Source organism: Dermacentor albipictus, chromosome 2 (assembly GCF_038994185.2).
Source record: "Dermacentor albipictus isolate Rhodes 1998 colony chromosome 2, USDA_Dalb.pri_finalv2, whole genome shotgun sequence".
Taxonomy (NCBI): Eukaryota; Metazoa; Arthropoda; class Arachnida; order Ixodida; family Ixodidae; genus Dermacentor; species Dermacentor albipictus.
Genome location: NC_091822.1, coordinates 47,390,952 through 47,451,899, shown reverse-complemented (window position 1 = coordinate 47,451,899; position 60,948 = coordinate 47,390,952). Strand labels below are relative to the sequence as shown.

Sequence of the window (60,948 nt, the reverse complement as noted above, 5' to 3'; positions counted from 1 at the left end):
AATTCGGCAATACTAAAAGGACGGTCGTAAAGCTCATTCTCTCGACATTTTCTTGTTAATGGTTGACGTTCTTCTATTTGTTTATATTTCAGGAAGGATTTCGAATAATGAATTGAACTTGATACGCTCTCAAAGTGCTGCCCAAGTGACTCTGCCTGATCTTGCAGTGTATAGCCCTGTGTACTTACCAGAGGGAGTGAATATGTTTGTCGCCCTCTGATTCTATTTACCCTGTTCCAGACTTTGGCCTCATCTGTAAACGAGTTAATACTCGATAAATACTTCTCCCAGCTGTCTCTTCTGGCCAGTCGGCGGGTTCTCCAACCTTGGGACTTTACTTTTTTAAAGTTGACAAGATTTTCTGCATGGGCGAAGCGCGTAGCAACCCCTATGCTGTGTCCTGAGTGGTTTTTGTCGTATCGGTGCCACCGCTATCAGTGCGAGATCGACGAAAGAGACGAGACGACTACAATCCAAAACGCCAGCAAGGGGAAAGAGCCCCGTCTTTATTTCCACAACCGTTTTAGTAGAACCAGCGTGACGTCAGTGACACGTGGTTTCATACATGCGTCAGGCGCAATGACCCGGCGCGCCCTGCGGGAGCGTGCTTTCAGCCGCATAGAAATACATTCCAGCACATCCACCCTTTTGCAAAATGAAAGTGGTTTTCGTGCATGACATTTAGCACACCCGCACATGAACAAAGCAAGAACCCTCAGCGGTAATCTACCACCAACAAAATCTTATTCATCAAATCCGTATCGAACTGGTCGCTTAACCACTCTACCAGACTTGGTCACAGTCACTGAAGCAGAAGGTACGAAAGTTGAAGTCATAGCCCCCGATGCTAAAGGTAACGAATCTGTTAAGGTAGCGGGTGACTCCCTGTTCGTAAAAACCAATTCGGATGAATCACTTTCGTTTGGAAACTCGTAGCTGCCTTCTGCCTTCCTCTGTTCCGGCAAGTGGTTGAGCATTCGTCGGTTACTCCGCAGCGTACTCCCATCCTGGGTGCGTATTATGTAGGACCGCGGTATAGCGGCTATGGCTAGCACCGTTGCTCTGGTCTTCATGTCCGTTACCCAAACGGAATCACCAGCTTTTAGTTTGTTCAATTCTCTGGTTCTGTGGCGCCTGTTGTAGTAACGTGCTTGTAGCTTCTTGTTGGCACTATCTTTGGCCGCAAGATTACTAATCGGTGGCTGCACTGGACCACGCAGCTGCGGCGCCATTGGAACTCTTGTCCTAAGACGCCGGCCCATGACGATTTCAGCCGGACTAGGCCCAAGAATGCCTGGGGTTGCGCTATAGGCAAGCAGAGCCAGGTACGGGTCCTTAGACTTAAGGATCAGGCGCTTAATTGTTTGCACCATACGTTCAATTTCCCCATTAGCCTGAGGGTACCTAGGGCTAGTATTGATGTGACCAAAGCCATAATCGTGTGCAAACTTATGAAATTCTGTACAAGAAAATTGTAGTCCATTGTCTGTCACTACGGTCTCCGGGATGCCATGGCGTGCAAAAATGCCTTTTAGCCTCTCTATCACCGCCCCAGCTTTTGTTGAGGGAAGGAGGGCTACTTCCGGATACCGTGACAGGTAGTCGACCACGACAAGATAATGACAGTTGTTAATAAAGCACAAGTCGACCCCAACTCGTTCCCACGCGAAACTTGGCGTTGGGGTTAAAATCAATGGCTCTGAGTTCTGGTTGACAAAGCGCGCACAAGTAACACATTCTTTCACTTGCCGCACAAGTTGTTTGCCGATGCCTGACCACCAGACCAATTCCTTTGCCAAAGCTCTAGTTCTCGCGATTCCCTTATGTCCATCATGTAGTTTTTTGAGTACTTCCTTTCTTAGGCACTGAGGTACCACCAGCCTGGTCCGTTTTAGCAGCATGCCATTGCATTCGCCAATTAGTGTTCTTTCCTGCCAGTACGGAACTAAGTAGCAAGGAAGCTTTGGTTTTTTCGGCCAGCCTTCGCGACACAACTTAAGCAAGGCTTGACAAACGACGTCAGTCTTTTGCACATCGCGTATTCTGTTAACAAAATTGTCACCCATTTGAAGCCCTTGCACACATGTTTTGACGAAAGACGACACTTCCGAGGCGGTCAGTTCACCGGCTAGTTTATCTGCTTTCGTAGGTGCTCTTGAAAGAGCGTCCGCCTTTATCAAGCTTTTACCGGGAACGTACACAATGTTAAAGTGATACCGCATCAGCCGCATTCTGAAGCGCTAAACCCTTGGCGGCAACACATCAGTAGGCATTTTACCAAGCAACGAAACGAGAGGTTTGTGGTCCGTTTCAAGCATCACCTCAATAACTCTTATGTATTCAACGAATCTTTCGGCAGCCCATGTTAACGCTAGTGCCTCCTTTTCCACTTGCACATAGCGCTGCTCAGTTTTGGTCAGTGACCTTGAAGCACTATCGGCCGGCGCTCGCCATTGCGTTGTTTCTGGAAAAGGACGGCACCGAGACCGTAAGACGAGGCGTCCGCCGAAAGAATCGTGGGAAGGCGTGGATCGTACATAGCCATGCACTTTGCTGAGCAGATAAGAGATTTCAAGCTTTCAAAAGCCGTGTTCTGAGCAGGGCTCCAAGCCCAGTCGGTCTCTTTCTGCAAAAGCTCCCGTAGCGGGGCAGTCGTTTGCGCCAAGTTCGGCAAAAAACGGCCTAGGTGGTCGGCCATGCCCGGAACACTGCGTAATTGCGATATATCACAGGGTGCTTTCAGCTCTTTAATGGCTCTGAGTTTGGCCGGACCCGGCTGTACGCCTTTCTCGCTGAGTAAATGGCCCAGAAAACTTATGCTTCGAACACCGAACACACACTTTGCTTTGTTTAAGATAACGTTAGACTGGGCCAGCTTAGCTAAGACGTTCGATAGACTAGAGTCATGTTGCGCTTTGCTGTCGCCAAAAATGAGAATATCGTCCATCAGGTTAACGACGCCAGGAAGGCCTGCCAGGATTTCAGACATTCTTCTTTGAAAATACTGTGGAGCTGATGTAATCCCGAATGGCAACCTGGTGAAACAGTACCCGCCCAAACGGTGTAATGAACATGGTCAGCACTTCTGAGGCCTTGCTCAGTCGCACCTGATGGAAGCCGGAATTCGCGTCTAATTTGGAAAACCATTTTGCACCGGCAAGAGAGCCCAGTGCTTGGTCGACAGTAGGCAATGTGTATCTTTCTCTTAAAACAAACTTGTTCAATTGCGTAAGGTCTACGCAGATTCTTACATCTCCCGAGTGTATTTGTACAGGTACAATGCCGGCACACCACTCTGTTAGCTCTTCGACTTTACGAATGACGCCCATTTGTTCTATCTTCTCGAGTGCTCGTTTTACAGGGTCCTGAAGCGGTATAGGAATTCTGTGCGGTGCGCTTATTGCAAATGGAACAGCATTTGGTTTAAGCCTTATTGTATACTCCCCCGGCATAGTGCCCAAGTTGTTGAAAACCTGAGGGCACAAAAGTTCGTAGTTGGGTTCCTTGTGAGCCACAGAGTCAACGAACGTAACTCCCAACGCTTCGAGAGCCGGCAAACCCAGCAGTACATGACGCAAAGGACTGACCACATAACACGTTTGGCGCGAAGTTTGTCCCCTCCGAAATATATCCGCCTGAAACTTGCCCAAAACATTTAAGCGGTCATCGCTAGCGCCAGTCAAGACCTCGTCGGCCTTTTCCAAGCTCGTGGGAAGTCCCGGAAATGACGCGGGAATAACGGACACTTCTGTGCCTGAGTCGCCCTTTGCAAAAACAGGCCGGAGTTAAGCAATACATGAACGTAACGCGCTTTGGCGCGAGGCGCCTCGACCGCGCCCCAAAAAACCTCCCCACTGTCCTTTTGTACAGACGACACTTGTACCTTTCGCTGGTAGCCTGGATAAGTCCGTTTGAAGCACGCCTTGGCGATGTGTCCCTTTAAGCCGCAGTTCAAGCACATCTGGCCTCTTGCTGGGCAGGCTGTCCTTGGGTGCGAGTTGCCTCCGCAGAAGATGCACGGTCCCTCGGAACGAGCTGATGTCGGCCGGGTTTCCTTGCTGCGTTGCGATTTCCTGCGGTAGCCCACTGCGTCGGCATTGACGTCCTCACATGGCTTGCACGGTGTGTATTCGTGGACTTCGTTACAGTTTCGAAGTTCTTGCTGCTGCTGAACGGTCTCTTTAAGGCGGGCCCTCACCAGAGCTTTTGCGAGAGACAGCTTGGGATCCATTTGGAGCGACTCGGAAAGTTTTTCATGCAGCAGGCCCACGACGAACCGGTTCCTGATGAGGCGCTGCTGGAATTCTCCGAAGTCACATTTGTCCGCCAAGACGTGTAGAGCAGTCATGAACTGGTCAATTGACTCGCCAGGCATCTGGTGCCGCTTGTGAAAGCAAGCGCTCTTGTAGACAACGTTGCTCTCCTTGATGAAGTAATCGTCGAACTTCTTTTTGACCAGCTCAAATTTCTTCGAATGTTCTGCAGAAAGATTGAAGGTGCCGAAGATGTCCCTTGCTTGTCGACCCATGGTATAAAGCAGAGTACGTACTTGTGCCTCTTCCGGGCGCTCATTCAGGCCCGACGCATAGCGATAGTCGTCGAAGTGCAGTATCCACGCCGGCCACTCTGAGGTAATGTCGAAGTCCAGCGGTGGCGGCTGCTGAAGATCCGGCGGCGATGCAGTGGCAATTGCAGCCTCCGTTTCCGACGACGTCTCGGCGCTCTTTTCAATCGCTTTTCAAAAGTGGGTGGGTCGCATAACTTCTGACACCATGTCGTATCGGTGCCGCCGCTATTAGTGCGTGATCGACGAAAGAGAGGAGACGGCTGCAGTCCAAAACGCCAGCAAGGGGAAAGAGCCCCGTCTTTATTTCCACAGCCGTTTGAGTAGAACCAGCGTGACGTCAGTGACACGTGGTTCCATACATGCGTCAGGCGCAATGAGTTGGCGCGTCCTGCGGAAGCGTACTTTGAGCCGCATAGAAATACATTCCAGCACAATTCTGCATTCATCGTTCCACCACGGGACATGCCGTTTGCATGCCGAGCCACTTACCTCACGTATGCATTTAGATGCGGCATCTATTGTGAAGCCTGCGAAGTACTCCACAGCAGCATCGAGTGTTCTTAATAGTATGGGGAAGTGGTCGCATCCGTAAGGACTGTTCGTAACTTCCCATTCGAGTTCAGGCAGTATAGACGGGGAAACTATGCTCAGATCAATTGAAGAAAAGGTATTGTTTGCAAGACAGTAATAAGTGGGTTTCTTTTTATTCAGAAGGCGCGCACCAGAAGAAAAAAGGAACTGTTCAACAAGACGACCTCGCGCATCTATACGAGAGCCGCCCCACAGGGAGCTGTGCGCATTGAAATCGTCAAGAACAACATAAGGTTTTGGCAATTGATCTATGAAGGATTGGAATTCATGTTTCGGTAATTTGTAGTGTGGGGGTAGGTAAAGCGCGCAAATGGTGAGGAGTTTATTTAGAAGAACAGCTCAAAACCGCCACTGCTTCAAGGGGCGTTTGTAGCTGTAAAGGCTGACAGGAAATACTTTTATGAATAAAACTGGCAACACCGCCTGATGATACGACAGCATCATCGCGATCTTTGCGGAACTTGACATACGGTCGGAGAAAGTTTGTGTGTTGTGGTTTTAGGTGTGTTTCCTGTAGACACAGCACTTTAGGATTGTATTCTTGCATAAGCTGTTGCAAGTCATCAGGGTTTCTAAGAACACCTCTAACGTTCCATTCAATAATTTGTGTATCCATATTGAAAGTAAATAAGTGCTGTGTGTATGGAAACGGAGGTGATGCCATAGGTTACAGAGCTCTTTCGAGGCCCTGTAACGGGGATTCTGCCCTTTCTGGAGTGTTCGAGGGAGCCTCGCCGCTCCTTAGACGTTTGGTGCGCCTTGGTGACAGGTGTAGTGCCCATTGCCTCTTGTGAGGCGCCGGACACGTGCTCGTGCGAGCGAGAAGTTACAAGAGAGGGTCCTGCCTTGGGGGGCAAGACCCCTGCGCCCACCAGCCCGGAGGTCGATGGGGCACCCTGCGGGATTTGGCTGCGCGGCTGTTGCCAGCGCTGGAAGGGGCCGGGGAGGTTGGGGCAGCCTCGGCTGCGCCCAACTTCGGGGTCGATGGCCCCTCTGCTGTGTTGACGGAGCAGCGCTAGCTGCAACCGCCGCGGGGGCAGATGGCGTAACAGCCGACTCACTGCCTGTGGGTCGGACAGCCGCCGGAGGCCGTTGTGACGCTGCCCCCTTACGCGCCACATCGGCATTGCTGCTCTTAGACAGGTATGAAACCCGCCTACGTGCTTCTTTGAAAGATATGTTTTTTTTTACTTTGATTGTCACAATCTCCTTTTCACTTTTCCAGGACGGGCACGACCGCGAGTATGCGGCATGCTCGCCTTCACAATTGACACAATGTGGAGTGTTCTGGCATGTTTCGGAGGAATGTTCATTGTCACTGCACTTGACACATGTAAGCCGGCCTCGACAGTTCTGTGAACTGTAGCCGAACCTTTGACACTTAAAGCATATAAGAGGATTGGGCACGTATGGCCTAACACGAAGTTTGATATAACCGGCCTCGATGGACTCGGGGAGGACACTTGAACCGAAAGTGCGTATCAGGTGTTTCGTCTTGATCTCTTTACCGTCTCGCCTCATCTTAATTCGCTTAACATTTATGACATTCTGTTGACTGAAGCCCTCCAAAATTTCAGCTTCAGCGAGCTCTAGCATGTCATCGTCCGAGACAACGCCGCGCGTGGTGTTCATGGTACGGTGCGGGCTTACTGTTACTTGGGTCTCCCCAAATGACACAAGTTTCGGCAGTTTCTCATACTGCTTCTGATCGTGGAGCTCCAGGAGAAGATCACCACTTGTCATTCTCAACGCCTTATATCCTGTTCTAAATACTTCACTTAAAGACTTCGAAACAAGGAACAGTGAAATGTTACGCACTAGTTTGTCTGGCTTTTCTGAGTGAATCACATGGAATCTAGGAAAGTTCTGGACTTGTCCTCCGAAAAACTGAAAGAGATCTTCGGTGCGCCCTCGTTTCTGAGGGCAATCAGGTAGTTTAGGAAAAGCATTTTCCATAAGTATAGTTGAGTTTTCGGCCGCGATGCCAGCCACCTACCATGGAGCCCAACAGGGGGACGTGACAGAAGTTCCTGCAAGGGAAACCCTGCCAACACCAGCTGTACATCGCTACTCTAACCAAATACAGCATAGCCAAGGCTGGCCAGCCACACAAGGTTAAACCTTGCCGCAGGGAAACTAGGAAGTGAGCAGAAGTGAAGAGAAGACAGGAAAGATGAAAAAGGCGAGAGAGAAAGTTGAAGACTGGAGAGGAGGACAGGAAAAGGTGACTGCCGATTTGTCCCGGGTGGGTCAGTCCGGGGGTGCCGTCTATGTGAAGCAGAGGCCAAAGGGGTGTGTTGACTCCCCCGGGAGGCCTTAAGGGTCCAAACACCCAGCATCAGCTCAACCCCGAGGATCCCCTTTTCCCCAGACACGGCTAAGCCGCGCACGGCTACACGCGGGAGGGGCCGACCCTCGTGTGCTCGGGTACGTTGTGTCGCAACACACCAAACGCCTGCTGACGCAGACGCCCCTGCGGGGAAACCAGTTGTTAAACCCTTCCTTGTTACCATCCAGCAACTGCCTTTCTACGGCGATAAAACACGTGTCGAAATAGTTCCGATATGCTATACAAAAGATTAAACCGCCGCCTAAAGACATGAAGCCATAATGCCTGAGACCACATCAAAGGAAGTACTGCAACTTGAAATTTTGTAATGTTGAGTGAAGGAGCTTTGCATGTTAGCATCATGAATGTTATTATGAATAACATTGTTGAACCTTTGCCGAATTGGTTTCACACCGAGGTTCTCAATATGGCAGTCTCATATTAGTCTGGAAAGTCAAATCAAATCAAATGAAATCATACTTTATTCTCCAGGAAATATCTGGATGGTCACCTGGGCTAAAAGCTGTACGAACAGCTTGACGAAGGCCCAGGAAACCATTACATGGCAGCAGCAGACAGTATAGTTGGCCAACAACAACCAACAAACAACAATAGCAATACAGAAGTAGTCATCAAATCAAATACAGTAAGCAATCTAGTACAGCATCAAATCAAGTACAGCAATAACACAGAAGTTTTCTTAAACGACATATGAATGAATACGGATTACATGTGCACAAAGTATGTTCTTATTTGTTTTCGACTAAAACTAGCAGTATGTTTATGTTTATTGAGAAAAAATGGCAGATTATGAGCCAAGGATTGCAGCTTGTAATGGGTTCTAAACTGTGGTAAGGACCATGTTTCAGTACAACGAGTGTTAACTATTGGTGTACGATATTCAAGGGAAGCAAGTTGTGTCAGGAAATTACTCATACCTGTGGAAGAAAAGTATGTTATTTGTAATAAACGAAATTCATATATATTATCTACACGGATCAAATTGATTGATGCTATTGCGGGATTAGCACTCGACGTTGGTTCAACGGTAATGATAAGGCGGATAAGGCTCTGCAATACAAGAAGCTTGTTCATATTTCTTTTAGTTGTTGTTGCCCATACTAGTGTACAATAGTTATTGTGAGAAATAGGGCGTAATATATTTGTAGTTTAGCGCTTGTGGGAAGAAGTGTGCGGCAGCGCGAGATTACACCTGTAACTGCAGACAGTTTTCTGAGACGTAAGCAACATGAGCGTCCCATTTTAGATTGGCAGAAAAATACACACCGAGAACCTTGTGCTCGCGGTGACTATTTCTATATGCTGGTCTTGAAAAATGAATGAATTCACCGGAGGAACTGCTTTATTTTGAGCACGAAAAATAACTGCTTTGGATTTAGTGGGGTTTACTTTGATTTGATTTACTGTAGTCCATGCTGATAGTTTAGTAAGGATATCATTGCATTTTAGCTCTAGTGTGCTAATATTACTCCCAGAAATAAGTAAGGTGCTGTCATCAGCATAGATCACAAATTTTACTGTGGTGTCGATATTTACGATATCATTGATAAACGTATTAAATAAAAGGGGCCCCAATATACTTCCTTGTGGCACGCCACATGCAATTGGTAAGAATGATGATCTTTGATTGTTAATATACACGCACTGGTACCTATTTTCTAAGTAGGATTTAACTAAGGCCAAAGCTGTACCACGAATTCCATATGATGAAAGCTTACTAATGAGAATACTGTGATCAATGGATTCAAACGCTTTACTAAAATCGAGGAAAATTCCGGCTTTCAGTAAATTATTATCAATATTTTCCAAAATAATTTCCTTGAGGGCTAACAAGGCGGCTTCAGTCGACCGCCCCTTCCGAAAACCATACTGTGAGTTTGTCAAAATACTGTGCTTATCATAAAAGTTTGTAATGCGAAAAAAAAATACTTTTTTTCCTGTCTCTTCGAAAAAACTGGGAGGACAGAAATGGGACGGTAATTAGACGCAAGGTTGTGATCACCGCCTTTGTACAATGCAGATACCCTTGCACATTTCATGGAAGTTGGAAATATACCTGTCTCAAGGACAAGATTAAAAATATGAGCAAGGGCAGACGTTAATAATTCTAATACATACTTAACAGGTTTAATTTGAACATCGCTTGTATCCAATGATCTACTGTTTTTTAGACTCATGAATGTGCTGTATATTTCATTTTCATCTGTAGGAGCAAAAAATATGCTTTCAGCACAGCTATAAGCTAGGGTAACTGTATCCAAGGGAGTACTACTCGGTCTTGCAGCGTTTACAAAATAATGATTGAAGTATTCAGCTATGTCGCGATCTCCAAGTTCACGGCCATTAATAGTTATCTTTCTCGGAATTGAACGCGAGTCATCCCGTCCAAGGACATTGTTTATAACTTTCCATGCAGCACCAGGTCGTTGCCTATTTATATCTGCAAACAGTTTCTTGTAATATGCAGTCTTTGCGCATTTAATCTCCGCATTTACTTGATTCGTTGTTTTCTTAAATTCCTTCAGTGCGGTTTCGGAACGTGAACGAAGAAAATCATGATAAACGCGGTTTTTCATTCTAATCAATTTGAGGTGTTCCCTGTTTATCCATGGTTTTCTCGTTTTCATTGATGACTTAAGTGCGATCAACGGGAAGTGCTTTGCGTACTTGTCCATAAAGATTTTAATCAATTCCCCATATGCATCATTCGGATTTGTTTTATTCAGAACTGTTGACCAATCACAGGCCAATAAATCTTGTTTGAACATTTCCAAAGTGTCCTGCGTGATGGATTGAATTATAATGGGTTCTTTGGGCTCCCTTGTTTGAGAGCAGTTCGTTTGATAGGTCATGAACACAGGGAAATGTTCGCGTATGTCAGAAGTTAGAGTACCACATGTATGAACTTTGGTATTAATATTTGTCAAAATAAAGTCGAGTGCGGATTGCGTAGTGACTGTAACTCGTGTAGATATTTTGATTAGGTTCAGGAAACCAGAGGAATGCAACACAGTGCTTAATTGTCGAGTAGTGTTGGTATCACCAAGTACATTTATTTTAAAATCGCCACTGCAGACAAGGCGGAAGTTGTTGCTGCATACATAGTCCAGCAACGACTCAAAAAACTCCATGAAAGATTTTATGTTACCTGCTGGAGGACGATATACAACACAGATGGTTTCATTTTTGCATTGTACGGTGAGTATGTCGATATCGGAGGTTACTTTGCTCAAGTCAGGCACGATTTCACAGTTCTTGTTCACTTTTACATGAACTGAAACACCACCGTCTCGTGTGCCAGTACGATTTAAAAAGAAATTCTTATAACCTGGTAATATTAACATAATACATCCGTCGTGATACCACGTCTCTGACAACATCACGATACTAAATTTAAACGCAAAATCATCCAGAAATGAGGTAAGAACATCATCTTTTCCACTAACAGACCGTGCATTAATATGCAGAACAGATTCGCAAGATTTTGCAGGAGGTTCAACATTTTTAGGAAGAATGAATTCTTGGTACTTCATAGAAGAATCCATGATGTTCTAGTTAATCTGCGTTATTATCGGAAACAAACCCTATGTCGACTGACAAAATATCCTTTCAAGATCACTTTCATGTGCTATCAGCACGGCAGAGCTGCCATCCGATTTCCTTGCGTAGATTTTGCAGCTGTATGCCCAAACTGACTTCCATTTGTGTTCGTGTTTCTTTTTTACAGTCATCGCAAGTAGTTTTTTGAGCGTGGGACAGAGGTGCTCGTTTACAAAAATAGGTGCTGTATCGCCAAGGCCGAGGTGGTCATTTGTCAGCCGTGCTTTCTTGGCTTTCTTCAAGACAGCATCCCGTTTTGTGCGCGTCTTGAACTGCACGACAATGCTTTTGGTGTTATCAGCCTTTCGTGTGGGCACTCGATGGCAGGCTTCAATGTCACTTACTGTTATTGGTTATTTTACAACACTGCCGATCCTAACAAGCAAATCTGTCACGCTTTCATTTTCTTTCTGAATGACGCCTTGAATTTCGATGTTTGCCCTTCGCGAGTACTACTCTCAAGACACGATACGATCTTCAAGATCTTGAATTTTACTTTCTGCTGCTAGGCATTTTTTGCGGAGGGCTTCATTTTCTGTTGCAAAACATTCTTTTTTCAAGATTTCTGATTACAGTTTTTGCTTTAGTTCATTAATACTGCCATGAGCAAAGTCAACGCTCTGCACAAGATTCCTTTGTTCAGCTTTCAAATCCCTGATGTCATTGCGCAAATCCCTCTCTAGTGATTCGCGAAACACTTTAAGCTCTTGCCTTATTTCATCTTTGAATTTGAGAAAGTCGGCCTCTTTAACCGACATATTGCATGTGGCAGGTGTAACAAACACGATAAACGCTGAGAATTATATAACTTGGCACGTAGAATGATCCTAAGAAAAAAAAAACTATTTCGGAACAGGGCGGCACAATCAATAAAAAAAAGTTGCAATCAGGGCAGCAGCAGCGACAGCGGAAAAGTATTACAACATGAGAAGAAAATACAATAGTGTTTGAACTAACCTGCACACAAATAACAGATGATTGAACCTTGCACTTTTCGCTGTCGCGGCTGCCCTTGTGGCGGTGCGTTGATGCCGGCTTGGCTTTATAGCAGTGGCCACCGGAAGGCCGGCTTCACTATTCCGGAAGGTCGGTATGCGCAGCTGCAGAGCCCGCACGTGTAACTGGTGATGATGTGGCTTGCAGGTGAGGGTAGCCGGCGAGGGTGAAGGAGTGGTTGACGGTTGGAATCTGCACACAAATAAGAGACGATTGAACCTTGCACTTTTCGCTGTCGCCGCTGCCCTTGTGCCCTTGTCCTTAGGACATGCACAGTGCCACAGGCAGTATGTCACATTGTTAACTCTTCACATCGCTAAACCTTACGATGATGTTAAACACAGTGTATTATTGAGCCAGTGGCGTGGTCTTAATTTTCCGAAATATCTCTAAGCATGAATTACGGGAATTCCACACATCAGAAGAGTTTATTTCATTTAGAACGGCATTTCATTGTGTAGAGACAAGAAGTGAAAAAGGAAAACGAAGGAGGAGCATTTATTACAAGATACGCAGTGACGACGGCCTCATACGGCCCTGCTACTCGCCACAATAGGAAGGGGAAGGGGAGAAAAGGAGGCGTTTCAGGAGTGATGATGAGAAGCGACGGTGGCATGCTGCCATATATGTGCAGGTTCATGGCGCAAGGTCCAGGACACCGTCTTGAGGGTACGTACAGGTTATAAAAATCATGACAGCCTTCATTGCTCAGTTGATATTATGTCTGGCTAAGAGGCCGGTTGTACTTTTTCAATAAACGACCTGTTAACAATTGGTCAGGATGAACAGCTAAATTAATCTGCTACAGTAACAGTAAGAACCAAGCACAGGCCTTCAAAGACTTCATTTCCATATGAAATTTTCGATGCTTTGCGGCACCGAAGGCAGCCATCGAACTCTAGTTCACGGGTTAGGACAACGCGTTGCCTTTAAGAAATAATACTGCCACGAAATCCGAAGGTTGGATTGTCTAGACCCGAGAGGTGCAATGTGCCTGGGTCCGTGGAAGACAAGAAGTGATGACTTTTATAGGCGGCAATTCTTTCATATGTTACTCAACTTCATTCCGAGCTATGATGAACCTTGCATTTCAAGCATCATACAGCGTTTTTATTGTCGCTACTTAACCTTCACTCGCTTTGAAATCGTACAAAATATTTATTCGTTCTAGAAGAAAGACGTGATGCCGTTGATCTATCTCGATGCAAACTCGTGCATGTTTCCAGCCTAGCGCGCAATATATATATATATATATATATATATATATATATATATATATATATATATATATATATATATATATGTGTGTGTGTGTGTGATTACAAAACGGCACCTCAGAGGAGTGTAGTGAGTATGAGGAGAGGGTCACGTTGGGAAAGTGTGTGGCAGCGCCATTCATTTAGGGTGGACGCCATGGTTGTGGGCAAGGGAGGGCAGCTTTGGCGACGTGAAGCTACGTGAGAAAGTCTTGATTCTACTTGCTAAGATCCTATCGGCATCACGTCGGCGCAAGACAGCCTGCAGATTTACACCGCCAACGCGGCTGCTGCAGTGACTGTGGCCGCTCAGTTTTTATTTATTTATTTTTACACACTGCAGTCCCATATGATGGCTTTTGCAGGAGTGGGTTATTACACTGCTGAACTAAAAAGAAAGTGAAATCAACAATGAATCTTACGACATATGCAACTGTATTTGTACTACAGTCAAAGAACTAGAAAATCGTTTTCTTCGATTGTAGAAATAGCGAAACAGTGAGATGCATACACAGAAAACGTAAAGTAAACCAAATTTAAGTAGGTATACATACTGGTATTCACAAAGAGCAATTTCTAATGCGCTTATTGGGAGTGAGCTAAGGCAGCCAGGTAAGGAATTCCATATTTCTACAGTACGGTGAAAAAAGCTGTACTTAAACGTATTTGTAGGGGCATATAAAGAGTTAAGATGAAACTCGTGGAAGATGCCCGTGCATGAAGGCTTGGTGAAAGTTATACAAGGTGTGTTTGAAATATAAAAGGACACGTTAATTACGTTTAAAAAAATTTTGATGATTCCACATCACGACGTACTGAAAGCAATGTTAGTTTCAGCGTAGGTTGAGCAGACAAGGGTGAAAAAATAGCGGTCATACCGTGAAAAATCAAGCAGATGGCCTTCTGAACTGCTTTTAAATTAGCTATGTTATTTTGGCTATGGAGAGACCATGGTGTGGTGGCATCATCGAAAACGGGGCGAACAAGAGTTTTGTACATAAAGTTTAGTTGTCTTCGGAGCCTTCTGGATATTACGACGTAGGTGTACAAGTTGTTTTAGGGTCTTTGAACATGTTTGGTCAGCGTGTGTAGTCCATGAGATGTTGTTAGTAAATGTTGCAACAATGTATTTATGATGTTGAACTCTGATTAAAGATGATCCAATCATGCAATGCGTCACAATTACAGGTGTCGCTGTTTTTGTGAAGGACAAAACAACCGTTTTTTAAAAATTAATGTTGAATTTATTTTCTCACTAAGCGCTGAAAGAGGCAAAAAAATCGTTCTAGCGATTTTAGCTAGTCACAGAGTCAACCATGTCGCATAACATGGAATCGTCAGCATAAAGAAGGGTGCTCGAAGAAATATTTTTTTAGATGTCATTGACATAAATTAAAAACGACGAAGGACCCAGGACTAATCCTTGTGGAACCCCCGAGCATCCCTCAAAAATGGATGACATTGCAGAATCAAAGTTGGCCTATTGGCACCGTGTAGAAAGGAAACTAGGAATCCCATTGGCCAGACGGGAATTTTTTAAAGCTGTATTTAATTTTTGCAAGATATGAGAATGAAGTAATGAATCGAAAGCTTTAGAAAAATCAATGAAGATTGCGTCAATGTGTTTACCGTTGTCTAACTTATAGGCAAAGTCATGGGTGAGGTCGGGTAACTGAGCGGTAGTACCGAAACCGTGTCTAAAGCCACGCTGAACATTAGTTAGAATGTTCTTGGACTCAATAAACTCTTTTATGTGTTTGTAAATAATATTTTCTAGTATTTTGCATGACTGGGAAGCTAAAGAAGTTAGTCTGTAATTCGTTACGTCTGTCTTGTTGCGTGTTTTATACAACGCCATTACTCTCGCAAGTTTCCACGATGAATGGACGATTCCTACTTCTAGAGACTTATTAAGCATAATTGCAGGGTAGCATGATGTCCTTTGTCAACCGCGAAGTAAAAAATGAGTTCGGAATACTACCAGAGCCACTACACTTCTCGTGTCTGAACTTAAAATCAAATTAAGGTTGCCATTACATCAACTGTAAAGTATAAAATAATGAAATCTGAATCATTATCAAAAGTAGAGTAGACATGAGAATCGTTCGCATAAACAAATGGAAATATTCATTGAATGCATTAGAGATGCGTGAAGGATCATTTACGTTTTCGTCACTGATAGTAAATGAAGATGAAGAATGAGTAGCAGGCATGAGAGAACGCCAGAACACGCGAAAATTATTTCTTAGCAATCCTGGCAGCTCGACATGAAAGAAAAAAAAACATTAAAAACATTTGGCGATGTTCGATTTCAAATTTAATTTCTCTTTCGCATATCTGAATCTCGCAACGGCATCAGGGTCATTACAGCATTTTTGAATGTATCAGTCTTCTAATTCGGCGTGATAATTGCAAAATTTGTTCAATCATCCAAGGAATGGCACGATTTTTTTCTTATTTTCTACTGAAGAAAGTGTTTAATACACAGCTTTGTAATTTTTTGAAATTGACAAACTATTGTATTCTGGTTACAATCTTTACTGAGTGTGCAAAATGATTCGAAACCTCCTGAAAAAACTTCAAGAATAGGTGTGTCGTCAGAGTGAATAAATTCGAAGAAAAGTAAGAATTCTGGCACGCGGTTTAAAGAGTGTGCCGTTTAGAGATATAAACACTGCCTTGTGATCTGAAATTCCGCCAGTAATTTCACGCTCGGACAGCTGATAAACAAGGCCCGAACTAATAAACAACAGGTCAAGAAGTGCGTTCTGTCTTGTTGCGCCATCAATTACTTGTGTTAGCTGAAAAGGTAAAGAAATCTTAATTAGTTTACTACCCAAAGAACTCCGATGTGATAGTGAGGCCCAGTGAATATCTGCTGTGTTAAAGTATGCCATTAGAATTAAAGTAGATAAATGAAAACTGTGCGCGTTGATATAATCAGCGAGAAGAAAAAGGTTAGCGGGTGATGAGGCAGGTGAATGGTAGAAAATGGAGAGAGTGATGTTTTTTCGCCTAGGTAGAATTTACACTGAACAGACTTAAGATCTGCAGCAGAATAGATAATCGAAAACTTCAAGTGAGATTTGAAAAAAAGTATGGGAGACTCCACCTGCCTTGCCAGTTTGCGGTCTGATCGGACAGCTACATAGCCGGGCGAAGTGATTTCAGAGCCATATACGTGATCGTAAAACTAGGTTTCAGTGACACCAGTGAAATGAAGGGAATAGGAGGTTACCAGGGAAAGAAACAGCGGGAACTTATTGGCTAGGCTTCTTATATAAAATTCAAGAATGTAAGCTGGTAAGAGTGGCGGATATATCACTGTGAAGACGACGTAGCTGGGGGAGTGCTTGGCAAGCCTTCAGAATGACTGGGGTGTTTGCATCGAGACCTGAATCGTCAACTAGGGTGTTGCCTGTATCATTGCACCTGTAGCGGACGCCATTTATGATAACGTGGTTATGACGCAACCTCTCCACGGAGCCCTGGTCACGAAAAGAAGAGGTTATTGCCCATAGCTTTTTGCGAATGACACGTATATTAGCAGAGAAATCTTCAGCAATGTAAAATTTTGTTCCTTTAAGCTTTCAGAAAATTTTTGTTGTATATATTTTATCCATGAAGCGTAGTAGTGGTAATATACCTCGGCGTGATATATCGTCACATTTGGTGCCAATTATATGACAGCGTTCGATGGGCGGGCATTCATTTTGGAGTTTCTCTGGCGTAAAGCTGGTGCACGTTAGACACACACGTGTAGGTGTTTTTAGCATAATGCTTTTGAAGTCCATGCGAAATTATATTGTTGCGTTTGGAACGATTTGCAAGTTCATCATCTTTTTATTAGTTCTGAAACGACCTGAGATAGAAACCGTACATGAGAACCAGGATGATCAAACGAGAGCCTACGATCAACGGTAGTTTTTTCGAAGGCGAGCACACGGGCTTCCAGAGCGTCGAAACTATTGTTGACAGTTTGCTGGAATAGTTTCATGTCAGCGATGTCACGCGCCCTCAGTTTCTACCTATTGCATAGTTCGGCCAGCATTCCGGAAATATTGTTCGAGCCATTATCGGTTTTATCAGGTTCACGTGAGCATGAAGTATGAGCACGCACACGTGAGAATGAAGCATGAGCACGCACATGTGACGCCTGCTGCAGAAGGTTGTTCCACATCCGCCGTCAAGGCCGTGAGTGGTGGCGCAAGGTAACATTTCCAGCTTAAGTTTGTGCAGACAAATATAAATAGCTAAGAAATACTGTCGCAGAGAGAGAAAGAGAATGATAAAACATCTTTTTGGTAATGAGCTTGGGTGACTACCTTGTTGGGTGGAGCCTTCGGTTCAGGGCCCCATTGGCTCGCGTTACTACCCGTGCGCGCTGTATCAGCCGTCGCTGCTCTGGTGGGTCTAAAAAAAGTCGCCCACAAAGTCGCCCAGGAAAAAGGTGATGAAATAAGGGTGCAGCCAGCAGGGTGTGGTTATTCCCAAGCGCAGTCATATGCTGTGGTCTTTGCTCCACAATAAGGAAATTATGAACATTATTGTGTGAGGTGGAAGAGGGGAAGCTAGAAGCGACACAGGAATGGGTTACTTTGTTGTGGTCGCCACGCGACGGCATCTTCTCGGTTAAGCGACTAGTGTGGTGGGGAGAAGCGTCTCCTGGTAGCTTTGAAATGTTTTAGAGTTTCAGTGTAGTTGAGTGGTTCTGTTAGTGCGTCGTCTGGGTCCAAAGGCGCCCGCTCAGTGAGCTCCGGGGCTACCGCATTAGCGCGTTCATTACCATGGGTAGAAGCATGTCCAGGTGCCCAGATGATACACACTGTGTGTAGCGCTGTGGGGTGTAAAGATGTAAGGATGCTGTTTGTGTAGGGTGTCATCATTCCTGCCGCCAAAGTCCTACAGACGGTTTGTGAATCAGTGACCACTGTGATTCGTCCATCTGGTGCCGGTATGTTTAAAGCGTGTACGATGGCTAGGGCAATATCATCTTCTTCCTGAATACCACTCTGCAGGGTTTAGAGCGTGGCCGAAGTCCTCGGTGTTTCTGTGCTATCTACGACCAGAAACAGAGCACGTCTCTGTGGGTACCGGGCCAGGTACGTGTATAGGACCGGCGTGTCCAATGTATCATCGACAAAGAATCGAGCCAGGCTTTGTGCTCTTGCCTGTCTATGGTCTTTATGATGAACGGGGTGCATATTCCGGGGAATTGGGATGGCATGAATTTTATTTCGAGTGCTAAGCACAGGAAGTGTGGGGCCTTCTTGTTGAAACGTTCTTGCTGTTTGATATTCTAGCCGTGATAGAATAACTCACTTCCGCATTGTTCGCCGCAGGCGTTATGAGGGGTTGTTAAGGTGGCCTTCCACTAGTTCTCGAATGGTGTGGTGCACCCCGAGCCTTAGCAGGAGACCAGTGGACGCATGTTGGGGTAATCCCAGCACTGCCTTTAATGCCACGCCGAGGAGGGGTTCCGTCTGGTTCGTCTGGGTCTGAGTCAGGTTATACGAGGCAGGTAGTAGGTCAATGTGCTAAATATTAGGGCTTGCACGATTAGTACACATTTTAAAGTCCTTGTTAGCTCCTCGTAACACGCTTTATCATGTGCGTTACTTGGATGATTTGTTGATGCAGTTCGTGTAGTCTGTCACTTTCCCGCTGTATCGTAGGTAAAGACCTAGTACAATAAGTGCGTCTGCCCTTGGAATAACGTTGTCATTGATATAAAATATGCTCTTTCGTGGTATATCGGCCTTATTGCGTTCTTTTATTACAAGCAGGCGCTCCGACTTCTCAGCTGCAATGGTGAGTCTTTCGGCTGTGGCATAATCTTGCACTATGTTTAATGCCTCCAATAGTGCACCATGAAGGGCGCCGTCCGACACTGTAGTTACCCAGGGGCGCTATAACGTAAAACAATTCCAAACTTTTCTATTCCAATTCTGCAATCAGCCCTCCACGATTGGTAAAAACTTTTTTGGACCAACCCCGCTTAACCTGTGAGTCAAGCGACGACACGAAACAGTGTTAGCTCCCGATCTGATATGACATGTACACAATGATTATGTAATATTTGGCCGAACAAAAGAAAAGTAGTTATTTCTGGTTCGACCCCTTTTCGCCATTAGCCCTCAGCTACTGGTCAAATGTTTTCGGGCTGCACCCACTTCACCTGCCTGTCATGTGACATCACAAAACCTCAAGAACTCGCACGTCAAAGTGACGTGTACGCGATAAAGATGCATTAATATGCTGAACAAAAGTGAATTTTCTCCTGAATAGCCGCAGCCTCCCCGTTCCGAAAGGAATAAAAAATGGCTGCCACCGATCGCTCAGGCACACGCGACTTGCACCTACCGGGGAGCTTTGATTTAATTGGATTCAATAAAGATTTGTGCGTGGCCGTGTAACGTTTTCGAGCACTTCCGGCACGTTTGCGACCTCGTTCTGCCAAATCTTCTTTGCTGAGGATCCGTTTCAGCGTCATTCTTAAGCTTCCGTTGCATGCTGCCGCGATTTTCTAGGAGTCACCGCAAGCTAAATAAGGCCAAGTGGACCAACCGCAGGTGCAGGCACCACCCTCTTGAAACGATTACCGATTTTCTGAGCAGTGGTTCGGGCCCACAGAATCCCTCTCCACTTGAGCCTGCTCCTCACTTCTTGTCATCCAATTAGATAAGACGAAGCGTTCATGGTAAGCAATATTGTTCGTTTTTCAAGCAAACAGAAGTGACCTCTTATGAAAGAGGAGAGGGTTTGATTGGGCTGTTCAGACAACCCTGCGGGTGACCGCCCGAACCTTGCGTCGGTGGTTACGCAAATTTGACGTCAGGAGATTGGAATAAAAACACTTTGGAATAGTTATACGTTATAGGGCCCCAAGGTGTGTCTTCATCACCGCACAGGGCAAGCTGCAAATTCAGAAGTTTCTTGAGGAGAAGAGGTAGCTTTGCCAAGTTGAAGAGAGTGGGTTATTGAACCGTACCTTGTGGGGTGCCTCTGCCGAAAGATTTGTGATCCCTGACATAATTTCACCTAGGCCGATGGTGGTAGTGCGGTGAAATAAAAATACTCGTACGTAATCACACATGCCTTTTCCTAATCAAGACTGTTTAGAATGAGGTCATGTGAGGCATTATCGAAGGTCCCTTGAGGTCCAATGGCAAAATTGTTTTGGTTTGAGCTGTGCTGGAACCACCCACAAGTCTCCTTGTAGTATGTGTTGCGCAGCCAGACCTGAGAGGAAGAGAAGGGGGAAATAAAGAGAAGGCAGGAATATTAACCAGAAAGGCATCTGGTTGGTTGCCCTACTCTGGGAGACGAGAGAGATGGAATATAGAGATGACATAGAGAGAGGGAGGGGGAAGGAAAGACGCCGTGAGATCGCGCACCCACGTGGATGGCCTGGGCTAGTCAAAGGCGTTCAGATGGACCTGTCGCCTTCATTAAAGACAAAAGTGCCTGCACAGCTTTGTGGGCCGAAGAGCCATGTGGACGGTCTTCGAGTAAAACATGCACCGACAAGGGGCCGATCGTCCAGCCGCCATAATGCCATATATAATGTTTGTATACCCACTGAAATCCGTGACAGTGGCGCAATAAATGGTCGATATTCACTTAGCCACCGTAGACGTCGCACTCAGCATAGTTGGTCTTTCAGGTCAATATAGTGTACGCCTTCGCGACAATCACTCCCAACCACAACCGGCATAGAAGCGATACCACACGTCGGTGAAACCCGTGGTGAGGTTGGAGTTGAACGCAGGGTTCAGTTCGAGCAACTTTGTGCGTGTTGTATTAAAGGGGTTCCGTTAGAGAACTTGCACGCCAGGTGACGAAACTGCTTTGCAGCGTCTATCCAGGAACGACGAATGGTGATGCTGTGTTGTTCTTGATGTGACTCTCGGGCAGCTTCATCTGCTTGATTGTTTCCATTGATCCCGCAATTGCCAGGTAGCCACATGAAAATAATTTCGTAGTCTTTCTGTTTAACGCCACGGTGAATTTGATGATTTGGTACGTTAGCTGTCCGTGGGCCCCACGTCGGAAACTGACTGCATGCTGTGTGGTGCCGGGTACGAGTCGCAAAATGCGACTCATGTACCAGGACTCTCTGCGTCAATAAATAGAAGCATACTGCGCCGAGCCGTGAGTTCTACAGCTGTGGTGACATGTTACATCTTGAATCGCAATGTTTTTCCTCTCGTCGATATAAACACCGCAAGAACTGGTCGACGTCGTCGATCGGTAAGTATTGATGAGTACGTGGCTACTGTGTTCTCGTACAAGAGGTGTAAGCTGAATTGTTTTAGCGCAGACCGGGGTAGATCTGACTGTTTCTGAAGACTTGGAATTCTGAGGTGTACTTCAGGACGGCAAAAGAACAAAGAGGAGGGGATGGCCACAGCTGCATACCACGATGAAAGCAAGGCTCGATATGCACTGACGCCTGTGCTAAATGATGTGTGGGGTCTTTCCACAGTGAGTTCGGCGAGGTGGTGGCAAAGGGTCTGGGCGATGTGCCTGACACGTGCACCCATTGTGCCGACAGCGATGTGAGACGTGATTAAATAATCTTGAGCAATGGCAACAGTTTGAGTGGTTGACGCACTGCGTGGTAATCCAAGGCGCATCCTCACAGTGTGGGCCTGAATGCTTTGATTTGTACTCAAGTAAGTTTTGCAGCATTTCGATATGACAGGCAGGCTGTACTGGAGGAACCCGACAAACACCTTGTACAGCTTTAGCATGGAGCATAAGGACAACCCTCGTTCTGTCCTGCAAGGAACCTGAACAGATGACAAATAACAGGCGCTTTCTTGCGTGGTCCTGGAGAGATGTCCAGGACAGGTCTCTGTCGATCACAACGCCAAGAACCTGTGACTGCTACTGGATATTACTTGTCCGTCGATTAATGTGCCGTATGCGGACACTAGCTTCTAGTTAAATGCCACCACTGGTCACTTTTGCCATGTCACCTGCAGTCCTTGTTTACGAAGGTAACATGCGTCCATGAGGCTGCCTTCTGAATCTGAGCCACCCCCAACGTCGAGATACAAATGTCGTCGGCGTAGATAGAAATTCGAACTGCACTTGATAGCTTCTCGGTAGTCAAATGAAACTCCATAATAAAAGGCGGTAGGCTTAATACTTAATCGTGAAAGATTCCGCGGCTACAGTAATACTGGGTCGTCAGGCCACCCCAGGTGAGCGCGCAGAATGATCGCATCTGAAGGTAGCAACGAACCCAGCGACATATGTCGCCGCCAAGTCCTATTGCTTCTAAAGGTTTAAGGATAACTTCATGGGTGATATTTCCGTAAGGCCCTTTAACTTGCAGGAACAACGCACATACAATCGTTTACAAGCGTTCTGGAAATCGACGTACGTTACGAAACTGACAACACTGTCTATAGGTGAACGGCCACGCCTGAATCCTCTCAACGTGTCTGGGAAAATTTCATAGGGCTATAGTTACCACTCCAGACGCGTTAGAACCACCCGTTTCGTTACTTTTCCTACACAAGTAGCAATCGCAATCGGATGGTATGACGCAATGTCCGAAGGCAACTTGTCAACTTTCAGGAGCGGAATAAGACAACTTGAGTTCAATTCCTGGGGAACCGTACCAGTCTGGCACGAGTTGTACAGGAACAGGAGTGTCTTTCTAGCTCGTTCGCCAAGGTCACAGAGCGCGGTTTGAAACGACACGTGGCCCTGGTGCTGAGCAACGCCTGCATAGAGCAAAGGCCGCCTCTAGTTCGCCCACAGAAAAAGGAGACTCCATGTGGGGAACACGTGACAATGGTCAGTGGTTGGTAATCTGTGTCCCAGTGGAACGTGTTTCACCGACAATCCTCCTACAGATGAATCCTGTGACTACGATCCCTCAGCATTGTAGATGAAGAGCCTGGGAATTAAATAGGTGGCGATGCCTAGGGGTTGTAGGGGGGGGGCGAGGAACAGCTTTTCTTATAAGGCTTTCGGGGATCCAGAGGCTCATAGAACGACATCCATCATTGTGAAGCCTGCTCATTAGTACAACGCACTATTTTCTGATGTGGGCATCTGGCCAATCTCAAATCATGAATTGATTTTGTGCACTTATATTTTCCTTCCGCACGGCAGCGAATTGCCCAAAGTTTCTCTAGTTTGATGTCGGATTCGGTGCGGGCTGAGATTTTTAAGATCGAATGTGTCGCAACCTTTGGGGCAACTTTTATTTCGTCTCCTAGCCTAGGTTGTATGTCGCCTGGACAGCAGTCTTCCAGGATTGATTTCAATTTCGCCGAGTCGATTCATTGGGCGGCTCCGGAGAACTTGGAGCTAGTCAGCCCCTCAATCATGCGACTTGTTGGGACGTGGTTTCAGCCCTGGGTTTCCATGTCCGAGAACCACTGAACCCTTCTTTTGAAGGAGCACGAAATAAAGGTAAGGTCAAGGCAGCCACTTTACGCTGCTCCTCGCAGGTAGGTCGGGCTTCTATCGTTTAACAAACAACGTTCTCGTTCAGGGACAATGGACGCCAATGTTCTGCCCCTCGAGTTAACTTGCATTCCCCAGAAATAGTGGTGGGTGTTGAAATCTCAAGAGATCGGCCGCGGCTTTGGAGTCGTGAAAATTTCCCCTAAGCGTTCGCAGTTTAGACGACATGATGATGATAAGCAGGTTCCCTGAATTGTGAGTCACGTTGCTATTCTTCGTAGTCAAGCACACATACTCGTTTTCATTGTCAAGTGACACTGGGTGAAGAACACATGACCATTCATGGTGCATGAAAACAATAATCTTGCTGCATTGCCCGTGGGTAGAGGATATACTGTACTCCTACCTACACAGTCTCATGGGAGATGACAGGTTTGACTCTCGAATGAGAATAATGGGCAAAACATTGTGGAGCTTTATGTGCTAAAACCACTTTTTGATTATGAGGCATGCCGTAGGAGGACTCCGGAAATTTCGACCACCTGGCGTTCTTTAACGTGCAACTAAATCTAAGCACACGGGTGTTTTCGCATTTCGCCCCCATCGAGATGCGGCCGCTGTGGCCGGGATTCAATCCCGCGACCTCGTGCTCAGCAGTCAAACACCATAACCACTGAGCAACCACGGCGGGTAATAATGTTAAACTGATTCATGAATACGAACTGTGAAATGTCGGACATAGGCGCCTTAAGTCCTCTGGTGTTCTACTGAGAAACAGTTGGAATCTGGACCTCCTCTCGAAACGATGTCACCTGGTGGGCCATTGCTTTACCCTAGAGCCACAAGCACTGATCGCAGGGTGTGCAGCACATGCAGCGTGGTCTGCGCCGAGGCGGTTATCATGTGGCGGAGTAGAAGAGGCTTAGCATCCATCAGTGATCGCAACATTATTAAAACCTGGCTATCATCAGGCGTCGTTGCATCAGCAGTTTGAGAGGGTGTCATTGGCGGTTGTATTCGAGGTTGTTTGTGCGTTTGGAAGTGTGGCTCACTCTACAGGATGATCGAGTCATGCCATTTTCTTCGTTTTCGCACTATCTTGCATGGTGGCGCCCCGCGTTGGGGCAGCAGCCGATTTGGTGGAAGACGGTGTGTTGCTTGTGGCGACTTTTCGTTGCACAAACTTTCTCCGAAAGCACGTTACGTTTTGCAAAGACCGCGAGGATGCTGTCGCAGCATCTGGCGGTGTAGCCATTATTGCTGACAGAAGTGTAGCGTGTCAGCATCTAAAGCTCCAAGCGGCCCCTGTGGCCGTGGCCGTTCGAGCCGTACTTTTAAATAAACTCATAACAATCTGTTCTCTGTATATACCACCACATTATCAACTTCACAGACGCGACTTAGAGTCATTAATAGATCAGCTCCCGGAACCCTATTTTATTCTTGGTGATTTTAATGCCCACAGTACTTTGTGGGGCGATTCACGCTGTGATGCGCGAGGTCGCGTCATTGAACAGGTGCTTTTTTCCTCCAGGACATGTCCCTTGAACACGAAGGAGCTTACATATTTTAACGTGACCAACAAGTCATACTCTGCCATAGATCTTAGCATTTTATCGCCGACGCTTTTACCATATTTTAAATGGAATGTGCTTAAGAACCCGTATGGAAGTGACCACTTCCCAATAATCATAACTACCGCGAAACAAGATCAACTTCCCGCGCAGGCCCCTCGGTGGAAGGTTGACTCAGCCGATTGGGAACAATACCGAACTCTTACACATATGACTTGGACTAAGCTGTCCAGTATAACCATAGATGACGCTGTTAGATATTTTACAGCTTTTATACTTGATGCCGCATGTAAATGTATTACTCAAGCGAGCGGCATGAGTTCCAAACGGCGTGTTCCCTGGTGGAACGATGCATGCAGGCAAGCACGGAGGAACCAGAACAAAGCGTGGGCGATATTTCGCGATTCTCCAACTGCTGAAAACCTGGAAAACTTTAAACATGTCAAATCCCAGGCAAGGAGAACGCGCCGACAAGCAAGGCGAGAGAGTTGGCCGAAGTTAATATCAAGCATCAACTCGTACACAGATGAGACAAAAGTATGGAATAGAGTGAAAGAAGTTATTGGACAGCAAACGTATTCCCTGCCTTTAGTAAATAGCCACGGAGAAAGCCTGGAAGACCAAGCCAACTTTCTTCGCACACACTTTGAACACATATCCAGCTTCTCACACTCCACCAAAACGTTCCTAAAGCACAAAACACGAATAGAGAAGCAAAAGCTAGAAAGGAAATGTGCAAAAAGTGCGCCGTACAACGAACCATTCTGCATAGCAGAACTGCACGCAGCACTGAACTGCTGTAATACATCCGCCCCCGGTTCAGACTGCGTAATATATGAGATGTTGAAACAACTACCCTCCCAAACACAAAAAACCCTCCTTTCCCTTTACAACGTTATATGGTCTTCCGGCGAAATCCCCTCTGTTTGGAAGGAGGCTATTGTAATTCCAATCCTAAAACACGGACAGGATCCTTCCTCTGTATCGAGTTACAGACCTATAGCATTAACAAGTTGCCTCTGCAAAGTATTCGAAAAAATGATTAACTGTGGTCTATTACACTTCTTAGAATCAAACAAATTGCTGGACCCATACCAGTGCGGGTTTCGGGAGGGTCGATCCACCAGTGACCATCTCATACGTATCGAGGCACGTATCCGTGAAGCTTTTGTACATAAGCAGTTTTTCCTATCAGTATTCTTAGATATGGAGAAAGCCTATGATACAACGTGGCGGTTTGCGATTTTGAGAGACCTCTCACAGTTAGGTATACACGGAAATATTTTCAATGTTATCGAAAGTTATCTGTAGAATCGGACATTCCGTGTTCGAGTGGGCAATGTTCTGTCACAGAAATTTGTACAGACAACTGGAGTGCCGCAGGGCGGGGTGCTCAGCTGCACGCTCTTTATAGTAAAAATGAATTCTCTTCGTCTACACATACCCCATAACATCTTCTATTCAACGTATGTTGACGATGTGCAGATAGGTTTTCAATCAAGTTCTCTTGCAATCTGTGAGCGACAGGTCCAGCTTGGTCTTAACAGGGTCTCCAAATGGGCTGGTGAGAACGGGTTCAGACTGAACCCACAAAAAAGCACCTGTGTCATTTTCGCTAGAAAAAGAGGCCTGCACCCTGATCCTGAAATTGTGTTGCAAGGTGAGCGTCTGCCTGTAAACAGGGAACATAAATTCTTAGGCATAATTTTACACGCGAAACTGACCTTTGTACAGCACACAAAATATCTTAAAATTAAGGGCATGAAAACAATGAATATCTTGAAGGTGCTCTCACGCACAACCTGGGGCAGTGATAGAAAATGTCTCATGAACTTGTACAAAAGCCTCATTTGCAGAAGACTAGACTATGGAGCCATAGTTTACCAGTCCGCTACTCCAACTGCTCTAAAGATGCTTGACCCTGTCCACCACTTAGGAATTCGCCTGACCACAGGCGCTTTTAGAACAAGCCCAGTGGAAAGCCTGTACGTTGAATCGGATGAGTGGTCACTGCATCTGCAGAGAACATACTCGCCTTTCATGTATTTTCTTAGAGTGAACGGAAACAGTCTGCATCCCGCGTATTACACCATAAACGATTTGTCCAGTTGCCAACATTTCCGCAACCGGCCCACAGTGGCACAGCCTTTCTGCACAGAGACATGGCTGAAGAAACAAGGGTTCCACTGCTTGAATACCACCTTATGTCACCTGCTATACGGCCGCCGCCATGGCAGTGGCAACCAATAGACTGATACATCTTTCGTAGCTGTTACAAAGCACGCGCCTGTCGCGCATATACGAATGTACTTCCTCAAGTTACAGCACAAATACTCCTCTCCTGAATTCTTTACAGACGCATCGAAGTGTAATTCTGGCGTATCTTACACAGCGGTCGGTCCATCCTTTTCAGATGCCAGTGTTCTGCACCCTAACACAAGTATTTTCACAGCAGAGGCCTACGCGACATTGGCTGCCGTTAAACACATTAATGAATTTAATATAGGTAGTTATATACACAGACTCTTTGAGTGTTGTAAATGCTTTGAAAACTGTCAGGAAATATAAAAACCCTGTAATTATATCCCTTTACTCAGCATTATACACAACCTATGAGTCCAAACAGCATATCGTCGTATGCTGGGTGCCGGGTCACCGAGAGATAGAGGGAAACGTGTTGGCAGACGAGCTAGCCACATCCGTCCACGCGAACGCGTCCAACATTTCCACGACTGTCCCTGTAATGGAACTCAAGCCCTCGATAAGAAAAAAGCTAAGGACTTTCTGGCAGCGCTTGTCGGACAAACAAACAGAAAATAAACTACATGTTATCAAGCCGTATCTTGGCAACTGGCCGCCGGTATCAAAGAACCGCCACACAGAAGTAACACTTTGCAGACTCAGGATAGGACACACATACTGGAGTGAACGGATCAGTGAACGAGACATGTTCAATGCCAATATATGCTGCATGTCGCTCAGCCTACTTTGGCATTGCGGCAAGTGTTTACTCGTTTGGGCATATCACGTTTTGTCTAATCATTGCTCTAAAGCTGTACAAATGGTCTATTTGCTCTGCAATTGTTATTTTTATAATGGTGGGTTAAAGACCCACTTTTCATTGTCATCTGCACCACATTTCTCCCTATATGTAATTTTGCCTTGGTGGTTCATGACATCTTCACGTACAGAGAGTTCTGCAGAGTATGGGATGTGCATTGTTCTACTGCTAAAGAATTATAGCCCCATTATGAGACGAAAATATACAATTTATCCATCCAGAATAACGCCGCCCCCCGAAAAAAGAAGGTGCACTGAACCTCTGGCACATGCACCGACAGTGAACAGAGCAAACAATCTGAAGTATTTTCTTCATGCAAGCCAACACACTAAGATTCTCAATGCATTTTCATTTTGCCACAAATGTATAGGCACAACCGGCTTGGAGCAACATCCACATCTCGCGCTGCAACAAATTGGGCAATGCCTCGCTGTTTCATAGTGCGGCCGATAGATTACGCATGACCAAAATTCAGCATTGTGCATACTTAGTAACTTCATCAATGAAGAACCCCAAGTTCTTTATGAGATTAGGATTCATAGGTTACTTCACACAATTTGTGATATCCATTTATCTATTTATACTTAATTAACCTCTTTCCGAAGAAAGTGAGCCACTTGGAAGGCACCCCGACAGACAAGTAGAACAATCGGCAAAAAGTGATGAACCAGCGAAAAAGTCTGTTAATCACAGTAACGCTGACATTGAAGGCGCCTTAATTCCTACGTACGTTCCGTCGACACACCCGACTACGTTCGTAATGTTCATACGAAGTAGGAAGCATTCTTTTACATATGCGCGCTCCGCCGCAATATTCTGGAAAGCTAGCCACCGCATACGCACTGCCGCATCGATAAGCGCGTCAGACCAGGCACGTACCCAGGATTTTTTTTTCGGGGGGGGGGCACCACCTCCATCAACATCATCATCATCATCATCATCATCGCCGCGATTTTCCTCATTTCATCGCTCCACTTAGTGTCCTGTCGTCCTCGATTGCGTTTTCCTTCTCTTGGTACCCATTCTGTAACCCTAATTGTCCAACGGTTATCTAACCGGCGCATTAGATGACCTGCCCAGCTACATTGTGTCCACTTGATGTCAATTAGAATATCGTCTATACCCCTTCGCTCTCTGATCCAAACCGCTCTATTTCTCTCTGTTAACGTTATGCCTAGCAATCTTCGTTCGATCGCTCTTTGCGAGGTCCTTAACTCATTCTCAAGTTTCTACCCCATATGTCAGCACTGGCAAAATGCACTGATTGCACACCTTACTTTTCAATAATAATGGTAAGCTTCCAGTCAGGAGCTGGCAATGTCTGCTGTATGCGATCCAACCTATTTTTATTCAGCTTTAATTTCCTTCTCATGATCAGGGTTCCCTGTGATTAATTGACCTAGGTAAACGTACTCCACAGTCCCTAGTGGCCGACTGGCGATCCTGATCTCTTGTTCCTTTGCCCGGCTATTTATCATTATCGTCATCTTCTGCATATTCTTATTCAACCCCACTCGTACATTCTCTCTGTTAAGGTCTCCAATCATTTGTTGTAACTCGTCTGCGTTGTTGTTGAATAGAACAATGTCATCGGCAGACCGAAGGTTGCTGATATATTTGCCGTCGATCTTTACTCCTAAGCCTTCCCAGTTTAATAGCTTGAATTCTTCTAAGCACGCAGTGAATAGCTTTGGAGAAATTGTGTCTCCCTGTCTGACCCATTTCCCTATAGGTATCTCTCTGCTTTTCTTGTGTAGAATTAAGGTAGCTGTATAACCTCTATATATATTCTTACGCGAAGGACGAGCCAGTAAGACGAGAAACTATTTACAGATTATATTTACAACAATGGTTGCAGCGCTGACCGGTTAGATTCACAGCGCGAGCCCAGTTCGTTCTTCCTCCTCTTTTCTGGAGCGATGGCGCCCACGCACCTCTTCAAACAAACAAATACCACACGCATGTAGCAATATTTTTCAAGCTTTTTACGTAAGCGTTCTCTAGTCCTTGATTACGTAGTGCCTCTAAATTGCTGGTATCTCTACTGAACCAAATGCATTTTCGTAATCTATATAAGCCACATAGAGAGGCTTATTGTACTCTCCAGATTTCGCGATAACCTGATCGATGACATGGATGTGATCCATTGTAAGGTATCTCTTCCTGAAGCCAGCCTGTTCCCTTGGTTGACAAAATCCAGTGTTGCCCTTATTCTATTGAAGATTATTTTGGTAAATATCTTATACAATACTGGGAGCAAGCTAACGGTCCTATAATTTTTCAATTCTTTAACGTCTCCTTTTTTGTGGATTAGTATAATGTCTACATTCTTCCAGTTTTCTGGGACCCTTGCAGTCGATATACATTTCGTATAAAGAGCCGCCAGTTTTCCAAGCATTATGTCTCTTCCATCTTTGATTAAATGGACTGTTATTCCACCTTCTCCTCCCGCTCTTCATCGTTTCATGTCTTGCAGCGCCCTTCTGACCTCATCGCTAGTTATAGGAGAGTTTCTGTATCCTGTTCATTACTGTTTCTAAGTGAGGTATCGTGACTCTTCTGGGTACTGTATACAGGTCAGCTTAGAATTCTTCCGCTGCTTTTACTGTATCTTCGAGATTGTTTATGATATTATCCCTCTTTAGTGCATACATCATGGTTTGTCCTATGCCAGGTTTCTTTTTTACTAATTTCAGGCTGCGTTCATTTTTTTTACGGCTTCTTCAGTCTTTCACATGTTATAGTTTCGAATATCAGTTATTTTCGCCTTGTGGATCAGTTTTGACAGTTCCGCGAATTTCGTAACGCTGTGCGGCCGCCAGTCCCATACAACCGCGTAGAGCGCAGGACTCTGCGATTCTAGACGTACTGCGCTCACCGAGAAAGGTTAGAAAAACACCCACATAAGCACAGCAGAGAAGTGGCTACGTGAGGCGGTTCGACCGATAACTGTAGAATCGTCATTCAAAGCAAGTAATTATCCTCCACTTCCGGCGGCGTTTTCTCTACTTCCTTTTTAAATAAAAAGATGTTCATCCATAAATATTCTCATAAACAACGGTTAACATTATTATTATTCGCTTTTGCTTGCAGTTTGGTTGTTGCGTTGGCTCTCTCCCTTAGTAGATCGCTTAATTTCGCAACTCCTTGCGATTTTTGTTTCCGGTTTGCAATTTTGCACGAAACGTGCTAGAAGTTAAGGAAAAACAGACGAGGTAACGGCGACAGTCATCTTGCTTGTGCGTTTAAGGGTTATTGCAGGGTTTCATGATGGACGCTCTTTCACATCATTTTATTTCCCACCTTATCTAAGCCATATCACGTGTATATGGTTCCGGGCATCTGCCAACGTCGCGGTGAGCCGTAACTCAAGGAAATAATGAAGCAAAGGGAAAGGTTAAACGCAATTGGTGTTTTCTCCGACCGCAACTCGTTCCATGAGAGTAAAGACCAGCTGAGTAACAGCCGCATCCCTCTCCTGGTCCCAGGATCAGCCTAAACAAAGAAGGTTGAACTAACAAAAGCAACAGCTATGCGGGTGACAGTTGAATAGATGGTGACAACTGAGCGCATCTCGAGTTAATCGCGCGGGTGCGGAATCTATGAGAAAACTGTCCTTCACATTACAAGAGATGCCGATAACTACCGCCATCTAAAAGGAGTGAAAAAGGCAGCATAAGACTGACCGATGAACAGCTGCCAAGTCTCAACATTGATCTGGCGGCGCTTTAGGAATGTGTGAGGAGTGGTGGCGTGGGCGGGGAGGGGGGGGAGGTATGCCACTTGATTTTGGGGGGGGCCCGGGCCCCCCCGGGCCCCCCCCTGGGTACGTGCCTGCGTCAGACACATCTCTGACACAGTTGCTAACAGTAGTTTGATGGCGTCCAATGTAACGCTCCGCGCCGACGCTTCCCTGAAAACTCCCAGTCCCGTAGCAACGGAGGGCACAGATGACTTGCTCTACGACGGTGAACGAATGAAGCCCGCCACGCTGTCTCCGCAGACGACAGTCTTCGTCCAGCTCGTCACACAGCCAGCGCACTGATGTCTTCGACAGGCGAAAATGACGCTGAAACTCCCCGTCGGTCATGCAGGTGAACGGGTCCGGACGGTCATACTGACGCTTGCTGCCGCTGGATGCAATGAAACAGGCTGCTGTTGCCGCCGCCATGTTCCCGAGTTGAACTCGGAGGTGGTTTCGCGATGTACGAGCTTAGCACGAGTTCGCCTGTCAATCAAAACCAGAGGTTTCTATTCCCCGTGCGAGGCATGTAACTATTGCGCGCGCACCCACTATAGTTGGGCCACGCCCAACTTATCTTCCGGCAACAGCGACGCGGTGTCGAGCTGAGAGGCATCAACAATCTTGACCGCCGACATAAAACACACACAACGCACTGTCATCGGTGATGTACTGAGCACCACTATCAAAAACAAAGCGTTCACTGTCGCTGGCTTATGCATACATGTTCTCGGGCTGTGATGGCCGCACAACACGGTTTCATTGCCTGTATTGTGGCGCGTAGCGCACAGTAAATAATTATCGGCACGTCACTGTAGCTGCTTGCAAGGCGTCGATGCGTCGAGGGGGACGACGATGCTGAGGAATGCGTATTGCAGCAGTCGTTTGAGATGGCTGCTCTGTCATCGGTGATGAAACGGAGCCACAGCGTCGTAAACACGATCAGCGTCCGAGAATCACTCGCTCTTCTAGACCCAGTGCAATGGGATTTCTTCATCACAAGCACTCCGCACTCAACAGTTCCAACGCCTCTCTCCGTTCAAAATCTGATTTCATAACTGCACACAAGAGCCCTCATCTGCCAAAATGCGAGTGCTGCGGTGTCGTTACGATATCCATCTGCGATCGCTGCTGGCTCTAGCAGAGGTAATCCGCAGGCACCTTCGACTGCACAACACATATACTGCGTACATGCGCTCAGAGGCGCCTTCACTGGGCAAGCGATGACAAGCGATGAATTGTGTCGCTGGGGAAGCACGCACTTTTCGCAATGTATCGCAGAGGCTTCGCGCACAAAGATAAACTGGTACATTTTCACTGCACTGCGTCACTACGCACTCTAAAATAACATACCGCCATTTTGCAGCGACAGCTGTTGTGTCGTTTTTAGTCGGTAAAGCGGGGGCCTTAATAGCCCACTGAAGCACCTGCGATGAACAGCCGTACAGCGGCGCTGCGTTTCTATTCCCCTAATAGAGAAAGAGTGGCCATGACCCTCCATGGATCATTACCGACTTTATTGAGAATAGCACTGCAGCGCCCCTAGGCAACTCATCACCGTATGCACGCCCTCGTGCGTGCGACCCGCTTCAATGTACCGCTTCTAAGCTTTCGCCTCCCTGTCGCCACTCGCGGCAAGAAGTGCAAAATTTAATAATTTGCTCGATCTCCGTTTGTCATCACAAATTTCTAGCGTTGAAAACTAAAAACGGACTCCTAAAGAAATAAAAATGTTCGTTATTTTATTTGTTGTATTTTAGCGTATTCGTTTGAGTGGAAGCGTAGGTGCAAGAATGCGCCGCATCTACCTTGTTCGCATTCGATGGAAGATAGAAAGACAGTGCCCGAAAGATGAGGCACGCCCTTGACGCGCCCGGGAAAGGCGTGGCAAGCGGCTCCCGGCAAGTGTGCAGACAGACAGCGGGGCAGTCACGGTATCGCTAAGTTGCGATAATCCGTTGATAACAATGCGCGGCGCTGGCGCGTTTCGTTGTGCAGCCTTCTGCGCTTGAAACGTGGAAGCGGCGTGCCGCGCAGGGTGCGCTCATGTTGTCATACGCGGCTTTTTGTCTACATATTTTTTTGCCTGCACCTTCGGCGCGTTCCGCGCTATCTTCGTTCACTGACTGCCGTCGAGCAAACTAGGGTAAAACTCGGTGAACGAGAAACGGCGCATCCTGCATAGCACCCCATGTATTGTGTAACAGTGATAACATACATTCTGGCGTATACGATGCGAGTCTCACTGACCGCTGCCCTATTTTTGTGTTATTACACAGCGCAAATAATACCATTGCAAAAAAGACTGTCTTGGCAAATCGCAGGATTAATTACAAAATACTGCGGCAAAAAATTAAAGAAAAGGAATTTCAAGATGAATTTAGCAGTGATGCTCATATCGAATGCGCAAACTTTACAAATGCATTAGCCCACATGATATCTCAGTGTACCACATATAAACAAAACAAATATGAGGAACCTTTGTGCCCGTGGATGAATAACACCATACTTACAGCAATAAAAGAAAAGGACTGGTGGTACCAAAAATGGAAAAAACATAGAGATAACACCTATTAATTGCAAAATTATCGAATATCTCGTAACCACGTAGTAGCTGTTATCCGGAGGCGGAAAAACGAATACAACGCATTCTTAATAAAACAAGCACAAGGTAACACCAAAAAAAATGTGGGAAATTGTAAAAGCAGTAATTGATAAACCAAATAAAAAACAAATCACTCCTGAACAGGTCGATGCCAAGTGCGCCGACACTTTTAATGCGTATTTTACTAGCATTGGCCCAAAGCTAGCGGAGCGCATTCCAGTTACTGAAAGCAATGTCGATTGCCCCATCATCCATGCATGTTTTTCCTTGGATCAAGTGGACGAGCATACCATAACCTCAATAATATCAGGCATGCCTTGCTACAAAGCTGCTGGCCACGATAGCATTACTGTAAAAGCATTGAAAGACAATATGGATATTCTTGTGCCAGTACTCACTAAAATAATTAATAACTGTATAAGCCGAAGCACATACCCTGACATATTAAAGAGAGCAAAAGTTTCTCCTATATATAAAAATGGTGACGTCAATGACCCTGGAAGCTATCGGCCTATCTCTGTGCTTAGCATAATAAATACTGTATTTGAAAAGGTCATCGCGGCTCAACTGAAGCACAACCTAAACGAAAACAAGCTTCTAACAGATTCCCAACATGGATTTAGAGCCAATCGATCAACGTCATCGGCAGTGTTAGAACTAACCCAGAATATATACACAGCTCTACACAAAATCGAGATTGCCGTAGGATAATATTTAGATTTAAAGAAAGCATTTGACACGGTCTGTCATTCCATACTTCTAAAAAAATTACGAACTTATGGTTTTAGCGAAATTACAATGGACCTCTTTTCAAGCTACCTAAATGGTCGAAAACAATATGTAAAATTTGGCTCCTTTGTTTCCCAGTATACTACTATAGTCACAGGAGTTCCGCAAGGATCAGTTTTGGGGCCCATACTGTTCTCGAGATATGTAAACGACCTCCCAACAATACTAAAGTCATCAAAATGTATCATGTACGCTGACGATACCACGCTATTATTTCCGGGTAAATCTCCTGGAATATTGCAGAGCACTATAAACAGCGAGTTATCCAACATATCAACTTGGTTTGCGTGTAATAAATTAACACTAAACAGAGATAAGACAAAATACACAGTGTTCAACTCCCGTTATTCCAGGGGTGACACAATTGGCATGCAAATTCACCTTTTAGGTGGAACAATAGAACAGCTCGATCACATAAAATATTTAGGGGTAGTATTGGACTGCAACTTGAACTGGAGACCACATATATCTAGTCTATGCGCGAAATTAGCTTCCGCTTGCTATTTATTAATAAAATGCAGGGAATATCTTGACCTTAGCGTACTTAAAGTTGTTTACTTTTCCATATTTCACTGTCACATCACATACTGTTCTGAATCATGGTCTAGCACATATAAAACATACATAGATCCCGTCTTTCGGTTACAGAAAAGGGCCTTGCGCATTATAACATACACAAGCCCACATGATAATACTGACATGCTGTTCTGTAGGTTTTTTCATTGTGTATGTGCATGTATTCTACTGACAGTTCCGTTGTATTACCATTGAGTGATATGCACTGTTTTTCTTTTTTAATGGTTTTAATTGTATGTATCCACCTAACTGTATTAGGTTGTATCTTTAAAAAAACTAGATATGCGCATGATATTGTAGCTGCTGCTACATATATGACTATGGGCCTACACTAGCCTTTGGCTACAGGCCCAACAGTTCCTTTGTACAAATTATTATCAATGAAAAATAAACTGAATTGAATTGAATTGAAAAATAATTGAAGGTAGTGCAAACCTACAAATTTAGAGAAAGCATACATGTGACAGTTCTGCATTATAATAAGTGCAAACAACTCAATTAGCGCAATATAATACGAAGGCTACCGGTGACAGCTATTACAGCACTACCACAAAATTTCCAGCCCCCAAGTGCTGCAACAGTGAAATGAGACCACAGAATTTAAGATATCTACTAAGCACCACTATCAGTAATATACCTTTAGAAACAGCGAGGTGGGCAAGACTAGGCGTTGCACTTACTTCATTTCAGCACACTTATTCTTAACCTTACTATCAGGGAGCATAAAATAAAAGCTTAAACGGCGACATGGAATACGAGACACGAAGAGAATGCAGGATTCGCTGTTTGCTGCGCTTTCAGAAACGTCCGAAATGTTTTTGAAGTTTGTAAATATGTGGCTGCTGTTAATTATTATTATTTGAAAAGCGTCGAGAATGCACGTCAACTATTCGATGGGACAGTCGGCCTCTGGTCACATCGATGTATGGCGCGCGGGGTGGCCCGGAAATGAATATGCTTCATAACGCTTGAGCACCGTATAAATACGGCAAAAGTTTCTGCGGTTCTTCAAGCAATAATAATGAGACGGTCTCACATGTTTGGTAGCTTACGATGACGCTGAGCACTAGCACCAGTCCAGAAACCTGCCTTCATGGGTGCCTGCATGCTCTCCACCGGAAACAAAATCCTAATAAATAAACCGAATTGGATTGAATTAATTTTATTTTATTCTGCATGTTTGAGGGAACGGTTGAGATTTCACTGACAAATGGTGATGTCTATATCGAACGAAGCTACATGTGGTTCGCATAGATTGAATGAACTGGAGGTCCGTTCTACCTTGGATTTACAAGCGCAGAAATCCTCAGCAAGGGAGCAATTTGTCAATAAAGTGCGAACAAAGTCCTACTCGGAACATTGGCCAAATTTCCAGCACGAATGACCTAAGGACGGCCGTAGGACGATAAGAAGTGGATGTTAAAATTAGTGCCACTTTGATATCCACTGGATGTCCACAGGACGACAGCTCTTGGGCATGGATGTCCGGATTATCCGGACGTCCGAGAGAGCTTCAATGCCCATTACGTCAACTAATTCAATAAATAAATACAAGTAATTTCTCGTATCCTGCACTTGGTGTCTTTGTTACCTTCATCGTCATCGTCGTCATCATCATCAGCAGCAGCAGCCTGGCTACGCCCACTGCAGGGCAAAGGCCTCTCGAATACTTCTCCAACTATCCCGGTCATGTGCTAATTGTGGCCATGTTCCTAAACACTTCATCTCATCCGCCCACCTAACTTTCTGCGGCTCCCTGCTACGCTTCCCTTCTCTTGGAATCCAGTCCTTAATCCTTAATAACCATCCGTTATCTTCCCTCCTCATTCTATGTCCTGCCCATGCCCATTTCTTTTTCGTGATTTGAATTAAGATGTTATTAACTCGCGTTTGTTCCCTCACCCAATCTGGTCTTTTCTTATCCCTTAACGTTACAGCCATCATTCTTTCCATAGCTCGTTGGGTCGTCCTCGGTTTGAGTAGAACTCTCTTCGTAAGCCTCCAGGTTTCTGCCCTGTAGGTGAGTACTGGTAAGACACAGCTATTATATACTTTTCTCTTGAGGGATAATAGCAACCTGCTGTTCATGATCTGAGAATGCCTGAAGAACGTACCCCTGCCCGTTCTTATTGTGATTATTTCACTCTCATGCCCTAAGTAGATGTATTTCCTTACCACTTCAAGTGACTCGCGACCTATCGCAAACTTCTGTTCTCTTCCGTGGCTGTTAAACATTACTTTAGTTTTCTGCAGAACAATTTTGATGCCCACTCTTCTGTTTTGCCTCTCCAGACAAGAGACGGTGGATTTCGAACGCGGACTCATTTAATAACGTTTACCTGCCCTTCTATTATACATTTATTACCACGTGGCAGTTACAATGAATGAACTGCTGGCCTTCATACACACATCAGTGCTTTGTTTTGAACTGATGCGTTACCGGAAGAGAATTTCAAGTAGCTGAATGTGAAATTACGTTGATTAAGCTTCCGAGTGCTGCTGTCAGTCTGCTAATCTAAGCATTATCTCGTTTGCACACTGTCCAGATCTGATGCCTTTACTTTTTCGACGTCTACACTACCAGCTGCTAAGTTAACAAACTAGCCGTATCTTGTTTAAGCTCTCAAATGTTTTTTTTTGGCTTTTTCCTGTTGATTTAGTACCAGTGCTTGCGTTACTATGCCATAATTGTGGTTCAAAACATGCGCTTACGAAGCCAAGAGCATTTTCTATAAAACTACCTTTGCATTATTTCTTTATCAACTTGCGCTGCTCTATTCCTCTACGTGTAATGAATATTGTCAAATAAAGATTTCTAAAGCTAAATATATCCTTGAAAAACTACGGCCGAGTCGAAGAGAAGACCAAGTCATTTGATGCCATTGATGAAGCCGCTCTGGCTTTTCGAAACGCGGTTGAACTCGGGACGACTACTTGAAATACAACGCTGTCAAACATGACAAACAGTCTTCGAGTAACGGCCTTATTTCTCGCCGTTTTGCTCATTCTCTAGAAACGTGAAGGCAGGGTGGTATGGCTTTCACCGAAATGGAAAATGGTATGCCATACAACATACTCAGATACATAGATACCACAGACAACATATATGGATGCATGGAAATGCGTTCGTCGCTAGTGGATTTCCTGGTCGAAATATTGTTTTTGAAGGATATTTGCAGAACGCGTTTTCATCATCATCATCAGCCTGGTTACGCCAACTGCTGGGCAAAGGCCTCTCCCATACTTCTCCAACAACCCCGGTCATGTACTAATTGTGGCCATGACATGCCTGCAAACTTCTTAATCTCATCCGCCCACCTAACTTTCTGCCGCCCCCTGCTACGCTTCCCTTCCCTTGGAATCCAGTCCGTAACCCTTAATGACCATCGGTTATCTTCCCTCCTCATTACATGTCCTGCCCATGCCCATTTCTTTTTCTTGATTTCTACTAAGATGTCATTCCTTCGCGTTTGTTCCCTCACCCAATCTGCTCTTTTCTTATCCCTTAACGTTACACCTATCATTCTTCTTTCCATAGCTCGTTGCGTCGTCCTCATTTTGAGTAGAACCCTTTTCGTAAGCCTCCAGGTTTCTGCGCCGTAGGTGAGTACTGGTAAGGCACAGCTATTATACACTTTTCTTTTGAGGCATAATGGAACCTGCTGTTCATGATCTGAGAATGCCTGAAGAACGTACCCCTGCCCGTTCTTATTCTGATTATTTAACTCTCATGATCTGGATCCACGGTCACTACCTGCACTAAGTAGATGTATTTCCTTACCACTTCGAGTGACTCGCGACCTATCGTAAACTGCTGTTCTCTTCCGTGGCTGATAAACATTACTTTAGTTTTCTGCAGAATAATTTTTATGCCCACTCTTCTGTTTGCCTCTCCAGGCAATTGGTCCCCTGAGTTACTAAGCAAGGCAATATCATCAGCGAATCGCAAGTTACTAAGGGATTCTCCATTATCTCTTATCCGCAGTTCGTCCCAATCCAGGCCTTTGAATACCTCCTTTAAACACGCTGTGAATAGCATTGGAGAGATCGTGTCACCCTGCTTGACGCCCTTCTGTATTGGGATGTTGTTGCTTTCCTTATGGAGGTCTATGGTGGCTGTGGAGCCTATATATATATATATATATATTATACGGCTTGTTATATATATACGTTATATAAATACGGCTTGTTATATATATATAACAAGCCGTATTTTTTGATACGGCTTGTCCAGACCCTGATTCCGTAATGGCTGCGGAGGTGCCCACTGAATCGAACGCTTTCTCGTAATAAATTAAAGCATTATATACCGGTTGGTTCTATTCCGAACATTTCTCTTTTAGCTAATAGTGTGGATATGGTCTATTGAGTATGGCCTTTACGAAATCCTGCCTGGTCCTTTGTGTGAAAGAAGTCTAAGGTGTTCCTGATTCTAGTTGCGATTACCTTGGTAGGCTGATTTTTCAAGTTCTTGGCGTCCCCTTTCTAATGGATTAAGATTATGTTGGCGTTCGTCCAAGATCCCGGTACGCTCGCGGCCATGAGGTATTGCGTATACAGGCTGGCTAGTTTTTCTAGAACAATCTGTTCACCATCCTTCAACAAATCTGCTGTTACCTGATCCTCCCCAGCTGCCTTCCCCCTTTGCATAGCTCCCAAGGCTTTCTTTACTTCCGACGTTACTTGTGGGATGTCAAATTCCTCTACACTATTCTGTCTTCCATTATCATCGTGGGTGCCACTGGGACTTTATAAATCTTTACAGAACTCCTCAGCCACTTGAACTATCTCATACATATTAGTAGTGCTATTGCAGGCTTTCTCTCTTAACGCATACATCTGATTCTTGCCTATTCCTAGTCTCTTCTTCATCGCTTTTAGACTTCCTCCGTTGCTGAGCGCATGCTCAATTCTATCCATATTATACTTCCGTATGTCAGCTATCTTACGCTCGTTGATTGACTAGGAAAGTTCTGCCAGTCCTGTTTTAGCTGCAGGGCTAGGGGCTTTCATACACTGGCTTTCTTATATTACTGATAGCTTCTTACAATACGACTAATAAAAATGTGGCCCTTGGTTTCCTTTGATGTCGCTCATATATATATATATATATATATATATATATATATATATATATATATATATATATATATATATAAATCCCGAACCGTGTATCAGGTTTCTCCACACGCTACGACGGAGGCGATTGAGAGTCGTTTCTGATTCCTGATACACAAGTTCAGCACGCTTTGTAGGGACTTAATGAAAGCACAGGTCGGAAGGTGTGTACGCCTAGTTAGGAAAAGACATGTTTCGAAGATTTTCCGACGCGTTCGGTTTACCAGTGAATATATTTCGTGTCTGTTTGATGCATTTACTAAAGGTTATGTGGGGTATATAATATAACGCATGTTTATGCAGCTATATGTACATTTTCACGTAATTTTATAGATCCTTCTGGGCTTTATATTGTGCTGACGTTTAATACTTTCCTTTGTAGAATAATTTTTCATTGTTTCTAATTTTTGATACACGTATAGACGTAGTGTACAAAATTTGGAGGACGCATAAAATTCGCCTGTGTGAGTGCAACGCGATAGCGTTCAAGGATCCCTGACTGCTTCTCAAGCTTCCCGGCAACTGCAGCTTACGTAAACATAAAGTATTCCTGGAAACATTGGTGGTGTATGCTATGCACGAAGGCGAGCTTGCTGGTTGAACCGCGCCCCCATGCGTGTGCCGATCCCGGAGATATTGCATAGGCGCACCAAAAAAGTTACTTCATTTTGATGTTTCTGTTGTTTATTCGCCGTTTTAGTATTTAAGTCTTAGAAGCTTTGACTTAAACGTTATGTGTGTGCTCCAAAGGCTGCATGGGCACTAGGGTAGACGTGACATAATTAAACACAACAGTTACATCTATTCCCATATTAGAAAGCGTATAGGCCTAACATATGGTGCACCTGATGGGCGTCTTACTTTCTCGCTGTGCAATCGTGCTCGCTCCCTATTCGTAGTGGGTCAGTTTCAATTGCAGGGGATGTTTTATGAATAGGCGTAAAAAAAGCGACTCCCTACTTGTGGCGCTCTAACCTATCCTGGGCCGCCCGAGCCCACTGCCCTCCTAGATGTAGGGCGCTCCTGCGTTTACATTAATCTCCCGCTCTTGCAGTAGCTATGGATACGGGCATGTTCCGCTGTGTTTGGAGGGGTTGGACATCCCTCTGTCTCTTCGCGCCACTACTATCTGGGGTGTCCAACGCAGGAGCGCCATAGCCTAGGAAGCTTGGCATCTTTGCGACAAAGGCTGCACTTGTAGACATAGGTGGCCCAGTCCATGCTAGGATGGACAGTGACGTGCCGCCGAATTAGGCCTCTCTTATGGCCACGCGCGAGACTAAATTTAGCTTCGAGTGTGGCGTGTTTGGCGCGATAACAGCGCCATCTGTACACGCGACATGCACATAGTTGAGTAGTGGCTTTGTTTCTATATGCAGCGATATCAAGGTATGGTGCGTAGGCGTTACGGTTGCAAATATATCTAAACGATAACAGTATAACATGTTTTCGTTATATGCGGCTTTAGCAAGCGAACCTCTCCGACTGAATATTTAGGGAAGTTTAAGGTCGAAACCAACAACAGCCGTAACTATTGTTTCCTTTGAAACGGGTGCTGATAAGGAGAGCGTTCTGTGGAATGGATGTGTGTCTAAGGCTTTTAACAGGGTAAGCCAGCATTTTGACCACTCCGGCCCAGCAGTAGCTAGTGCCATCGTCCACCCTGGATTAGCAGCAGAATACCATGTCACCTGAGTCCCTGGTGCGGGTAGCTGTTTCAGTTGCTTTACTCGACTAGTGTGGCGACGGAGCACTTGAGGTCGTGGCGATTGTGGCATTTTGATCCTGGATCTTACAGCAGGTTGGAAGAATGACAAGTATACAAAGACAAATAAACGTGGGAGCAATGGGGGCCTCACTGTACCTTCTATTTAGCTCACAAGACCACTAATCGAGACCGATATTTGGCATGCGATCTGGGTTGGCAGGTGTAACAGCTGAGATTGAAATTTTCGTCAACTGCGCCTCCAAGGAGCAGAACGAATGGGCCTACGCACGGCTACGCATTCATTGTACACATTGACTGCCTATTTTTTTTTGCACCTAAACTAGTGCGACAACTAATTGCGAGCGGAACCATCACGCCATGCCATAGAGCACATATTGTGCAAATGCTGCAATGTTCACCGCTCCTGCCAATATGTCAAGTAGAAGTCAACGTAAGTCACATTTTACTCGCCCTGAAACTTCCGTGATGAAACCTACATGTCATGCTTCAGGTAAAGGACATCAAGTATTAGCGCGCTCTTCCACATTGCTCGTGAGAGCACTCATGCTACACCCACTGGAGCCGAGGAAAAGTTGATGTCATCACCTAGAATGGTTAGAATGGTGCCAGTTTCTTAATATAGTGTGACCGGGCGGACAATATGGCGGGCATTACATTATTGAGTGAGAGGGCGGGTAACGTTCTTCCAGCGTTCCTAGGAATAACGTAACAAATTTTTAATGTTTTATAGCTCACACTACGTGCTCGAAGCGAAACCAAGGCGACCTGAGAAACCATGCTTAGGTTTCGAACAATGAAATTTACGCACTGTGTTGGCCTACAGGGCGACATTATTCACCAGTATACGACGAAAGTGCCACCGCGTATCGTAAAACCTTTCCGCTTGTTTTCCACAGGAATGTAGAATTGGAATTCTCTGGTAAGATCGGCGGATATCTTTGGAGGTTGACAGGGTGGCCTGCTACCCAGTGGCCACCAAATCACAATGGAAGGGCGCAGTGAATCTCTGACGTCCAGTGCTCTAACTACGAGCATGGGTCTTACCGATCGTCCAAGGGACGTGGCGGTCCGACAAAAGCGACGCTCCTCCAGGTGTACGCCACCTTTGTTGTGCTGCTGTTTGCGGGCATCGCCAAGCTTGTCCGGCTTATCGCGGCGGGAGTGTGGCCTCTATGGCAAGCGATAACCACCCCGTGCTCCGAATCGAGACCTTGAGAAACCGATACGGATTCTTCGATCCCTCGATTACTGTTTCGCCGCGCAATGACTATGACAGTGCCTAGAGAGTGGAGACTAACGTCCGAGCGTCTGTGGGCTGAGCTCTGGTCGAGCCAACGAACTTAACGGATCTTACTTAAACAACTAAAACTTCTGTAAGAGTCTTAAGCAATAATCGTCCTAATATAAATGCACATAAACATTTATACGCTTTGTTTTTATGAGTTCATAACTAGTGGGGTGGCGGGGGCGGGGCATGTGCACGAACTTTCCGTGGATAACCCGAACGATTTACTCCCAGTTGTCGAAACTTTAAAAATAGAAAATGCACGCACTTGCTTCTTTGGTCTTCCGCTCTTTGTTATTGCTGTGAGTGTAGGGGTTAAGTACAGAGATTCCTAAGTTAGGTCGTAGCACCACAATAGTCCTAATATGTTATTGCATGCCGGTGTGCAGTACGTAGTGTACGCAGAGTGTAAGCTGTTTTATGAAGACCAAACAGCGGCTGTGTTACTACTTCTAGGCTGGCGCCAGCAATGAGATGCCTTTGGACTAGACGTAATTGCAGAATGAAACAAGTAAAACGTGCGCGAACTTGAGGAATATTATGCCAACATTTAGAATTACCAATAGGCAAAAACAGTTTTTCACTGTAAATCGTAATTTGAAAACCCACCTTCTAAAAACGCAGTCGCGCCTTTAAAGCTTGAGCGTGTATTAACATTGAAAAAATACATTGAAAAAACATGTGGCAAGCGGTATATCGAGCTATAGACAGCTATAAGAGGAGTCGTATAACGTGGTTTAGTTTTTACAATTTGCATCAAGAACTCAGAATCCATGAAGAGGAATCAGTAAGCCGTAATCATTTCGTTCCTATATATTCACATCTATATTGATCTGCTGCACATCATTTTTGCAACAATACCTTGAATGTCTCTGACACTCACAAATATGCGTAATTTTGAGGCGATGAACTGTTATATTGTGTGAAGCCCATTTCCTGACGCATGACCTTGATATCTAGAAACTCTGTTATCCTTTCGTCCGTAGCGGCCACATGACTGTATGGCTCTTGCGTTTTAATAAGCAGCTGATATAGCTTTCAAACTGGGGAAATGCTATTGAGGAGAAATTTGAAAATAGAATTAACGCTAAATTAGGCACTGTAGCACAAAACCTGGCCACAAGGCCGCTGGTGGCTTATTCAGGAGGCTGTAAAGTGTGGCACGACCCTTTGGAAGTACCTCACCAACGTCGCAGGTCATAGTACTTTTCTGGCTTCCTTTTAGAGTTCATATGTTCGAAAGGACGTGTTATTTGCTTGTTGCGTATATATGCCCTCATTTTAAAGCGACGCTTTCTTTCCTATTAGCGTCGTCAACAGTGTCGTTATCATATCGCCGCCATACCGTCTTCCATACCATCGTCTTCACATAATCTTCATCATTTCAGCGTCGTGATTAAAATGTCATGACCGTCGTTGTTATTGCCTTGGTACGAAACAGTCTGGCTCACTCCTTCGTAGTAGTTGTCATTCCGTTGTCAACTACTGTCAAATACCGTAGTTGTCGTTCTGGCGTCGTACATTCGTAGTCACGCCATCGACGTTATTATCAAATCATCCCAAGGTCCTTAAGCCAACGACATTCCATTGTCTTCATGCTGTCGTCGTCCTGTCAGCATCGCCATCCCTTTTTTGTGAAGACGTTTCCGGCATGACCCTGTGGGTATTTTAGTACAATCCTGTTTTCCATGTCGTAGTCGTCGCGCCGTCGTCACACCTAAGCGGCACTCCAGCGTCGTCATCCCGTGGCCACCATAGCCTCGTCGTCATATGACGGCCGTTCCATCGTCGTGATTCAGTGGTCGTCATCTCCGCATGTTCAAAGTCAACACGCGCATTTTGAGGGAGGCCTAGAATACGGACAAATATGGGCGCTATAATGTGAAGCTATTCGAATTTGTGTCTATTCCAGTTCTACTCACCATGCTTCCCTGGTGGCTTTGGTTTTGGGCATCTAAGCACGAGGCCGCGGGATTGCATACCGCCCATTGCGGCCACATTTCGTTGGGGGCGAAACGCGAAAACGCCCGTGTACTTAGATTTAGGTGTACGTTAAAGAATATCAGGTGCTCCAAATTTACATCGCCCTCCACTACGGCGTGTCTCGTAATCCCATCGTGGTTTTGGCACGTAAAACCCCATAACATTTTTGTAATCTATTCCATTTGTTTGACTAGCCTTTCACGATTGGTGAAAAAGTTTACGGGTCACCTCTACTTCGCCTGTCACGTGGCATCCTGAAATCCGCGGAAACACTTTATCAGGTGTGATGTGCATACGAAGATTATACATGATCAGTTCCAATAAGAGTTTACGATATTGCGCATTTTTTTCGCCAATAGCCATACGCTATTGTCAAAAATTTTTCAGCTTTACTGAGAGGCACCCACGTCGCCTTTCTGTAACCCGACGCCACAAAACCGCCAAAATTCGCCCCGTCAGCATGACGTGAATACACTAAATGTGCATCAGAATGCCGAAGAATGCTGACATTTTTCGGAATAGGCGGAGACTGCTCCGCTCCACAAGGAATCAATATTGATGGCTGTACACGCATGGCTCCCGCATTGGCTACTCAGAGCTGCCGGGGAGAATGATTGCACTGCGTATAATGAACATTTGTTGTCGCAGTATAACGCTGTCGAGCACTTTCGAAGGATACAAGACATGGCTCGGCCAACTATTCTACGCGAGAATTGATTTTAAGGGCGCTTTGAACCTTTCGTTGCATGCCGCGCAATTGTTGACTGGCCACCGCTACATAAGCAAAAAGAAGTGGAATAATCACAAACACCGTAAGGGCCTTCATAATCTGGTTATCTACTTGCACTGCGCAAGATGGGACCCACTGAAACACTCTCCATTCGTGCGCGCTTCTCACCTCTTGTCAGCCAATTTGATACGAAAAGCCTGTCAAGGTAGGCCATGGGATGTGCTTTGAATGCAAAAGGAAGTGACCTGGGGCCCTATAACGTAAAACTATGCCAATACTTTTTCTATTCCAATCTCCTGACGTCAAATTTGCGTAACCACCGACGCAAACACAGGGCGGTCACCCGCAGGGTTGTCTGAACAGGCCATTCAAATGCTCTCCTCGTTCATAGGAGGTCAGTTTTGTTCACTTGAAAAACGAATAACATTGCGTACACTGAGCGGCTTGTCGCATCTAATTGGCGTACAAGAGGCGAGGAGAACGCTCAAGTGGAGAGGGATTCACTGGGGTAGAGCCTTTGCACTGAAAATCGATACCGGGATGAAGAGGGTGGTGCCGGCATCTGCGATTGGTCGGCTTTCCCTTACTTAGCTTGTGGTGGCTGGTCTAAAATCACGGCGGCATGCAACGGAAGCTTAAGAATGACGCAAAGACTGATCCTCAGCAAAGAAGAGTTGGCAGAATGAGGTGGTAAACGTGATGAAAGGGCTTGAAAACGTTACATGGCCACGCAAGAAGTTTTATTATACGCAAATACACCCATGCTCTCCGGCAGGTGCGAGTAGCCAGTGTCTCAGCGATCGGCGCAGCCATCTTTTATTCCTTTCGCAACGGGGCTGCCTGCGGCTATGCCGAAGAAAATTCAGTATTGGTCGGCATATTAATGCATCTTTATCGCGTACGCGTCACTTTGACGCCGTGAGTTTGTGCGGGTTTGTGACGTCGCGTGACCGGCAGGTGAAGTGAATGCAGCCCGAAAAGTTGTTACTAATAGCCAAGGGCTAATGACAAAAAACGGTCGAATCAGAAATAACTGTTTTTCTTTTTTCTGTCAAATCGTGCATAATCAGTGTGTACAAATCATATCAGATGGGGAGGTATCGCGTTTTCGTGACGTCGCATGACAGACACGTCAAGTGGGCGTGGTCGAAAAAAGTTTTTGACCAATCGTGGAGTGCTGATAGCAGAATTGGAATAGAAAAGTTTGGAATAGTTTCACGCTATAGCGCCCCTGTAGTCTTAGAGAGCGTTTGCTTGGGTTGAAGCAATGCTGTGAGCCACCGCTTGAACTTTGGGTCCACGGTTAAGTACATTTGACGTCAGGAGATCGGAGTATAGTTAGAAACGAATAATATTACGCTAGACGGTCCCATAACGAGCCCGCAGGCCGCTGTCTTTTTACAAGGATTAACATATATCGCTTAGAATGCCCTAAAAGGATATTGGGCTAACCGCTACTTCGTTCATGCTTAAGTTTTGCGAAGACACGTCATTTTTTGGTCTGCGTCTTTCAGTGTACGATTTGGCACAGTAATGCTTGTCGTTGTTAAGAAAAAGAAAGCACGCTAAATTGCCTTTGTTTATAGGGATGAAATCTGCTGCCGAGACGGCGCTAGCATTAAATTGTGTAGCTGTCTACCGGCAGCTGCAATATGGTTTCGTTCAGGTGAACTAACGCAGACGAGCGACAAGGGTCCAGAAGCAAAAGGGCAACTCGTTTTATTGCCTAGAAAGAGTGGTTTTTATAGCTATAGAGATGATTAAAAGACGGCAGACAGGGCCGGGTGCACAAATGGTGCAATTTCCAGTTGCACCATGCCGTTCGATAAGACAATGCGACACACAAGAGCTTGCTCTACGATAGCAGGGATTGTTGCCGCATGTTGCAAAAACTGGCGCCACACGTTAACACTTCTTGAACGGCTTGCCTCTGCGGATGAAACTTAGTACGTGCAAGTAACAACGGATGATCTGGCTACAATGTCGCGGCACTGTCAGAAGCTTCTTGACCACCTATGGACACAATGGGGAAAACGCATCTCCTTGAGCTGCCTACACTGCATCACTACCCGTCGGGCGCCAGCACTGACATAAATAGGATTACACAGTTCTCGCCGACCATCCCCACCTTTCACTATGCATTTGGTTTCTTGCATGGCTCGAAGGATTTTTTCATGCTCAAAACAGTGTAGTGCGCGCCTGGTAATTGAAGACACAGGATCACAAGTTCGTGCCATACATCCAGTGTGGCCGATCCGCTTCATGGGTACGAGCCATGTTTAGAGGAAATACCAACAACAACAAAATGACTCGGTGTCCGACTTCTCGCGTCGGCTCATGGTTTAACATTTAACCCCCCATTGAAATGCGGCCGCCGAGGCCGGGATTCGATACCGCGCTCTCGGGTTAAGCAGCGCTACGCCTTAGTCAGTATGCCGCCACGGTGGGTGTTAAATAAATTGTAGCCGACATGTGTCTACATTTGCCATTGTCGATGGTGATGTGCAAAGGCTACATTATACCTGCAGCAATACGGGAGCGCTGTCTCCGAAGTTATCAGGCATATAGTGTCTTGCCTATAGCTTTTGGCGCTAGCAACACGCAACAAGCGTTCTGTTTTACGCGTAGACTTTCAGAGCATTCACTTACACAGAAGCGAGAAAGTGTAAATAAAATTTGTTCCGCTAAAATGTACAAATGTCTATCTTGGTATTTCAAACTTCCTGGACTTCCGCAAGTCAGTTGCTGAAAGTACAGCGAACAAAGCAGATTCAACCATGAGGGTGCTTGCCATGAAAAAGAATAGACCGTCATATGAGCCCCAGGTGTCCCGGAAGAGGCCTGCAACGCGCGAAAACAAGAGACAGTATTAGAAAATTTTCCAGATTCAGACGTACACGTAAGAGTAGAATAACGTAAAAACACGCTTTCTCAATAAATGGCGTCAGTCTAGGGCGGCTGGATCATGTAGCTGATGCAAACAAAGCAAAGCAATCGGGCTCCAGTCGTAAAAGTTTTGTGTAGTGACACTGTAAGGCTGACAGGCTTCAGTAGTTTTGTAACTCCACAAGCAGAGTCAAAAATGCATTTTTGATGAAAGCTGAGAAGTCAGCATGAGTAAATTCCAGACGATAATGTTTCAGTGCGCAAAGGCTGATGCTAAACATCACAGGAAAGGTAGAAGCGCGAAGGTGGTGGGAGCTAGTGGCCAATTCAGGAGATGTTAGCATAAAATAAAAGCATAAACGAATAAAGGCTACACCTATGTTCTGAAATATCAGAAGTATTGTAAACTATTGTCCGGAGAATTAAATGCGAGAGTGGCAGTGATAACTCGACGACGGAGTCGGAGAGGTTCAGATTAAATTATTCGCGACAGTAATTCCATACACCGCGTTGAGCTGTGATTCTATTGAGGAACAAGACGCAGAGTGTTTGATCACGTGCAGAGTGCCGCCATGAAGGACTTGACTGCTCAGAAATCCCATAAAGCCGTGGTAGTCTAAATGGCATAGGCGCCTAAATATTTCAAGGCAGTTTTACGCCAAATTTCCTAGGCGCCTCGCTAGGCTGAACCAAATTTTACTAGATATATAATAGGCTCTTTAGACTTTTGCGCACAGTCTCTTCCAGAAATAAAATTGTTGAAAAATATTTCGTGTCACGTGAAAGCTATTAAAAGTTTGCTGATGTAGGTTGTGCCATAGTGGCCGTCGGTTCCTATGGGTTCCGGGGCGGCGTAAGACGTGTCCAGACAGAGTGAAGACCAGGAAGGAACTGCCCGGCCGTCTTTCTTTATTCCTCGAGTCCTCCTTGCAAGCGTGAGCTTGGCCCCGATCTTTGGTTTTAATCAGGCGTCTTTCCTTTCCTTAGATGACTATCATCATCATCTTTCTTTTCTGCCAAGGCCCGAGGCACGTACGCACCAAGCGTCATCTGCTATCGCTCGTGAAAGGCCCGGGTTTTGTGATAAGTGTCTCGACTGCACACAATGCTAAATACACAACGCATGACATCCGAGATATTAAAACAGAAGTTAACCGTTTCACTCTCAAATATTTACAAGGGCAAGCATTGTCGTTTCATTTTCACACATGAAAAGTAAATGCAATCACTGGCACCTGCACTGCACCCACCTGCGTCAGACGCATGTACAGCTTAGCCTAAAGCACGAGGTTGTTCCATCTCGGCAGTTACGCTCAAGTAGGGCTTGAACTTCTCCACATGCAAAATCTCCGTTCCCATGTTATCGACGAGTTTTATCTGGTAGTCCATTGGGGACAGTCTGTTGACGACCTTGTGAAGGCCTTTATACCATGTGGTCGATTTAACACCCGATGGTGGAGCTTTAAGAAGCACTAGCTCTCCTCTTTTGAAGACAATGTCCTTGTGATGTTTGTGGAAGTAGTTCTGTTTTTTTGCGTCAGTATAATGTCGCAAGGTCTCCAGCCTTTTGCAGTTTTTCCTGCACTACCAAGCCATAACCTGACTCTTCTTTCAGTTCTTCAAGTTCTCCTCGGCTGTAAAGAGCATTAGTAGAAACACTGGATCCATACCATACACCAAGAAGAACGGAGTTTGATGAACAGTTGTACCTGGTGTTGTAGCAAAATACAACACACGGGAGGATATCGGCCTACATTACTCCTCCGGCGGTAGTAATGGCAATCATCCGCTTGATTGACTTGTTTGGCCTTTCGCACAAGCCATTCGCTGCCGGAAGATATGCGGTGGTGGCAGCATGTTGAACTTTTGGCAGCATGTTGAACTTTTGGAACTGCTGTAGCTTCTGTATTCCTCAAGGGTATTGCCTCAACGAACTTTGCGATATAGTAATTGGCTAGGATGGATTGGCTGGGGCTAGGATCTGTATCATCTAGTGGCCTTGAAGAGTCCTGCTATGTTCATACTAGCTGTATGAAAGGGGCTGTGCATCTCTGTTGGTTGTAGTATTCCACAAGGGACCGATGTCAACATCTTCATCCTCTGAGAAAGGTTCCAGTGGCTCACATACCGTTTAAAATTCGTGTAAAGCTTTGGACAGTAGTACATGGACCTCAGCGCTTCGAATCTTCTTCTAATGCTCATGTGGCTACCCTAACTTCCTTCATGCATTTCTGGAAGGTCCTCAGCCTGTCGCTGAGAAGGAAGACACAGGAGAAATCGACAGCTGAGCGGACCTTGATCTCTCCTGTACAACATCTCATTGTGCATCAACATTTTTCTGGCCCGTTTCCTTTGCTTACTGTGCCCAACGCACCACTAAGCAGATACAGGACTTTAGCGCAAAATGTGTCCTGGCACTGTTCGTGACCAATGTTGCCACAATATCGCAATAATGGATGCGATACGGTAAGCATTTGGCTTTTCCCTGGATCAATGGGAGGTATCCCAGAGAGAGAATCCCACGCGCCGTCGAGGATTCCTTATCTGTAGGTGACGTCAAATTCTAACTCCTGTAAAACCAGCGACCAGTGAAGCAGACGCTGGTTACTTTTCCTGTAGCGCGAAATTCACAGAGGGCGTAGTGGTCACTAACAACTTGGAATTTGCGGCCTGTCAAGTGTGGTGACAACTGTTCTAATGCCCAGTTCACAAGAGATTTCTGTTCCCTCGAAGAGTAATTAAGCCCTGCGCCTTTAAGTGCCCTACTCCGGTATGACACTATGATACAGGATGATATCGTCGCTCTTCATCCTCTTGCAGGAACAGACCTCCTACGCCGAGACGAGTTTCATGTGTGCGTATTTGCACACCGAATTGTGGCTTTTCTGTGAACAGCTTAAGGACAGGCAGCTAACAGAAATAGCATTTTCAAGTTTCAAATGCCACTTGATGATCCCTTAGGAAAAAGCAGAATTCTTTTTCACGAGAGAGCCTAGAGGTGCCGCGATAACGTTGTAGTTAGGGATATACTTCCGGAAGTTTCGCGTAATACTTACGAATGATTGGAGTTCCTACATGGTTGGAGGAGACCGGAACATCTCAATAGATGCAAGTTTTGATGGGTCAGGACTTGCAACATTTTCTGTGACAACATACCCAAAGTAATTATAGGCAGGGCAAAAGAAGAAACATTTTTGCAGTTTAAACTTCAAAGCTGCTTTCTGAAACCTTTAAAAGATGTCCTTCAGGTTCACACGTGCTCTCCAAACGTCCGATTGAAAACTATGCACTCATCCATGTGGAGGAGGGCACTGTCGTAGTTAAATCCGTCAATGTATCCATGGCTCGTTCACACGTGAAAAGAACACCTTTAATGCCAATCAGCGTCCGTAGGAATTCATAGAGACCCCAAGGTGTCACAAAAACCGTCTTCCGTATGTCTTCAGGATGCATGGCTTTCTGATAAAAACCAGACACCAAGTTCACGCCAGAAAAGCAGTTGCTCCAAGTGAGCGCCTGCAAGGTATCTCCAATCCTTGGAAAGGGCTTAAACAATACCTTCAGTCACTACGTTCAGCCGCCGATAGTCGACGCACATGCGCGTTGTCCCATCTTGCTTCGCTACTGAGACCAGCGGTGGAGCGCGACAACATAGAGAAGGCCAGACTAAGTTGGCGTCGATGAGGTCCCTGATCAGACTCTTGACCAGGTCACGCTGCGTAGGAGACAATCTGCAAGCTGATAGGGAGATCGGCTTTGGATCCCCAGCAGGAATGCAATGTTGCTCAATTTTGCAGGAGCCTACATCATCGACGCTTGATTGTGCAAAGCCAGCATGTTGCGCTAATTCCTTCACGACCTGCAGCTGACTTGAATATAACGTTGTTCCAATGTCAAAGCTGAAGTCGCCAATTCGGATTGAGCTATGCTGCGGGCGAACAACTGCGTAAGCTGGTGGTTTATGAAGGTCCTCAAGAGAAGGCAGACATGAAATTTGGAGGATCTATTGAGATTTTTCCGCAGAGTTCAACGTCCTCTATTTTCCTTTCTGCTTCGACGACTCTAATTGTCATCTGATATCGAAGCAGGATGGCTTTAGAAGAACGCTTCATCAGCAAAATCTTGACTACTTTTGCTGATGCATCTGTAACCATGGGCTCCACAATGACTGCATAGCGGTCGTTCTAGAGCTTTGTCTCTGTGATGACCATTACAGGAGCTTTGTCCCTGGACATGCGATGCCAGTCTACTGGAACTAAGTTCAGGGATGAAGCAGGTAGTGCTTGCTCTCTAATGAGGTGGTCGTTTTGTAACATCTTAGGAACAAACACGGCAAAGCTTTCCAAACCGCAGTCCAGTTCCAGTCCAAGACAAATGGCTCTCAAGGCCCGAAGGAAGTAATCGCCTAGAAGCGCTCCGTCATGAGGTAACCGCGTAACCACAATAAATTATAGCTGTTATGTCTGGCCGTCGACTGTTAGAACACCTCTGACTTGACTCAAGTTTTCCAAGTGATAGCCGCCTGCTCCTACGGAACGCAGGGATGAAGGTCCAATAGTTAGGCGGTCGTTGAACCAGTGGTCCAGTAATCAAACGTTTAACAGCTCCTGAGCCCAAGATGAATTTAAACGTTTGGCTGTTGACGATGACAGAAGCGGAAAAGATATCCGCTTCAGTAGCACAAGACACCTGCTCAATCACTGATGACTTGTCGCGGGCATTGGCGTCACCACTTCATCGTTTGCCTGCTGCTTTGGACTGGCGGACTCGAATTCCTCCTGCCACTGTGACCCAGATGACACTGTGTGACAAAATGCCCGCTTCTGAAGCAGTTCAAGCACAATTTACAAATTCTGGAAGTATTCTCTTGGGACCTGATAAAAACGTTCGGTAAATAATAAGTCGGAAGTTTCGGAAACGGGTTCACGCCCGCATGCTGCCTTTGAGGCAGGTTTCTCTGCGGTACCTCGTTCTCTGAGGAACCACTCGACTCTAGGCTCCCCTTGTGCTGGCGATTCCGGGTAGACTTCGAGGCGAACGGTTTGTCAAGTTCCGCGGTCTGCGGTGTGGGAGGTTCAGCGGCAACAATATCTTTAACGTTTTCTTCAGAATTGTTGATGTGATCAAAGTGCACTAAAGAGTTTATCATGTCATGCAGGTTGTTGAAATTCTTGTCAAAGAAGTGTTTCTAGGCCTTCGCTGAAAGCGTAGCCATGATGGCCTGACACTTCTCCAGTTGTAATACTGGATGATTACATCGTTCCATGAGGTCCAACCTCTGATATGCAAAGTCTGTACACGACTACCCAGCTCGTTGTATACCTCTGAACATTCGCTGTTTACACATTATACCACAATCTATGGTATAATGGCGGCGGAACGCTGCCTTCACATCAGCGCAAGTAGTGATATTGGCCATCTTTGTGTGGTGGCGCATCCATGTGAAATCATTAGCTGGGAGCCTGGAGATGATGGCGGGTATCAGGACTTCTTCATGAACGCTGAAATTTCTGAACCAAAAATTCAATCGATGAAGGCAGGCGGTGACATCATTCCCATAATGCGGTAAAGAGCGTGACGGGAAACTCGACTGTTGGCCGGGAGCGTCTTCGCCCGAGCCGTCAGACAGGCATGAAACAGATTCATCTTTAGCTTTGCCGCGTTGGTTTACCGAGTCGCGTTTAAGAGAGTGCTTAAGATTAAGATTTATTGACGCAACGCTCATCAACGCACTCGTGCAGGATACGGCATCTGAGTCGTCTCGTATTTTTGACTCGAAGCTGTCAATCTGCTCCACAAATTGAGTGAGTAAGTTGCGAAAAAAGACATGATTTGCCTACAACTGTGTGTCTAGAGGAGGCTTTGGTGCGTCGATTTCTGCGGCGACGTCGTGTTCCTGCGAAACCATATCTTTTCAGTCCTTACAGCTCGCGCCGCAGCGGATCCGCTTCGGTTATTAGGGCCCCTCTTCGGAGACAAATGCCCCGTAGGCTTCCACCCAGACGGCGTCATGGAGCGGTTCCAACACGTCGATCCAACATTGGGCAGTCGCCGTCTTGGGTTTATGGAGCCGACGGTGTCCTGAAGTCAGTGGTTAGAACAAAGGACCGCGTAGCGAGTGACGTGCCCTAAAGAAAAAGGAATGAATGTCTTCGTAGCTCATCCCGAGCAGTTGGGCGCCAAATGTATTGTGCCATTGTGGCCGTCGATTTATATGGGTTCCGGGGCGGCGTAAGATGCATCCAGACACCGTGGAGACCAGGAACGGATTGCCCGGCCTTTCTTCATTCCTCGAGCCTTCTTCGCGAAAGTGAGCTCGGCACTGATCTTTGTTGTGTTCGCTTGAGAGCGTGGGAGATCCCGAGGAGTACGGGCGCAAGTCACATGAGCTCCGCATGTTTTCGACAATTTTCACCGCGACCAAGCCAACTACGACCATCAAAGTTGCTGAGGTTCTTTGCTAAATCATCCGCCGCCCCATTCTCACAGCGGTTGGAAGACCCCTGCAAGCCACACTTGTCGGCAGTGATCCCTTTTATCCTGACCACGCCGCGATGCCACGCTTTCCTAAGGATGACGCACCTCTCGACTCGACTGCGGCCGCCTTGCGCGGCGTTTGCCGGCCTCGCCGAGCCCAGCGATAGAGAACGTCGTAGATGGGGAAGCAATTGACCCAGCTCAGCTATCCGACAGGAAGCGGAAGACGGCCCTGGACATGCAGCAGAGATAGCAACGCCGGACCGGAGCCGCATCGAGACCGGCCAACGGAGAGGCCTCGCCGAAGGGTCAGCCAACACTAAAGCCGTGGCGATGGGCCCGCCCGTCTCCGATCGTGCGCCGTCGAGCCATGCCACGCTTACGAGTGGACGATTACCAGGTGCCAAGAGGTGCCGAAAGGTGCCGGCAACTACCTCGAAGTTGGGCCAGCTGTACTCGCGGACGCAATATGAGCCGCCACCAACCTCGACGTTCGCCCTACCTGTTGGCCAAGTGACGATCCACCCCACCAACAACACGATCACGGTCAGTACCGCAGACCGGCCACGGGCCAAGGCCTACTGCAATATTAAAGAGCTGCAGTGCGCGCAGCAGAAGCTTGATACGCCTGTGACAACATACATTCCGGTACACGACAAATAGGTGGGAGAGGCGTTGCACAAGGCGTAAAGCAACGAAACCGACCCAATGATTTGCGCCGAGCTTCGAAACAGAAACCACGGCCTGCCGATTGAAAACGCGCGGAGAATGGGCACGACTCGCCACTTCGTGATCACCTTCGCCGGAGTCAAGCTCCCGAAATTCATGCGTTACCTGCCTTTAGGGTTTGAAGTCTTCTCGCTCCGAGAACAGCCGGACGCCTGCATAAACTGTTGGAAGCTGGGGCACCGAGCAAATATGTACCCTCAACCCCGACCGCCAAAACCGAGACGCCAGCGGTGCAGCGAAGAACAACCTTCGCCATCCAATGGTGAAAAACCAACCTGCTTTCCCTCCTGCGTGGTATGCGGCGGAGGCCGCCAGGCCAGCAGCAGGAGTTGTAGATATCGGTCTATTGAAAAAAAGCAGCCCGCCAAGCCATCCAACGCCAACACGCGGTCTCCACGTGGAGGAGCCGAAACTGCGCGAAGGCGTCGAGGAGAACGTCCAGACCACAGGAGTGAGGTCAGGTGACCGACCAGAGCCGAACCGAATCCTTTCCACCTCTTCGCGGCCGGAGCGCGAGCGGGTGGGACCGGTCGGCAGCTCGGCCGCCTAGAGACCGCTCGAGCTCCAGGAGCACACAGGTCGCCTGGGGAACAGCCGAGCCTCAGCGGAAGCCCCGGAACAAGCTGCCCCGAAACGCGCAGGTAAGGGAGCTGGCGGACGAAATTAAGTTAGTCCAACAATTAGCTGCGGCTAATACCGAAATTCGACGATTAGAAAGCGGGCATATGCCTATAACGCCCCCAGCACAAAAAACGCGAGCGAGATCATGGCTTCTGTTAGGCGTGGAGTGGATGCAGAAAACCACATGGAAGAAGATGGTGCGCACTACACTAAAGAGAAGGCGGCAGGTCCCGCCGCAGTACCCGTGGAGAGCGCCCCCACGTCGGACCACCGAATTTCAATACTATAACGCGTGTTCTAGAGCATGGTTGCTGAGCAAGCCGCCCAAAACAAACTGCTGGTAAAGAGCATTGCTGCTGTTAACTCAGCCATGACCGCGATTGTCCCACATTGGGTAAACTGCGGCACAACCCCAATTCCAACCTCAATCTCATCTTCAGCCTGAGGTGGTAACGCCGCCTGCATCAACGCCAGAAACAAACATGTTGCGCAACTAGGTAGGTCCACGCGCTAGCGGAGTGTTCATAAGAACACCTATTACGGCTTCAGCATGCATGGAACCGCAAAAACAAACACAATGGCCAACGCGCCAATCGTAATCTGGCAGTGGAATTGCCGCTCTTTTCGCCGTAACTACAGGTCTCTAGGATATATGCTTGAAAGTCACCAAACCAAACCTGACATAGTTGCACTCGAGGAAACTGGGAAAGCGGCGACATTGTCTGGTTTTGCCGCTAATAAAGAAATTACCGCTCCAGACATATCTCCGACCACGGCGATCATGGCCGACAGAAATCTGACCACCAATCAATTAGACACAGAATTCAGGGAGGTGTCATACACCTTAGTTGAAATCCTGCCAAAACGAAGATCCGACCAAACGTTCTACATTCTGAACGTTTGGAGCCCCCCTAGGAATAAAATCCTAGCAGTAGCTGCACTAATAGGGAAAGCATATAAAGCTGCAAAACAAGCACAACTCTTGCTGCTGCTTGGAGATTTTAATGCGGTGCATTTGGCCTGCGGCTACCAAAAATATCCAAACAAGGACACTAAACTCTGGGAGACCACTGAAGGCCTCGGTTTTACCCTTCTGGTTGACCCTGAAAGAGCAACCAGTATAGGCATTAGCGTCAGTCAAAACTCCTCGCCTGATTCGACTTTCACCAGGAACATAGACAATGCCATCTGGGAGAATGCCGAACTAAAGGTTGCGAGCGATCATTACATCCTTTCCATTACGGTACCCTCCAGAGGCTACAAGTGAAATAAGCTAAAGATTACGCACACCTCATAATGGGATGCTTTTCGGCATGTTCTCACTGGGCGCGGACCTGCAACCACGGCAAACCTTGAAGAGTGGATATCCACTTTTCTCAATGACGCAGCTAACTGAACCACGACGGTAGACCAGGAGGCGGGCGGCCAGGCTGTTGATGCTCAATTGGCTCACCTGTGGTCGGCGCAGTAGAGCTTGCAGCAGCGCTGGCACCTGAAGAAACACAACCGTGGCCTACGCAAATGCAGGCAGCAACGCGAACGGGATATCGAGAAAGACTCACGGCAGCTGTCAGGAACACTGGCACCAGCTATGCGACTGCCTTAACGGCGAGCTAAGGTGCAAAAACACTTGGTTCCTGCTCAACCAGCTACTTAATCCCAGTCAGACTAAAACAACACCACAAAAAACCTTCAGAGGATCATACACTGTTTTCCGGGAGATAATGATGCCTTCCTCGAAGCTCCTAAAAACAGCTTCTTTATTAAAAGCACCGATATTCCCCTACACATAGCTTATAATGGAAAGGAAAACAAGGAACTAGACAACGAAATAATGGAATCTGAAGTACGTGCTGTTCAAAACAACATCAAAACTATAGCGGTGGATGGCGAGGGCTGCATATTTAATAATATGCTACGGAACCAAGATGATCGGTTGGTTACCGATATTACCAACCTTTTCAACATCCGGTGGAAAGAGGGAGCTGTACCCAGCAGCGGGAAGCATGCAAACATGATTTTCATACCGAAATGAGGCAAGAGGCTGGAGCTGGAGAATCTCCGCCCCATCTCCTTAACCTCTTGCCTAGGGAAAGTTATGGAACACGTAATACTTAACAGGTTAACCGAGTACACTGAAAGCAATGGGCTACTGCGCTATGCGATGGTCGGCATCAGATTAAATTTGTCCAGTCAAGACATTATCCCTGTCCATCAGGAGAATCAAGCGAATCAGCAAGCGCCCTGGGCAGCCCGAGGTCTAATCAAGCGGGAGGTGTGCTCCTCAGACTCGGATCCCATGAATGAGGCACCGACGACATACTACGAAATAAAAATAAAACTACTACAAGCACAAAAGGCAAACCTATCCGCATCCAAACACCAGCCTCACGCGAACACAAGCCCCGATCTTGCGTCGAATACAAACTAATTCGTTCCCCAGCCCACATTGGTTCGCCATAATTATGAACGGGCAATGAAACCCAATATGTGAAAACTGCACATATCAAACATTGGCTACCCAACATCACATTTTTCGGGGGTGCGAGGGCTTACCCCCTCCCAGGACGCTCCTGCTAGCTCCCTCACAACAGACGTGGGAGGAGCTGCTGAAAACGCCAGTTCGAAGGCCCCAAAAAGCTTTCGTTGCGTGGGCCGAAAGGGTCGTTCCTCGTGAGGGGCTCTTCTAGGACACGTGCCTGCCAGATCTTACTTGAGCATAATTTTAATGATGTTGTGACCACCACCGGCTTGCTGTTTTCTCCGCGCGTGAGACACATACTCACCAATCGTCCTTTGCGATCGCTTGTAGTACACGTAAAGCATGGTGTTGCAAGGAAGCTATTAGAACTATTTTTCTCTTCTTTATGGTTTCCTAGCCAATCATGCCTAGGAAACCATAACTACTGCACTTTAGGTTAGGTGCACAAATGCGCACTTCTTTTTGGACGTCGTGTAGCTAACAATTCATCACTTCCGTAGAGAACAGCTTTTGGTGGTTGAGGTTGTTGTGACAATATTATAGCACATTTCTGAGCTTTGAGTCAGAAATGGGCCCCATAAGCAAAACATAAAGTATTTTTCTGCAGTAACGGGCACTCCTGAAACATCGCGCTACATATGAATTTTCCAGCAATCCTGGAAATTGCTTTGAAACTAGGCTGCTTGCACCCTCTATACATCGTGTCACAAGTTGCGCGCCACTTAACCGTTCACGTCAAAACACATAGCATCAGAAGATGTGCGGACACG

The 60,948-nt window shown here is 46.1% G+C and overlaps 1 protein-coding gene across 1 annotated transcript; it reads right to left on the bottom strand.

The window, feature by feature from the left end:
* Positions 1–477: 477 nt before the first annotated feature.
* LOC139055403 (uncharacterized) lies at positions 478–4,738 on the bottom strand (the record flags this gene model as incomplete). Its single annotated transcript, XM_070532859.1, has 1 exon — positions 478–4,738. A coding segment is annotated over one exon (1,059 nt), but the record flags the coding sequence as incomplete, so codon positions are not given.
* Positions 4,739–60,948: the final 56,210 nt, after the last annotated feature.